The sequence below is a fragment of the Orbicella faveolata genome, unplaced genomic scaffold (genome assembly GCF_042242905.1).
Source record: "Orbicella faveolata isolate gen_17 unplaced genomic scaffold, um_ofav_v1 contig_24, whole genome shotgun sequence".
Taxonomy (NCBI): domain Eukaryota; kingdom Metazoa; phylum Cnidaria; class Anthozoa; order Scleractinia; family Merulinidae; genus Orbicella; species Orbicella faveolata.
This window is the reverse complement of record NW_028301552.1, coordinates 26,689,888-26,761,259: the sequence shown is the minus strand read 5'-3', so window position 1 is coordinate 26,761,259 and position 71,372 is coordinate 26,689,888. Positions and strand designations below refer to the sequence as shown.

Here is a 71,372-nt window from a genome sequence, read left to right as displayed (position 1 = left end):
TAGTCTTGTCTCCTGGGTACTTTTGAAAATAAGATAACAAATTAACCTTGCCACATTTTAACATCTGTTTTGATAAGCACCTGAAAAATCTACAAGGCAGAGTAGTGCACATGGCAGTTATCAAATGCCCTGATTTCTCTTCAGTTTAGTTGTATTGCTAGAAGTTAGGCATTCTGTAATTCAAGCAGTTTCTGAGTTCTGTATATCAATGAAAAGGAAGATGAGAAAATAATTTACTTGATACAGGGTGAGGTTTTCTGTTGTGAATTGAGTTGCCAAAATACTTTAAGGGCCATAATCTCCTTTACCCAGCCCACACACATGTACTATTATGCAATTGTCAGTTGCCCAAGTTTAACTGTCACTAGTTCTAGAGCCTCTTGGAAGATGTCTACTCCCATTTGACTTGATTATCTTAAGGGATCTAGCCTTTGACTGCAATGAATCATGTTGTCCCAGGTCAATTTCTTCAAGTACAACATTGTTATCACTGTCCAATGGAGTTGGGACCATCAGGATCATCACCATAGTATTCAAAATCATATGACTTTCCATTTGAAATGGGGTTTTCAGGCTGCGTCATATGATTAAGCCACATTTGGTATGGCAACCAGTTTTTTTTCTGTTCTTACATTTTGGTGGTTGAAAGCTTCAGTGAACTGGCAAAGAGCAAGGTTTATCCTTGGTTGAAAAACTAAGTGTAAGGTGGAAAGATGCACTGAATTATCAGTGTCCAGGATGCCTGACAATTCCATACTACAAAAAGTGTAAAAGTACAAGTGGGAAGCACAACGGAAACATCCCTCCACAATCTTTCAATTCGTTGGTTGTGTTGATGGCCCTGCAGTGAAGCTGCCCCTCTCCTCTCTTCTAACCTGCTCCATTGTATCGCACACACCAACATTTTCAACACCATGATCTACTCGTACTCTCGAAGGCCAAAATTCTCTGTCTCTCTTAACGGCATCCAGAAAGAATTCAAGAACTGTTTCTGCTTTATTGCTGGCACTACATTTCAAAAACATTATTCTCTGAGAAAATCCGTCTACACAGCCGAATTAATATTTTCCATCGGATCAGAGAGTGATGTTCATCCAGATGCCAAAGCGAATTTACGCACCCCATCTCGATTAAGACAGTATTTTGGGGATCTAATTTTGCTAACCTTTCTCTTATTCTTCTCCGTTGAACCCGTAACCCAATGGACTTAAAGAAACCTGCAATGAAATTATATCCATACTCTTGAATGATTTCGGTTCCTTATCAGGTAAGTTGTTGAAACCCCTTATATCTTCTCAGCCATACTCTGTCAATCTTCTGTGAATTGTCCATCTCCAAACTCCAATCATCTTTGTTATCGTTGTCCAGATGAATCCTAGTCCTCAAAGTTCCTCAAGCACCTCAACAGGAATTTTAAGAAATGGTCTTCCATGATTCCAACTTCTGAGTCAAAGTTCTCAAAAATTATTTCCGTTTTATCCAAGATGTCTGCAAGAAACTTAGGAAACTCAACTTCTAACTCTAGTTCTCCTTCGCCCGCCATGTTTTCAGTGCTCTCTAGTGCTCAGTTACTCTCGTTCCTGTTGGCCGCGCTCGGCCCAGGAAGATTGCATCAATATTTGAGGTATTGGATTGAATCAATATTTCAGGTATTGGATTGCACCAATATTCGAGGTATTGGACTGAATCAATATTCCAGTTATTGGATTGAATCAATATTTTAGGTATTGGATTGAATCAATATTCCAGGTATTGGATTGAATCAATATTTTAGGTATTGGATTGAATCAATATTCCAGGTATTGGATTAAATCGTGAAAATTAAAAGATTGAATTGAACCAAAAATTTTATTTACCATTGGATTGAATGCCTTTTTCTATCTTTAAATAAAACCGTTATTTAAAGGATTAAACATATATTGCAAGGATTAAATTTTGCTACAAACGGCTTGCCATAACTAACTCGCTCCCATAACACAAATGCCTCATTTGGCCCAACTGGCTCAATTCACACAACTGTCTCATTTGGGCCAACCAGATCAAAAGACACAACAGTCTCATTTGGCCCAACCAACTTAAATCACACAACTGTCTCATTTGGCCACACCAGCTCAAATCACACAACTGTCTCATTTGGCCCAATTGGATCAAATGGACACAACTGTCTCATCTAGCCCAACCGGCTCAAATCACACAGCTGTCTCATCTGGCCCAAATGGCTCAAATTGCACAACTGTTTCATTGGGCCCAACCAGCTCAAATCACACATAAGTCTCATTTGGCCCAACCAGATTAAATCACCCAACTGTCTCATTTGGCCCAATTGGCTCAATTTACACAAATGTCTCATTTGGGCAACTGGATCAAATGACACAACTGTCTCATTTGGCCCAACTGACAAATCACACAACTGTCTCATTTGGCCTAACCAACTCAAATCACACAACTGTCTTATTTGGCCCAACCGGCTCAAACCACACAATTGTCTCATTTGGCCCAACTTGATCAAATGTCACAACTGGCTCGAATCACAGACCTGTCTCATTTAGTCTAACCAGCTCAAATCACACCACTGTCTCATTTGGCTCAAACAGCTTAACTCACAGAACTGTCTCATTTGGTGTAACCAGCTCAAATAACAGCAATGTCTCATTTCAACCAGCTGGCTCCAATCACACAAATGTCTCATTTGGCCTTGCCAGTTCAAATGACACAATTGCCTCATTTTAGCCTAACCAGCTTACATCAGAGAAATATCTCATTTGGCCCAACTGGCTCAAATCACACAACTGTCTCATTTGGCCCAACCAGTTCAAGCCACAAAACTGTCTCATTTGGCCCATTAGAGGCTCAATTCACACAACTGTCTCACTTGGGCCAACTGGCTCAACTGGCTTCAAACCGGCTCAAATTGCATCCTGACAGAAACATTTGGAAAGTTACATACCAGGAATATTTTTAGATGAAAACTGTATTCATTGGTGTATAAAGAGACAAGGTAAAAAATTCAGTGGGATTACTGGGTTAAGGGAATAAATATAAGATTGCCCTGACACTTGTACAGTTATGTGTAAGAACTAGTATACATAGGAATAAGGGAGCAAACATATACGGATCATTGCACAGACCTTATACATTGAGGGTCCTTACACAGTCTCCTCATACCACCTTATACAGTATTTGTCATTTTACGAAGTGTGAGGTGAGGTACTTCCTGTGGCTGCTGCTCTAGTTCGTCTCCTACTGGTTAAAATGTCAAGATTCATTGTTGTTCAAAGAACCATCTCATGTTTGTGTTTTGTTAGATGTAGCAAACAACTGCAAATCCATTTGCAGAAACATGACTGAAATGAACAACGGCAGAAATCTGCCAGCTTAAATATGACGGAAACATGACTTGGCATTTCCGTTCCAGAAACGTGACAGAATCATGTAAACTCAAATTTTCACGTTTCTGCAAGACATAAACATAACAGAAACATGGAGTTGCATGTTTCCGCCATGTTTCAGAAATACGGAAACATGTGATTTCGTCCTGTGCAGGGAAGTGTGTCTGTGAGAGTGTAGAACTTAAAATAATTTGTGGGCAGCATTTCCTCAGACAGGTTCTTCTGATTTCTCTTGCTGGTTTTCAAAACATACCGTCCTACCTCCAAAAAAATTTAGTGAAACCCCTACCCAAACAATTTGCATTGTTATATGGTCTGCAGAATCATGAAATTGTACTTACATCTGTACCAGATAGCTGGGCAAGGAATGCATGCTGTCTAGTAGCTTCATTTGTTCTCATTTCATATTTGTCACCTGCAAAGGGATATACTCTGACATTTCCCCCAATGGCTAGTCTGACTCCAGGGTGAAAACAGACCTTTCGGAATGCATGCAGCAAAACACATGTTACAATGTGTGTAGCTATACAAATTACATGTAATAATAACATATATGAACAAAGCAGCAGAAACTGTCCCTTCAGATGTAATGTAGGAAAAAACTGTACATGTATAGTCACAATTAGAAATGGATAAAATACCATGCAACCAAATAATCCATTAAAAAGCTTGTGTAGGAAGACAAGACCTAAAAGATAAGTACAACCGTGATACAGCTACTGTATTTTACATCACTCCAGTAATTTCCATGGGAACAACAAATTGCTATTGATGATTATGAATATAAGATCCAACTGTACAAAGAATATTACTTGCCAATCAAAATGGAGTTACCAGATTGACCTTTAACTTACTGTTGTTTCCCTTTTTTCCTGACCACGATTCTGTAATGTTTGGGTCTTATGCATGAAATGCATACAGACCCTAAGTCAGAGGCAGATCTTCATTGTCAGTCACTTCGAGGACGAGATGACACGTGACAGATCTCCGAGAGTATAAATAGTCTGGCAGGTAGACTGGGTACTAGTAATTTCAAGTTGTTCCATCAGCCATTGCTTCTAGTGTGTTGTTCTCATCGTGTAATTGCAGCCGTTTTCCCTCTTTTGGGAAAATTTTGGAGAGCGTTCCGTCGCAAATTAGTAGCATTTGTTCAAGGTAAGTTATCTTCTATTTCAAATTTGCTCTGTTGTGCTGTTTATAATTGGTTTTCTTTCTTTCATTTCGAAAATTAACTGCACTGTCCTGCCTTGTTTGTTCTTTGTTATTTCCTTCAGGTGTTGCTGAGGGGAGTTTCCTCGGCGATATCGATACAGGAGTTGTTTACACACACAAACCAACATATCTAGACTCGGCTTGTGTTTAGTGTGGATTGCACTGAAGCTAATACGCTTTTGCAAGCCCACATTCATTGGCTTGAAATCTGGTGCAGGTTACACCACAAGCCAGTTGTTACAGGGTTGTCAAGATAAACTGGCGATCAGCGCATTCTCAAAACCTGCACCGCCTACTCCAAATGCTAGTAGGTTAGTCTTGAGCATGATATTGAAGAAATAAAATGGAAATAAAATTGTTCAGTTATTAATTTGTTTGAACCCAAATTGGATTGTAGGGAATAAAGGATTTGCTGAAAAAGTGTGACACGAATCGAAACTGATTAATTTATAATTAGCCGTAAAATGTTCTATACCTCAGTGCATTATTTTCTGAAGTGAAAATGCAGGAATAGTCTATTAAAAGTTGAGTTTTTGTCCAGTGTTCAAATGGCACTGCATTAACTAGGACTTAAGTGTTTTTTCCCCCCAGTTAAGTGCTACTGTAATGAGAGAAGTATATCTATTTACACAAGTATTACAGCCTGTAACATCTAAGGCCATCGGCGGGAAACTGGCTTATCCATCATAAAACTGCAGAATTACTTCAGTCTACACTATCCCTTACTTTAATGGAAATAAATATACTCCTTTGTATTTTTTGAAGTGATATACTAATTTTCTAAATTTATAAACACACAAAAATGATACAATACAACCATGTTAATAATCGGGTAAACACAGAATATTTAATTTAGAGGCAAAGTCCCAACAAGATAACGCGTGCATGTCAAATGCATTCGCTATTAAAATCAAAGGCTCCTAAGAGCTAATTCATTCGTACATACCACAAAATTGTGACAAAAATGTGATTACTTGTGGAGGATATTTCAACACCCCACCTTATTATCAGAAACGAAATATTGAGTAATTTTTGAGTTGTTGACATGAATTTGTTGAAGCAGAAACAAAACAGTACATTCACAGCTGAAATGTCAGTCCAAGAAAATACAATGCTTAATGTGAACACAACATGAAAATTTATTTTCATGCAATTTGACAAATTTCAATGTTAACAAGGTTTATGAACGAAACATTTGAAAGTTTCTTTCTAACTTTATTTATGAACATTGAGTGGTTTGAGAAATTATCCATACCTCCCTCACAGAAGGGATTTTTCCTAAGATCCCCCCACCTCTCTGGAAGTTGCAATTAACTAACATACATTTCCTTAAAGTTTTCTGTCTTTGAGATCCCCGCCTCCAGGAATTTCTATTTGCTTCTGTGGGGGAGTATAGACACTTTGCTGGAACCACACATTAACTAGCTGTAGGCATTAAATAGAAAAATATGCAAATATACTAAAGAATAAATAGGCATTTGGTAGCCACCTTCTGCATAGGTTTTAGTATGAGTCCTCATAATAAAGTGTTCTCTAGAAAGCGAGTACAATTTGCAATCGACATGGAGGTACATACTTTCACAGGTATGTTTTCACACAAACACTTGTTGTCACTCTGTGGCAAGAAATAATTTGGAAATGGTCTATTCTATTGATACTCTTGTATATTCATATGTTTGCATTGACAGGTTACCAACATGTCTTACTTTATTCGTCACATAAATACTACAAAAACACCAAAGTGTGAAACAAACTACCCAGTAGCCCACCCACTTTCATTCAGAAATTCCTGTGAGTCGTATTGCATTGTTTTTGTTGGTTGCTTAAAGTGCAGTGGAAACATGATGTTGGTTTTGGCAGCAAATATATAAAATTATGATGAAACTTTGAGGTACTACTTCAATGAAAAACAAAGCATTTCTTTCAACCAAATGTTTACCTGTATGCAATTGCTTGTGTAGTTACTGTCAGACGACATTTTATTCAACTAACGAAATGTTAACGGTTATATTTTGTAAACAAAAGGAATGTGCAAAGGTGATTATGGAATTCAGTGACTGAAAGTAGGTGGGGCAGTAGAAGAATGTGAGCTGGGCAGCAATCTAAAAATTTTAGCTTGTTTGTAGTATACGAGTTTGCAAGATTTCTTTGTGTCTCATCTTATGTTTTACAGAACTGAAAGAAAATGAGTAGGCGATAATCTACAACAGAGATTGTGGTTGTGATCAAAGTCTAAATAACAACAACAAAAAACATTCGTAAACAAAAGTCCAGTAACTTCGATCATGCACAATTTGCAAAAGCAAATGCAATCTCTATGCAGTTTCTAAATGTTGAGATTGTGGATGTGATCAAAGTCTAAATAACAACAAAACTTTTTTTAAGAAAAGCTGAGTAAAGGCTAAATTACATGAAGCAATGTTTTCTGCAACTTGCATTGCAACTTGCAATGACTAACAAAATCATTGCAAGTTGCAGAGGTGTCACACGATTTTTTTTTTGCAACTTGCAATTCACCAGTTGAATAATTAAAATCTCAGTGGTGACCACTCCCGTAGATGCGCCCTGGTTGGCTGATTCTAACACAATTATGTTGCAGGTTGCGCTGGATATGGTACATGCAGCAACTTGTCTCACAACATTGGGAAAAGTAGAGGATTGTTCAACTTTTGCTGCAACTTGCAACGCAACATTTTTTTGCATTGCAGGTTGCAAAAATGGGGTGTTACACATGCAATTTTTTTGCAACTTGCAGTACAATGTTGGTTGTGTTGCAAGTTGCAGGAAAAATTGCATCATGTTACATGGCCATAACTTCTATCATGCACAATTTGCAAAAGCATATGCAATCTCTATGTAGTTTTAAAATGTGGAGGTCGAGGTGGTTGGAATCAAAGTCTAACAACAAAACTTTTTTTGAGAAAAGTCCATTAACTTCGATCATGCACAATTTGCAAAAGCAATTCTATCTCTATGCAGTTTCTAAATGTTGAGATTGTGGTTGTGATCAAAGTCTAAGTAACGGATTACGGTCACTTTGTTCCATAGACACTTCGTTTCACGTCAGAGTGTTTCAATAGTGAGATTATTTCACTTTAAAAACTTCCTGAATGTAAAGAAAATCTTTCGCTAGATGAAAATGTAAAGAAGATTTCCCGGCAGGCTTGGTGATTTTGAATGTGACTATATGCTTGAAACCCAGGCGTTGAAATGGGTCAGCCGTGTTTGATGACTATGACTCTATTAGAAAGATAAGATTAGTCTCAACATGCCTAAGTGTTGAAGTGTTCCAGGGAAAATGTTACTTTTTCTTAAGAAAAAAACATTTGATTTTCTCATTGATTTACTGTTTTGATTGAACAAGTAAGCAGCATTTTTTTGCAGATGCAGATAGGTCAGTCCTAATTTATCGAACACAGTAAGAAACTTCAAACTACCGTGTGCAAAAAATTCCAGCATAGAAAATAACGAGGCAAGGTGGAGCATTCCCAATAATTTGACATTTCTTCTGACTATTTATATATTGAAATATTTCTTTTTGAAATGAACTAACTATATTGTGTGTAACGATTTGACTATTTTCTGGAACGACCTGACATGGAATGAAGTGACTTTGGAACAAAGTGATCCGATATGCAAGTAACAACAACAAAACTTTTTTTAACAGAGTCAAGTAACAATCTCTATGCAGTTTCTAAATGTCCTGACTGAGGTTGTTGTAAAGAAAGTTTAAGTAACAACAACAAAAAAAAGGTCTAGTAACTTCTAATCATTGTCAGGCACAATTTGCATCAACAAAATGATTTTGTCTGATTTTGAAATCTTAAATTTAATCATCTTTATACGCAGAAGTGTTTCATATATCATGCTTTTATTCAATTTTGTGACATCCGATTTAATGTTGTATCCCTCGGTAGATGACAGCTCAGCAAACAGGGCTTTAAGAGGGGCACTTGGTGAGTAGTAACGCCTTTTTTCTCACCTTGGACATCACCAAGTAAGAAGTTGGCAGACAATGTTGCTGATAAAAAGGATACGAGCATCATCTGTCCACAAGAAGTGCACTTGACCATTTTAGGATCACTGTCGTCCTCTGCTGGGATTCTGCCATTGCAATTCACACAAACATACAGCTTGCTGATTTCAGCTGTCAGGATTCTACCGATCAACTATTCACTTTCTGTTTCTTTAGACTTAAGTTTCTCAGCCTCCAATGAGATGGCTTCAGAGATCTTGATTTCTTCCATGTATGGCAAAATGGTTGAAGACTGAGCACACTGGAGATATGTCTTATTAAAATAGCCCACTCTCACATCTGCAAATACATATGCCTGCCCTTCTTTGACTGTCTCTATCACTTCCTCCCAAATGGTAGCAGGAATGACAGCAGTTCCATCAGTTACAACGAGCTCGCACTTCTTCACTTCTTTCCTGTTGGAACGTGAAGTAACAGGCATTTTCTGGCCTTTTGAAATGACTTGGGCATTCACCGAGACAATGTCGCCAACATTTGAGTGCTCCACTATGTGCTGAATGGAAGGATCTTTGGTAGTTTGCTGTTTTACATCTTTCCAGCAGAATGACAAGTTTTTGGCCTCTTGCAGTTGTGAAAAGTTATACAACTTATCTTCTTCAACATCAGGTTGAAATTTGCTCTTTTGTGGACTTACAGTGAATAATTGCACAGGTGTTTTGGACTTCTCTTGATCTTTCAACCTCTTCTGTTTGTCTGGTGAAAAGCAAACGACCCTACTAACATCTTCCTTTTCTTGAATTTTGAAGTCAAAATATCTGTTACCAGAACTCGGGTTTTTTATCTCTGAAATGGCATGGATATATCCCTCTATGTCTTTATATTTTCGCTTGGTTGGAGAGCCAGGACTGGGCATTCTAGCCGCCATTGCGTTTCAAAAGGAAAGCACGAGGTAAAATGCTTATCTCTTGTGCAGGGGTTAAAAAAGCCCGTTGGGCCTGGGTTCTACAGAAATCAGGGGGGGCTGGTTGGGGGCTCTGATGCACATAAAATCAATTTGTCTTCAGTGGCCCCCAGTTTATAATTAACTCCTCTATTAAAGCTTTGTAAATAGCAAATTTTTAACAAATTTCTTTTGATTTACTTTTTCTGTTTCTCATTTGCGGTGTCCACAGTTAGCATAGCAGTGCTAAATACATTGTTTTTATTTTTAAGGGGGTAACAAGAACAACAATTAGTTTTTTAGATTGCTTTTTCTTCAGGTTGTATACCATCTTATGTAGAACTGTATAACTAACTGTATTTTTATTTTATTTAGGTGTCTCACATCAGTACTTCTTTTGTCTTTGAATATTATTGACTTTTGAAGATACAATGTAATGCCCATACAAAGTGCAACTGAGTATCATACATTTGAGTATTTAATGTGAAACACAGAAAGTAAATAAATATACATGAATTTTTTCCTAGTTCAATGCTGTTGTAATTTTGGGTGCTATGTGTATTCTCCAGCATTATCTTTTTGTGAAAGCTAAATGAAAGTGACAGTTGGTTTCTGTTTAAATTTGCTATGTATATGATTATTTTTTCATCAGAGCTGCATGATCAATCATGTGAGTTCAGCAGCATAGTCTACACATAGCATAACGTGGATTATTTGATTTCTAAACATGTGGTAATATATAATTGCCATTACATTCAAGCTCAAAGTGAATCACAGATACTAAAACGATAATGTTTACTTATTTTCATCCATTGTCAGGTATTGTATCATGCAGGATTTTTTTGTCTTAATTAGCTCAATGGAGTGATTAGTTAGTCATGGTTTACGACAGTTGTGCAGGATGTACATATTGTCATATTGTTTTCCAATTGATAAAATCTTCTGTATAGTTCACGGCAAAATGACATCCATGTTGCTGTAACATTGTTTCTTAAATGAGTGTTTCATAATGTTGATCCATGACAGTGTATTGAAAGAAGTGAAATGGTCCAGATTCTGCATCTGCTCTCTTGGAGAGGACAAAAAGGTGCTGGTTTGTTTCTGATTTGAGCAGTAGTTGAGGTTGTTGGGACAGATCCTCACAATCTCGTGTTTGATCTGCTATTTGTTTAGGGTTTTTAGTTTAAGGCATAAGATTGGTGTCTCTTCATGATAACATGGGCTCAACTTGCATTTTGTTTGCTTGATCTGTGTCAGCATTCATATCCTTCAGTGGCTGATTAAATGATAACTTTTTGCCACTGCTGATGTTGAGATGTACACTCTGTATCTTGCAATTGTGACATTAAGGTACAATATTTGACTGTTCAGGAAACCTCCAACACCTTCATACATGTACTCTTGTGATCCACTGATTGTTTCACACATGCCCATTTATAGTTCAATATTTAACTGTTATGTTTGTGGTGTAAATGACATTGCAAAAGGCCCTCTTGAAGGCCCTCTAGACACTTGAACACTGCGAGTTTTGCGTGACTTGAACACTGCGAGTTTTTGCGTTATATTATAATTCATTGTGTCATACATGTAGTATGTTCAGCTTTCTTGTGCGAGCCTGAAATGCTTGTGGTTGCCTCGTGATTACAGTTGGCCGCCATGTTTTGTAAGGACAGAGATTTGGTGATTAAAGCCTAGTATTTCTGCAGGCAATCGTCTTTTCTCATTTACAACAATTTAATCACCAGTCTCGATGGACAAAGTACTCTGTCTGGAGCACCTGGAAATGGACCCTAGCAGTGGTGAAGCTTCGAGAGAATGGCTTCATTGGAAACGAACCTTCGATAACTTTTTGGCTGTCCTACCACAAAGAGAACTCGACAAGCTCTCGGTACTGGCGAATTACGTTTCTCCCTCAATCTTTCAACACATCGAGGAGTGCACCGACTATGAGGCAGCCGTAGAAATATTACAAGCTCTTTTTGTGAAACCTCGGAATGAAATCTTTGCCCGCCATATCCTTGCCACGAGGTGCCAGCAACCTCACGAAACTTTGGACGAATTCCTCCAAGCTCTGAAAACACTTACCAGGGATTGCAACTTCCAAAGTGTCACTGCTTCTAAATATTGCGAAGAAAGCATCCGTGACGCTTTTATCACTGGTTTACGGTCACCTTCAATCCGCCAGAGGTTACTGGAGAATAATACGCTAGATTTGAAGGCCATATTTGATCAAGCTCGTTCTCTGGAATTGGCTATGCGTAATTCCGAGTCCTACCGTGGTCCTCCTTCATCTGTCAATGCAGCCATTCCACCCACCACTACGGTGGATCAGGAACAGATAGATCCCAGCACGCTAGCCGCGGTAGGATCAAATGGCTCACCTCAAGCGACTACTTGTTTCTTCTGTGGAAACAGCAACCATCCTCATTCAAAATGTCCTGCCCGTGATGCAGTTTGCTCTAATTGTCAGAAGAAGGGCCATTTTGCAAAAGTTTGCCGTGGAAAGAAGATGAGCAAGAATAAAGTTTCAGCTGCAGCCTGGTCTCCTACACTTGCCACAGTTGGTGCCCCTGAATCCCTTTCAAAGTCTTCAGGAACTGTAATCATCCAAGGACTGGAGGTCAAAGCCCTCTTTGATAGTGGTAGCACTGAAAGCTTTATTCATCCAAGGTTGGTAGAGAGAGTAGCTCTTACCATTCATCCTTCATCTGGTACAGTATCCATGGCTACATCAGCATCTCGTACAGTTAGTATCACCGGTACCTGTGTCGCTGATCTCTCCTACCAAGGACGTAAATATGCAGATTACAAACTGTCCGTCTTGCCTGGACTTTGTGCTGACCTAATCCTTGGTCTTGATTTCCAATCCCAGCATTCAAGCGTCACTTTCCATTCCGGGGGCTCTGAACCACCTTTGGCCGTCTGTGGTTTTAGTAAACTGAATATAGACCCACCTGAGCCATTTGTGAATCTGACTGCAGACTGCCATCCAATTGCCTCAAAGTCTCGAAGATACAGCCAAGAGGATTCTGCTTTTATTGACGAGGAAGTGAAAAGATTACTCAAAGAAGGCATCGTCGAAGCAAGCCTTTCACCATGGCGGGCACAAGTCGTAGTGACTAAAGACGAGAATCACAGGAAGAGGCTAGCGATCGACTACTTGCAAACAATTAACAGGTTCACACTTCTAGATGCTTTCCCATTGCCCAGAATAAGCGACATGGTCAACAAGATGGCCCAGTACAGAGTATTTAGCACAATCAACCTATGTAGTGCGTACCACCAAGTACCGCTTAAGAAGGAAGACAAGCCTTACACAGCCTTTGAAGCTCGAGGAAATCTCTATCAGTTCACTCGCCTGCCTTTTGGGGTCACCAATGGAGTAGCCTGTTTTCAGAGAGAGATGATGAAGTTTGTAGATGAGAATGATCTTGAGGCCAGCTTCCCTTACCTTGACAACGTTACTATTTGCGGCAAGGACCAAGAGGACCATGACACTAACATGGAACATTTTCTTGAAGCTGCCAAACGCAAGAACCTCTGTTATAACACTGAAAAGTGTATCTTCTCAACCCGGTGTCTCCCCATCTTCGGATACATCATCGAGGAGGGTACCATACGGCCGGATCCTGATCGTCTACGGCCCCTGCGTGAACTCCCCATTCCACATGACTCAAAGTCCATGAGCAGGTGTCTCGGGTTATTCTCCTATTATTCACAATGAATCCCAAGGTTCTCGGATCGAATCAAGCCAATTGCTTCTTGCAGGTTGTTCCCTCTGCCTCCGCCAGCTGTTGAAGCATTTGAAAGTCTCATGAAGACGATAGAAGAAGCTGTTGTCACCGCTATTGATGAGACCATTCCCTTTGAAGTCGAAACTGATGCGTCCAAAGTAGCGCTAGCAGCCACTCTCAACCAGAATGGAAAACCTGTCGTCTTCTTCTCGCGAACTCTTCAAGGCAGTGAACTGAAGCATGCATCCATAGAGAAGGAAGCCCAGGCCATAATAGAAGCGGTGAGGCATTGGAGACACTTCCTTACTGGAAGACACTTCATCCTGAAAACTGACCAGAAATCGGTGTCCTACATGTTTGACAAGCAGCACAGCGGAAAGATAAAGAACGAGAAGTTCCTGCGTTGGAGACTCGAACTCTCCTGCTTCAGTTTTGATATCGTCTATCACCCCGGCAGCTGACACACTGTCCAGGACTACGTGTGCCATGGCCACTGAAGATTCCCTCTTTAAGCTTCACGAAGCACTCTGCCATCCAGGCATCACCAGGCTAAACCACTTTGTGCAAACCAAGAACTTACCTTATTCCCTCAATGAGATTAAGAAGATGACAAGCCGGTGCCCTATTTGTTGTGAATGTAAACCTCAGTACCATCGCCCAGAGAAGGTTCCCCTTATCAAAGCCACTCAGCCATTTGAGAGGATCAACATCGACTTTAAAGGCCCTCTTCCGACAAATAACGGAAACAAGTACTTCCTTATGGTTGTTGATGAGTATTCCCGGTTCCCATTTGTTTTCCCATGTCCTGATGTATCCACGAACACAGTCATTAAGTGCCTTACATCGCTGTTCTCACTTGTTGGAATGCCAGCATATGTCCATTCAGACTGCGGAGCTTCATTCATGAGCAGAGAGTTACGGGAATTCCTGTCTTCAAAAGGAGTAGCTTCAAGCCGAACTACCAGTTACAATCCAGAAGGAAATGGGCAAGCAGAGAGATGCAATGGTGTGATATGGAAAGCAGTTACTATGAGTTTGAAATCCAAGAACCTACCATTCAAGAACTGGCAGGATGTCCTCCCCGATGTGCTACACTCTGTTCGTTCTCTTTTGTGTACTGCCACCAATGAAACTCCACATGAGCAATTCTTTGGTTTCTCACGCCGATCGTCAGCTGGCGCCCCCATTCCCACCTGGCTAGCTACACCTGGCCCAGTGTACATTAAACGCCAGGTACGCACAAGTAAGATGGACCCTTTGGTCGATGAAGTGGAACTACTCCAGGCAAACCCTCACTATGCGCATGTGCGCTATCCTGACGGTAGGGAGACGACAGTGGCCACAAAGCACCTTGCACCCAAGGGCCACATAGAAGTTGTCGAGGCCCAGCCAGCACCAGAATGTATTCCAGAGGAAGCAGAGAACTTGCCCCTTGACACACATGTGAGTGTTACGCCTGATGCAGAACCATCGTCTGTGCCCGAACCTGAACTTGAACCTGAACTTACACCAGTACTGAATTCAGAACCTGTACGTCGCTCCCAACGAGTTCGTCGTCCTGTAGTTAGACTTAATCTTTAAAGGACAGGGTGAATGTGGTGTAAATGACATTGTAAAAGGCCCTCTTGAAGGCCCTCTAGACACTTGAACACTGCGAGTTTTGCGTGACTTGAACACTGCGAGTTTTTGCGTTATATTATAATTTATTGTGTCATACATGTAGTATGTTCAGCTTTCTTGTGCGAGCCTGCAATGCTTGTGATTGCCTCGTGATTACAGTTGGCCGCCATGTTTTGTAAGGACAGAGATTTGGTGATTAAAGCCTAGTATTTCTGCAGGCAACCGTCTTTTCTCATTTACAACAATGTTTTTGAATGACAAATGCAACTACAACAACACACAAGATGGCGGAACTCAAAACTGTATTCTCATGTGTACAAGACTGCGGGCTCACATCCGGGCAATACATAATAGTATGATGTAATGAACCATAACACCCCTCCACTGAGATATGTTGTACAAGTAACATAGAAAAAAAAGAAATAAATAAGAGTTAAGACAGTCCTTGTGAGTCTTCCTGATTGTACAAATAACCTAGCTGCAAGTCAAACTCAGTTCAAACAACTAAACAAGTTTCTTGAGCAATGTCACGAAACGAAGCAACGTTTTCTTTTTCTTAAGTAATGTCACATCTGTTCAATCAGTCTCTGCGGAGGTGTTATAACACGTGTGGACCTCCGTAGTTCGGGAGTGACAGGAGCTATGGGTGGTGACTCCATCCAGGTTGAGTCTTCTTGAACTGGAACATTAAACTCAGGTGTAACAGTGGTTGGAGAATGTGAGACTTCCACAACAGAACTTGGTTGAAGTACTTCATCCGGAGATGATGTGGGAGGCTCTGCTGGTTTAGTGGTGGGATTGTTCTGAAGAACGTCATCCACATGGCGTCTCCAAATTCGGCCGTCATCCAACTGGACTTGATAAGAATGTGGGGAACTGTGTTTCAACACTACCCAACTGCCATTTCTGCTTTGATAAGTGATCATGTGTCAGAACAGTGTCGCCCACAGACAGTTCTCTAAACTTGGCATGCCTGTCATGGTAAAACTTCATCTTGCCTTGCTGTGTAGCCATGTGACTACTGAGGTCTAGCTTAGTGAGTGACAGCCTTGTTCGTAGCTCTCGCTGCAAGAAAAGCTTGGATGGTGAAGTTCCAGTGGTGGCGTGTGGTGTACTGTGATAAGATAGTAGGAAGTTCTGTATCCTTTGCTGTGTAGAGCGAGCAGGATCTGAGGCTGATGAATCCAAGGCATGCTTGAAGGTCTGAACAAATCTCTCTGCTAATCCATTGGAGGATGGGTGATAAGGGGAGACAAGTACTCGCTGAACACTGTTCTGCTGCAGGAATTCTCCATATTCAGCAGAAGAAAAGGGTGGACCGTTGGCGCTTACTACTTGAGTTGGGAGCCCATATCTTGTGAAGATGCTGCGCAGGGCGTTGGCTGTGCTTTCTGCAGTGGTAGTTTTCATAGGACCAATTATTTCCGGCCATTTAGAGTGTGCATCCGCCACGATGAGATAATGATTGGAGTGATGAGTAGCAAAATCAATGTGTATACGGTGCCATGGAGCGGTGGGCCATGACCATGGAGATAGTGGTGCAACTGGGGGAGCTTTCTTGTCTTAATGCACTGTTGGCATCTGCGAGCGGTCTCCTCAATGTCGCTGTCTATTCCTGGCCACCACACATGACTGCGTGCTGTTGCCTTCATGCGTGCAATTCCAGGATGTGCTCTGTGCAGTTCATCCAGGATGGGTTGTCATAAGGTTGGTGGTACGATGGTTCACATACCCCACATAAGGCAGCCTTGCTTGACTGAGAGCTCGTGTCTGTGATGGAAGTATGGCTTGAGGTTAGGGTCAGTGCAGAAGTTGTTAGTGAATACTTTGCTTTATTAAAGGCTTCCTCGTATTGGGGGGACCATGTGAATTCTTGATTCCTCTGAAGCAGCTGATTGAGAGGTTGGAGAATGGAATTAAGATTGTGAATGAATTTGCCATGGTAATTAACCATACCAAGGAAGGCTCTCAGCTGAGTGGTATTCTCGGAGCGAGGTGCCTGCTTGATGGCTTCTATCTTGTCTTCAGTTGGTGAGATACCTTCTGCGGAGATGATACAGCCCATGTAGGGGACCGACTTCTGCATGAACTTACACTTGTTAAGCTGCAGTCTCAGCCCGTAGTCATCCAGGCGTTTTAGAACAAGGTTCAAGTTCATGATGTGTTGTTCATCATCCTTTCCTGTGATAAGGATGTCGTCCTGAATACTTGCTACATTCTCAAGACCCTGGAGGGTGATATCCATGGTGCGCTGAAATATAGAAGGGGATGAAGCAATACCAAAGGGCAACCTTTTGTAGCGATAGAGACCCCGATGGGTATTGATGGTGACATACGGCTGACTATCTGGGTCCAATGGCAGCTGTTGGTATGCACTCTTCAGATCTAATTTGGTGAATCGCTTACCTCCATGCAATTTGACGAAAACGTCCTCAGGTAGTGGGATTGGATACCGTGGAACATTGAGTTGTGGGTTGACAGTTACAGCGTAATCACCACATGACCGTGTTGTGCCGTCAGCCTTTGGAACGTGAACCATAGGCATGCCCCAATCGCTGAACTCTACCCTTTCGACAATGCCTTCAGATTCCAGGCGGCTGTACTCTGCTTCCACTGCTCCTTGAAGGGTGTAGGGTACTGGGCGTGCCTTGCAAAATTTTGGCTGAGCATCATGCTTCATTTCTAGCTTAGCGGTGATACCCTTGATTGTTCCCAGGCCAGGCTGAAACACATTGGGGTGGGACTGAATTGTAGTGTGCAATTTCGACCTCACAGCTTGTGACAGGTCAGAGTCAGAGACACGGATGCTGCATATTTTCTTCCAGTCGAGTTTCACTTGGGTCAGCCAATCTCTCCCAAAAAGGGACGGTCCAGAACCTTCCACGACTAGCAGTGGCAAGGTTGCACTCTGGTCTTGGTACTTGAGGTGCACATGAAATTGACCAGTGACCTAGACTGGATGACCAGTGTAGGTGTGTAGACAAGTGCTGGAAGGTTTGAGAGGGGTTCCATAGAAATGTTGGTTGAATGTCTCTTGTGAAATGATAGAGCTCTGGCCCCAGTGTCTAATTCCATGAAGAGGTTAACTCCATTGAGCTGAACTGGTATTTCAATGCCATTTTTCTCTGTACAGAGGTTGTAAAATGAGAACGAAAATGGATCCATTGAATCAGATGCAGAAGTGCCCTGGGGTGGCTCTGGCTCTTCAACCTTGTGAACCTTCGCAGATTTGCTTTTGCATGCCACAGCAATGTGACCAGATCTTGACCACAGAAATGACAAGTATACTGCCTGTATTTACACTGTGATTGTGGATGACCAGATTTCCCACAGCTCAAACATGCTGAAGTGCTGTTGTGTGAGTTGTTTGGAAGAGAATTTCACTTGCCTTGGCCCTTGGCAGGAGACTTTGGATGTGTGGGTGGACGGGAGTGTTGACGGTTTCCTTTTCCAAGTTTGTTTACTGGAGTCAAGCATTCGTGAGAGAACACAGCGACATCTTTTTCAGCAGCTTCGAGGCTGAGGGCGTTCTTCAGTGCTTCATCAAAATTGTGTTCCTCTGTCAGGAGTTTCTTTTGAATCTCTTTACTTTGAAGTCCACAGACGAGTTGATCGCGCAAGGCCTCGCTGAGGTGAGCACTGAACTGACATGTGGCCGCCAGATGTTTTAGGTTGGCTGCGAACGAAGACACGCTTTCTCCCTCACGTTGCGTGCAGTTGTGAAATCTGTAGCGTTCAGCAATTACCAGCTTTTTGGGTGCGAAGTGGTCCTTCAGGATAGTTGCCAGCTGAGTGTACGTTTTGTGTGAAGGAGTCGACGGAGAGCATAGGTCCGAAAGGACATCGTAGGCCTTGGCGCCCATAACAGAAATCAGTGTTGCTCTGCGTTTGTGCCTGTCTGTCGAATCTGCTGGAACACCATTCGCGACGAAATACTGTTCCAGTTGCTCCAAATAGCGATCGATGTTAGTCAAGTCTGGATCAAACTCTTCTATTTTACCTAGGCTCGGCATGATCCGGTCCTTGTCACCAGAATGTTATGTTTTCGAATGAGACATTCAACTACAACAACACACAAGACGGCAGAACTCAAAACTGTCTTCTCACGTGTACAAGACTGCGGGCTCACATCCGGGCAATACATAATAGTATGACGTAATGAACCATAACATTAACCTGAAGTTAAAGAGAGAAATTAAGGTTAAATTGATTAATGTAAAGACATAAAAAGCACTGCTTTGTGCATCCACTTAATAAAAGCCCTCTACAGCACAAGTCTGTATCTTACCTGTTGTATGTAAATAGGACTTTCTCCTTTATTAAGCCATGGGGGTGTTTGTAAACACCCCCAATGTTGTGCATTATGTGAATTGGTTTGTGTTGTTTTTGTATTCTTTGTTGGGTTTGGGACATCATATCTTTAGCAACTACTACAACTACTTACTTAGGGAAGAGGATGACATGATTACATAGATGTCAGAGAGACAAAAATTGGTTTATGATCACTGAAATATGATTAAAGAACACCTGATGATGTAACAAGATGGGGTACATTTGTGTAAACATGGTCTATCAATGTGCGATAATCAGTTGTGAATTGTGTTATTAGTTGTGTGTATCCCTTATGCTCAATTAAATATTTTAATAGCGATTTTTTGTCTGACTTATCTTCAAGCAAGTTTATATTGAAGTCTCCAAGAAGAAGGGTAGGTACAACATTAGCTAGTTTTGTATCATGAAGATGTTTTAGAGCATCGATAAGCTTTGGTATTGTAACTTTGCTTTTAGAGCGATAGATACCAATGACATGTAGATCTTTAATTGGATTATCATTAACAATGATAGTAATTTCCACTTGGTTGTAGTTAAATCTGTATGGAATTTGTGAACAAAGAATATTATTAGCTACATACATAGCACTACCATAGGAACTTCTGATATTTGACTGGCTATAGTCATTTCTGTATAGGTGAAATCTTGGTAAATTGTAGTCATCATTTGTATCTACTAAGCAAAGCCTTGTTTGCACACAAATGTTTACATCAGCTTTTAGTACATTGTAGTCACTTTACATCATTAATATGTAAATGTAAAGATCGAACATTATGGAATATGACTGTGAATAGTGATGAATCAGTATTTCGAAGTGTAGCCACTGGAGTAGGAGTTACTTGAGTTCTTAGTCTTTCCATTTCTTGTGCCACATTTTCATTTACTTTTATCTTATTCTCATTTAAATTCATGATATACAGATTTGAACTGTTTCGAACATGACTTAAGCCAACATAGTGCATATGCTTTCTTGTTGAAGATGGGAAATCAACAACTGCTGCAACTTAAGTGTCACCTTGACAGCGGTGAATAGTTTTTGCAGCTGCAGGTCTTAATGGAAATTGTCAGCGGAGAATGTGTACTTGGGTTTTCTTGTTAATTCTGAATTGCCTTGTGATCTCTAAAATTGGTGTCCAACTTTGTTCAATATTTTTATTGTGATAGAGATGGCAGTTTTCTCAGCGTTGTTTTTTTGCCAATGCCTGGATCAGAAAAAGATACCCATATTATACTTGGTCTGCTCGAGTTCACGACCCTATAATCTATATTTTCTATAATACATTCTGCACCATTTGTCAGTCCATCAGTAACATCAATATTGCTTGTTAAATCATACTTTGCACCAGTTGCTATTTGGACAAGTGAGTATAAGCCCATTGTTTTAGTTGGGTCATCTGGCACTTTTTCTTTCATTTGTTTTTTCAGATCATCAGAAATGTCTCCAATGACAATATCTATTGCTTTGATTTGTGCTTTATTTGAATTTGATGAGATATGTATACTGTTGTTGTGGGTATTGACCGATGCATTTGTAGTGAATAAATGAGTGATATTCTTAGGATACATGTTATTTACTTCTGATATCATATTGTGCAGACACCTTTGTGTTAAGGTTATTATGTCATCCTTGGTATGCTTTCCTTCTCTCAAACGATTGAGCAGCTCTGCAAAATGCTTATCATCTTTTTGCCTCATAATCTGTGTTAGCTCGAATAAGGTAAAGTATTTTATCCAGAAGTTTGTTGCTAAAACACCATAGCATGTGTTGGGATTTTTAAATATCCCGCTATCAAAAACAGGTTTTAATTGGAACAAATCTCCAACAGTCAAGACACTTATTCCTCCAAATGGCTCCTTTGTGCCCATTATTTGTTGTAACCTTAAATTCATGAAATTAAACATACCACTTCCTACCATAGAGATCTCATCAATAAATAGTACTCTTAGTTTGGATAATTTTGTTCTCAATGTGTTTAGCCTGTCACTATCAAGTTTACAGTACTCAAATCCTTTATTGGCAGGTATTTTAAAAGTTGAATGTAAAGTGTTTCCATTTATATTAAAGGCTGCTTTCCCTGTAGAGGCTGCTTTAAGTACTTTAATTTCATCTGGATTTTCATCAGGCATGCTGTTGAGGTATCGGATCAGTGCTTCATACAATGCAATTGTAACAGTTGATTTACCAACACCTGCACCACGTGACAGAAAAAGCTTGAGAGGCTTGTCACTTGTTTTGATAGAGTGTAGAACATGATAGAAAAACTGCCTTTGTTTTTCATTCAAGGAGCGTACCAGCTTATGATATTCAGCATCAGATAAATGTTTCACAACTAATTCTTCATGGTCATTGCATCTAGGAAATATACCAATGTCATCAACTAAGTCATACTGGCTATGAAGCTTATTGTTGCCTGGATCAAAACAGCCAAACAATTCAGTTGGTTTCTGATTTTGTGCACTGTCTTGCTCATTATTATGTTGTGTATTTAATTGGGTGCAACATTATCAAGCCTGTCACAGTAATCACTGTTGAAATCATCTATGGCTTCTTGTAGTATTTTGTTATGACATTCATATTGCTGACTATTGCAGTGGATAATATGGTTTAGTTGCTCAAATCTTTCTGCATAAGTTTCACACTCTGCTAATAGATCAGTACTTTCCTTTCGCCACGGAGTGTAAAGCATAAGCTGTTCTCTGTAATAATTTTCTGGATCTCTGTCTTTATGAAATCTGATCAAGCAGATAATTTTGGGCTTACATCTTTTTACAAGTTTAATACCCCCTCTCATGTTATACTCATTTTTATTAGCACTTGTGTTATCAATGGTATCATAAATGTCATCATCATTAGTTTCTGGGAGAAAATCATTTGAGCTTGTACATGGTACTTTATTACTAGCTTTTTTCTCTTACACAATTGAAGCAGGCAGCAAAATCAGCTAAACAAACATTTTCTAGCTGCTTTGGTCTTCTCTGATAACGCTTTATGAGGTTATCAGACTCTATGTCAGGTGAGTTATCTGGTAATTCTTTTAGTTTATCTAGTGACTTTAGCAGAAAGGCCTTTTCGTCTGGATTTGAAGTGTTGATGAACTGAAAATCATGGGTTGATCTCCTCATTGGCATTTGTAATACCAAGTATGCTGCTTCTTGAGCACTTATTTCAACAGCATTAAGAAATTTGTTCCTAATGTGTCTCACTTTATTAGCAATATCCTGATTACCAGATTTAATTTCTTCAGTTGCTTTTTCAAGAAGTCTGCTTATTCCTCTCTGCCCTTTTGTAATATAAGCTAAGATATATGTGGCACATGAATAGGGATCTAAGACATATTGGAGGTCCATATTTGCTTGCCAAGCTTTCAGTAATGTAGTGTTATAATTATTTATCCTTATCTCTGAGGACTTTCTCTTTAAAAAGTGTGTGTCACGTTTTAGAGTGCGCCTTAAAGCCAATAGGTGGTTTTCTTCTGTCAGTCCTAATTTGTCAAGGAATGCTTGAAAACTGATATCTTCCCCAAATTTCATCATGTCAAGTTCAGTCTTGATTTTTTCTGCAGTTTCTTTAATATATCTTTGTTTTTCTGGACAAAGAGTATCAGAATCATCAAGCGGTGTCAATATCACAGTTCTCTGCATAGGTGGCAATGGGAAGTTGAACCTACAAATTTGATGCCCCATCTTTTTGCATGTCTTTGCATGCCCGTGTATTTGTAAATTCACCAGATCTTCCATAGCAATGCTTTTGTCATTTTGGCAAGTGACATATTTATCTACAAAATTAACAACTTCCTCTTTCAGAATTTTTACCATATTGTGGTGCATCTCTAATCCAAAAGAGACCATGGATATGAGGACTGCCCCTTTGCTGAAATTCAACTCTATAAAAATAATCAGTTATTTCTCCTATTGGCATCACATCACTTCTTAGAACATCCTGAATAAAAAGTTTAACCATGTGGTCAAAGTTTCTGGCGCATGTTACTGGATCTTTCTGAATAAGATTTGATTTTTGCTGCCAACTCATGTTTTTTTATATCATCGTCTGTGTATTCTTTCTTTTCAATGATTCTACCCAAAGCCTCAAGTAAATGTGTCCACCTTGTTTCTGCGGCTGAGAAAGAACAGAACCAGGTTGGGTTACCAAGCTGACAAATCATAGCAAAAAAATCTTTCTTACACTTTTGGAAATATGCTGGGCTTTCTCATACATTCTTAAGAACTCTAAAACCTTCATCGAGATGTACAAGTTTATTGATCTAATCTTCTGTCTTAAGTTCACCTGCTGTGTACTTTTTGCCTTTTGTTTTACACTTTCGTAAAGAAATGCAAGCAGTATCCCTGATTTGTTTAATTTGAAGTTTTTTAAGTTTATAGAATAAGTTAGGGAGTGATTCTGCTGCTCTCCTGTCTTGGCACCGCAATTCCCACTTAGCAACAGTACTGTATGATACCGGTGTCTTCCTATCTTTATTATCTGTTCTGCGTTTGCCACAAAATATTGTGGGAAAAGACAAAAATTCTGAATCTTTATCCATAAAAAGGCCCAATGGTTTGTTTCCCTCTCCTGGAGCAAAGCTTAAAACATTATCAGAATTTTCAGATATGTCTGGTTCTTGCAATAAAGTGTCTGTGACTCCAGAAGGGCGCTCTTGAACCTCACACCAGCTATCATTTTCATTACTTTCTAGCTTAGAACTCATATTAGTGTCAGTTTTGATTACACTATTTGCAGTATCTTGATCTTCACTATTTTCACCACTTGTTTTGTCATTATCATGATCTTGAAAAAATTCCAGCCAATCTTGTTGCTCACTTCTTTGAGATTTAATATTATTTTGCCAGGAATCTTGTACTTCAATACCTTCACTTTTAAACAACTCACTTGTATTGACAAGATATTTTGCTGCTTCTAATACTTTCATAGGTCTAACATTTTGGAACTGATAATGGTGCTTATAACTCAGACTTCTCTTCAACTTTATTGGAATTGTTTGTGACTCATTGATAGGTCTAGGCAGTGTGTGTACTGTTGAATTTACATCACTTGGAACGTTGACTACATTGCCCTGAATTAGAAGCTGACCTCCTCTTGGAAGTTCACGGATTTGCATGAAAGGAATACGTGGTGATACAAGTCTTTCCTCTAGTGGAGTCAAATCAAGTACTACAGGTTTTTTAGGGAAGCTCATGCCATTTGCCTTTGAGCACTGCGGTAGCTTACTGTCTTTTAAGTTTGAATGACAAGTGCAACATATCCATTCAGTATTATCAACACTTTTTACACCAGTAATACAAGACTCAACTATATTTTGTGGGCATTTGCTATAATTGTTAACATTGCATTTTTGTTACTGATGACCTGTACCACAATTGATCACAGCACGTACATATGAACTCTGGACCACATCTGATATTTTTGTGAAACTGGTCGATTATTTTGTTGTTACTTGTGTTATTATTGTCAGATGATATTAATTTTGCTGCTGCAACATTAAAAGTAGTACTGTTTGTATTACCTTTATTGGGCACATTTGTTTTTGCTTTCTCTCTTTTTCTTTTATTTTCTTTCCATCTAAATTGAGCATCTGCTTGTTTCTTTTGCATAAGCTGTTTCATATAAGCCTTGCGTTTTGTGATTTTATCTGCTTGTTCTGCTTCAGATATTGGTTGTGTTTTTCGTGTCTTAATGTTTTCCACTTCTGTATAAGCGGTATTTAGCCTCTTTTTTTGGATGAAATGCCTCTTGCATGTTTTTTGTTTTTCTCTTCCTTGGTCACTGTTTTTTCTAACTGTATTACATGTACTTGTATTATAATTGTTGTCAGGTGATATTAGTTTTTCTGCTGCTGCATTATAAGTGGTAGTGTTTCTATTACCATTTTTTGGCACATATACAGATGCTTTTGATTTGTCTCTTCTTCTTTTATTTTCTTTTTCTTTAAAACCCGGGTCTTCTCGTTTCTTTTGCATAAGCTGTTTCATATAAGCATTACATTTTGTCACTTTATCTGCTTGTTTTGCTTGAGATGTTGGTTGTATTTTTTGTCTTTTAATATTTTGTTTTTCTGTATGAGCAGTATTTAGTCCCTTGCTTTGAATGTTATTGCTCTCGGTTGCTTTTTGTTTCTCTTTTGCTTGTTCATCATTATTTCTTACTGCATAAACTAACTGTTGATTTTGACAATCATTTGACAGCTGTCCTTGTCTGTAACATTGTAAATTCAAAATATTTATAGTAGAAACATAATGATATTCTCCTGTGTGACCAATATAAACTTGTGTTTCCCTGAGAGTCGACTGGATGGATAACTGTGAGAGGAGAAAAGTTTTCATATGATTCTGTTATGTTAATTGTCAGATTAAGACAATTAGCAACTGCTTGTATTATGTGAAGGTGAATTAATCAACATGACACAAGTGTGGGACAAAGAGTCCCCGACAGGAATTGAACCCATGACCTCCCGAACACCGGGCGGGCGCTCAATCCACTGAGCTACGAGAACTCATGGAGAGCAAGGTCATTTAACTGAGTTCATATATGATAGGTGTCCTGCATACTGCTAGGATCAACGCTATCGAATTCATCGTGAGTAGTGATAAGTTAATAAAGATGGTGAATTTTAAGCTTGGTAATGAAATGTGAAGGTGAATTAATCAACATGACATGAGCGTGGGACAAAGAAAAATTCTGAGTCCCCGACAGGAATCAAACCCATGACCTCCTGAACACCGGGCGGGCACTCTATCCACTGAGCTATGAGAACTCATGGAGAGCAAGGTCATTTAACTGAGTTCATATATGATAGGTGTCCTGCATACTACTAGGGTCAACACTATCGAATTCATCGTGAGTAGTGATAAGTTAATAAAGATGGTGAATTTTAAGCTCAGGGACTCAGAATTTTTCTTTGTCCCACGCTCGTGTCATGTTGATTAATTCACCTTCACATTTCATTACCGAGCTTAAAATTCACCATCTTTATTAACTTATCACTGCTTTTATTATTATTCCATCAGCCCATGTTCCTTCTCTTGACATACGATTGAGATAATCCTGCCATGATTGTTCAGTATTGCTTTCTATAAACAGCTCTGGGTTAGCCAATAAATACTGAATTCCTTGGCATCGTACATGCAAATGATAGTTGGGAGTCTCAAACAACTGATGTGATATGGCACGAAAGAAACAATCGCCTGCTTCTCCTACATCGATAGCAACTCTACCGATCCGAGACAATCTGGATTCTATTAATGAAACTGTGTTGGTTACAGGTAGGTAATTTGCATTTATGCTATTATTATTCTGATTGGTAGGACCTGGATTTTTCTCTACATCACCACTGAGTGAGATAATACGACTTGACACCCACAATGCTTTTACACTGGAAGATTTCAATCTAGCTAAACCAGTCTGATTAGTAATGTGACAAACAACAGGTACTTTCTTGTGTTTAGGACTTCTCATTTGCACAAAAACTAAATAAAGCCACTGATAAGAACAGGAGGTATATTTTACAGACTCTTTGAATTGTTTGTGTTTAAGTGTGATGCCACACGGGTCATAAGTTAGCCTGTGGTACACATGACTTTTCCTGCTTAGATACTGATGGAGTTTCAATGCCTTTGGAACTAATTTGAGGGTAAGTTTTCGCACTGACTATCTGACTTTTCTACTCTTTCACAAAATGCATTTCAACTGCATTGCAGGTATCCTCGAGACTGCTCTGTCTCTTGACTTGTAAATGCCATGGTGCTGGCTTATTAATAAATTGATTAATAAATCGGTGAAAGCGAGATCTTCTAGTTATTTCTTTATTTACCTGGATTGTTTCCTTGATTTGTTTACCGGCGTGTTCTGTTACATAATCAGCTTGTGTAGTTCGATTCATTCTATCACCTTTCAGGCATAGTCATAATGTAGAGTGTTTGATAATTAGCATGCATTGTCCCGCAAGCCCAAATATATGCAGAGACGCTTCTGGAACTTTCTATTATTTACATAAGCATAAAAACTTGTAGGTTTAGCTCTAGATTTCATTCATTATCAGTGTGTGTGTAAGCAATAAAACTTTTGCCATCCGGAGTAGTTAACATGGTGTCAGGATTTTACAAACCCAGCCAAGACTAACGTCAACAGCAATCACTGCCAGCTTTTCGGAAAGATAAATTCTCTCAATCCACAATGGCTGAATTGGAGCATTTACCAGCGCCGAAAGGAAACTTCACGCCGGGCCCCGAATGTTACCAAAAGTGCTTAGATTGGGTTGAGGAATGTGAACTCCTTTTGAATGGTCCGTTAGCTTCGAAGAGCAAAGCCGTGAAAGCAAATTATGTTCTCATTTGGGCAGGAAAAACTGGAAGAACGCACATAAAGTCACTGAATCTCACCACGGAACAGAAGGGAGATCCAAGCGTGTTGTTAAAAAAGTTTGTGGAGTGGACAAAGCCGAAATCCAACGCACTCGCAGCTGCATCAAACTTCCACCGCCTGGAGCAAGGTGATCTTAGCCTTGCAGAGTACATTGACAAAGCCACTATTCTGTGCGACCAGTGTGACTATCCTCCAGAAGCCCGCGATCAACTACTTCAGGATGCAATAGTAATTGAGCTACGCTCCAAAGAGGCCTATTACAAGTGCATTGAGAAAGGCTCAGCATTGACGCTAGAAGAGGCAATAGAAATCGCTCAGAATCAGGATGCCACAGCACACCAGGTTGGTTACATGCAACCGGAATTCAAAGGCGATCCACTACAAATGGAAGTTCATAAACTCCAAGGAAACAGGCAGACAGGAGCCAAGTGGAACAGACAGCAGCCCCAAAGACCCGGTTCCAACTATCAGCCCCAAAGGACAGGTTCCAAGGATCAGAAACAAGTAAAGTCCAAAAGAGAAAGTTGTTTCAACTCTGGAGCGAAACCGTCACATCCCAAAAGTGAGTGTCCCGCAAAGAAGGTAAAGTGCTTCAAGTGTGGGAAGGAAGGGCATTACAGTTCCGTGTGCAGATCAAAGAGTAAAGATGCACATGTCAATGAGTTACAAGTCCAGTCTGCAACAGCTCCCGAGTGTGTGGACTGCGTACTGAATGAATACGAGCCAGTTTACTCCAACGCGCCTATTCATCACCTCAAGACAGTAACAGTGGAAAGTCTTAATCATCCAAAATCGGAACCTCACATCCGCCCGTTATGGAGTAGCCAGGAATCTTCATCACAAATCTTCCAGATTGATTTTGAGGTTGATACCGGAGCAAGTTGCAACATTCTGCCGTTGTACAAGGCTAAAGCACTCTTCGGAGACGACTTGAAGTTGGGCAAACCAACCGTGAATCTCAAAGGCTATAATGACAGTCCAGTGGAAAACCTTGGATCCTGCATTGTGTACCTTTATCATGGTAACAAGACATTCAGAATTTTGTGCAAAGTCGCAGACAGCCAAGGTCATATGATCCTAGGCAGGAAGCAAGCGTTAGTCATGGATTACGTCAGTTTCCCTGAGATCCAGAAACCTGCTGTCCGGGCTAAGACAGATAGGTCTATCAAGACACTCGAAGACACACTAGAAGAGCCGGCGAAGACCACTAATGGTCCAGCAATTCCAAGAGTTCAGAAATGCACTGATCCAGTGGTACCAGTGATCCAAAAGCGCTCTCAAGAGAAGATCACTATTAATGGAAAGACACACTCGTTGCCTACAACTAAGGATTATTTACTGCAGGAATACGCTGATGTGTTTCAAGGCATAGGAACTTTGCCAGGTGGACCTTATCGTATCCAATTAAAAGAAGGCTACAAACCCGTTCAACACCCACTGCGCCAAGTTGCAGTTAGCCTGAAACTGCCCTACAAAGCAGAATTCAAGAGATTAACACAGCTTGGAGTCATTAAAGAAGTAAAGGAGCACACTGAGTGGATCAACTCGATTGTCCCAGTTAAGAAACCAGATGGTTCCTTACGGCTATGTCTTGACCCAAAAGATCTCAACCAAGCGATAAAGAGGAATCAGTGGTACAGCAGAACAGTTGATGACATCCTACCGGAACTAGCACATTCCAAATACTTCAGCTTGCTTGACGCGAAGTCGGGGTATTGGCACATCCCTCTTGACAAAGAGAGCAGTTTCCTGACAACCTTCAATACACCCTGGGGGAAGTACCGATGGCTGCGCCTACCCTTTGGGCTAAAGGTAGCAGATGTTTTTCAGGAAAGAATTGACAGAGTGCTGAGAAGTGTCCCCAATAGCGCTGGAATCGTTGACGATATCCTTTGCCATGGCAACGAAGAAACTACCCATGACGCTGCAGTCATCACCCTGCTAGAAACAGCGAGAGCTAACAATCTCACTTTCAATGCAAACAAATTTGTGTTCAAGTCTCAAGACTGTGCATTCTTTGGAGGAAATCTTACCCCAGCCGGGTACAAGATGGACCCTAAAAAAGTGCAAGCCATTACAGGAATGAAACCACCAGAGAACCTTCAGGATCTGCAAAGCTTCCTAGGACTGGTGAACTACCTAAACCGGTTCAGTCCAGCACTGGCAGATTTAACAGCACCACTTAGAGCGCTCTGTAAGAAGGACACCCTCTTTACCTGGGAGAGCTCGCAGCAAGCATCATTTGAGGCTATTAAGGAGATTACCAGTGCACCAGTGTTGGCATACTTTGATCAGTCCAAAGCTAGCACTATTCAGTCAGACGCATCCAAGAAAGGCTTAGGAGCAGTCCTACTCCAAGATTGTAAGCCTGTGATCTACGCATCAAGAACCCTCACTGAGACAGAACAACGTTACTCGAACATTGAACGAGAGCTGCTCAGTGTCGTCTTTGCCCTTGAGAGATTTCATCATTATGTGTATGGATACACAGCGACGGTGCAAACAGATCACAAGCCATTGGTCAGTGTGTGGAAGAAATCCATAGTGTCTAACTCACCACACCTTCAGAGGCTATTGCTGAGACTATCCCAGTATGATGTGAGCATTGAATACCTGAAAGGAAAGGATAATGTCGTAGCTGACGCACTTTCCAGAGTGTCTCCTCAGCCAACACCTAAAGAAGGAGAAAATGACGAAGAATTCATCCCAGTTCACATGCTCACAGACGAAATCCCCGCCGATTCCACGAGAATTGGAGTTTTCAGACGCGCAACTGCAGAAGACACTATTTCCGGCTTACTAATGTAAGTGGTAATAAATGGTTGGCCTGAATTAAAGAAAGATTGCCACCCACTTCTTGTAGACTACTGGACGTACAGAGAAGAGATCAGCGCAGAGAATGGTCTGTTGTTCAAAGGCCATAGTTCCTGAGAAACTGCGTAGCGGAGTCCTCCAAACCATTCACGAAGGTCATTTTGGTTTTGAGAAGATGCAGCTGAGAGCCCGAGAAGCAGTATGCTGGCCAGGAATAACCTCAGATTTACTACAGACAGCCCAGAGCTGTGAAGTGTGCCAGACGTTTTCGAGGAGCCAACAACGTGAAACACTGTTGCCCCATGAAGTTCCTCAAGGACCTTGGGAGAAGTTAGGAATTGATTTCTTCGAGTTTCAGTCTACCACTTATCTCCTGATAGCAGACTATTACAGTAGGTTTCCTGTGGTCAGAAAAGTACGCAGCACTGCAAGCGCTACCACCGAGATTCTGAAGCAGATGTTTAGCGAATATGGAGTACCTCAAACCATTATGACAGACAATGGCCCCCCATTCTCGTCAAAGGAATTTGCAGCCTTTGCAAACCAGTACCGATTCGACCACATCACGTCCAGCCCTCGTTACCTGCAGAGTAATGGTTTCATTGAACGTATCGTGCAGATGGTCAAGCAGTGCATGAGAAAGTGTGCAGCCACAGGACATGATCCAAACTTAGCTATGTTGATCTACAGAGCCACACCCCTTACTACCAGCATACCGTCACCTGCAGAGCTATTGAATGGATGAAAGTACAGAGCATTACTTCCAACCAGATCCCCTATCCAGAATCCCCATTGTCAGGTTGTCCGAGAGCAAATGGTGAAAGACAAGGACAAAATGTGCGAGCACTACAACAAGACTGCAAGGGATCTACCTTCACTGCCACAGAATCAGAGAGTGTACATACAAGTTCACCCCCAGTGTAACAAATGGACCCCAGCAACCGTTACCAAAACGCCAGTAGCGTCTCAACCGAGATTGTACAGTGTCGAAACTACTAATGGAGCCCAGTTAGTGAGAAATCGTCGCTTCATTCGTCCATCTCAAGAGACTGTTCCGATACCTGCCGCAAGTGTAAAGCGTGACGAGAGCACTAGCAGTGAACGACCAAGATGTGTGATTACAAGACCTAAAAAACTTATAGAGACAATTTAATTAGTTTCAGCATTTCAGTTAAGGCCTTAAGCTATTTTCGATCAGAGGGGAGATATTACATAATCAGCTTGTGTAGTTCGATTCATTCTATCACCTTTCAGGCATAGTCATAATGTAGAGTGTTTGATAATTAGCATGCATTGTCCCGCAAGCCCAAATATATGCAGAGACGCTTCTGGAACTTTCTATTATTTACATAAGCATAAAAACTTGTAGGTTTAGCTCTAGATTTCATTCATTATCAGTGTGTGTGTAAGCAATAAAACTTTTGCCATCCGAAGTAGTTAACATGTTTGTCATCACATATGCATTCTTGTGGCAGAGTTTTTGCTCCACTATCATGACTATCATCAACTTGACTTCGTGATTCATCGTTCTGGTACCAACAAAGGGAAACAAACGAGCGTACTTTGAAAACAATTGAGTTAAATTTCTCCTGCATGTAGCGGATAAGGCTTTGCATTACACTACAAAACTGCATATTAAAAGTTTGTAAGGCAACTATGTTTGGCAGTTTGATAGCTGGGCCTTGTACGGCAACTGTACCACAAATATATAGGCGCGGCTGTTGATTGCACCCTAAAACAGCTTTAATAAGATTATAGGTCGCTTCACTTTTTGTGTATGTTTTAGAGAAAATGAAATAATGGCAGAAATAGTGGTTTTACTTACCGAAATGATGTGTGAAAGCCCAAAGTCAAAATTCCTGCTAAAAAATATGGCTGCCTTCCTGCCAAACAATATGGCTGTCTTGACAAAAACAGCCCCTGGAGGGGAGGTTGGGAGATAGGTATGCGGGCTCATTTTATGAGAAGAAACACATTTACAATTTTGACAAATTTTATTTACTAAAGAACTGAATACCTACAATTACATTACCTTGAGGTATTTTGCAATTTAGGGGCTAATTAGCTTGTTTTTGCTGTTCATGACAAATTGCTATACAGCTTACTACGTGGTCAGTGGTTGATCCCATTTCCTTACGTCACTTCTGCTATTTGTGCTAATGCGGCCATTTCCGTCTACGCAGATTTCTGCTAACGCTGTTTTCCCACTGTCCAGAACAACTCATTCTGCCTCACAACGAATGAGTTAAAAAGCCTAAAATTCCGAACATGAGGTTAAAATATGAAATTAAATTTTATAAGAGATAAAGTCAAGAAAGCGCCAAAATATTGAACGTTTCAAAGCTGCGGTTTCTGTGTGCATAATTGCCAAATTTATCTGCCAGACAAGACATCGCTTCTGCCTGTAGTCTCAGGAAGCTCCTGCTGTACTAAAATGGTAATTTCTTTTTTAGGCTCTCAATGAGATTTTATTCTCACTGGGTTTTTAAGTTTTTAAAAAAGACAATTGTATAATAGTGCACTTTGTGAAGTAAGCCCAAGAAGAAAAAGATGAAAAGGTATTATTTTTTATTGCCTCTTTATGCACAAAATACAATACAGTAGAGATACTATACATACAAATATGATACATACTTTATTGCAAATCCCTACAAGGGTTTTTCAGTTACAAGACTACATAACTATCATAGTGAAATACGGTTGACCCACGACAACTTGAATCCTCACTAACTTGAACCCCCCGCTAACTCGAAGTAATTTTCATTTCCCTTCAGACCATTTTCTATATAATTTTACCCTCGATATGAACTCCTGATAACCCGAACATTTTACTATTTCCCCTGAAGGTTTGAGTTATCAGGAGTTGACTGTAACCAAAAAAATAACCAAATAACTAAGGTAATAAATATGTATTAAAAACTTAGTGACATACAATAGATTGGATTTACTTTTTACAAATTCATAGATTTATCAGAAAAAAGTAGGTAAACAATTCTTTTACTAAAATGATGACAGAGTCTGAAGATCTTATATTATTCCAGAGGGTAGCCCCATGGCAGGTGAAGGACCGCTGTTCGGTGGTTCGACGGCACCTTCAAATGTTCGGTTGACCAAGTTGTTTAATATTTCTAGTGTCAATTTGTGAGCACGGAGTAAATTTTGTGATAAAGTACTCAGGGAAGAGTTTATTAGCACTTTTAAAGATCATTATGGCATTGTTCAAGTAAAGACTGTCATTAACAGGCAGCCAATTTAGGGATACAATGTGCAAAGTAACAGTACAAGTGTAATTTACATTTTATCAAGAAAAAAAACATAGGCACGCAAGGCATGCAAGAGTTATTTTTTTGTGTGAAGTGTCAGAGATAGGAACATTCATGGAACAGTAATGATTTGGTTAATTTGACATTTTTTCTTTGGTTGCGATGTTACATCAGTCATGGTAAGATAGCTAAATAGTGAGCCATAAAATGTTTGACTGAACAAACTACAGTAATCTGACATGTCTCCAGATTAATGTAGATACCATCTTATTTTCTAACAGGCAATTTGATTCGTTCTTTGATACAACCCGGTGTGACACGTGCACATGCATAATTCCCTCACTCACCAATCACATAACCCTTCCAACTCCCAAGAGGAATTTTTGCTCAAAAATACTCAAGTTAATTTAGGGACTTTTTTGCATTTTATATGAGACGTAAGTTTACCTTTTCATACAACACAACACAACAAAACACAACTTCACCGAAAATAGAAAGAAAGAGAAAAAAACCTCTGACACGTTGAAAGTCTGATTGAATTAAATTGCACTTTAACTTGGTGCCACGCAGTCTTCAAAGAACATTTGAGCAGTTTTCATACTTTTTACCTTAAGAAATATCGGATTGAAATGAATGTCATCAAATAAAACTATTAAACTGCTACTGCAGAGACATAAAAACCGTCCAGAAATGAAAGCTTTTTTGTTTAATATCCTGGAAACAATAGCCAATAACTTGTCAGCTCTAATTGAATTTACTCCCATATAAAAAACAAATGTTAAGTTACCATTTGTCACTAAAGATAGCAAACATCTCGTGGGAAAGAGTGGTGACGATTCGTCCACTCTAATTGAATTTACTCCCTTGTGAAAAACAAGTGTCACATTACACTTTGTAACTAAAAAACAAAAATATCTTGTTATATTTGCATGCAACAAGAACAAAACAATCGTTACCCGCACTTACTATTGTAAACGTTAGAACTGTTTCAAATCTAAAGTCTCGTCCCCTCTAAAACATGTCCTAAGAACTACAAGTGACAATTCGTGACCTCTATTGAATTTACTCCTTTTGAAAAACAAAAGTATCAAGTTACCTTTAACTAAAAATAAAAATATCTTGTTGCATTTGCATACTACGAACTCACGAAGTGTTTCGCACCTCAAGGCTCATCTCATTCATTTAACTAAAATCCTCAGCCTAACCCACAGAAAATGTCAAAGTAAACCCAATATATGAATACTTCCTCCTCTTTTATAGAAGAATGAATACGGCTGTTCTGAACTTTATTGGGATCAGATCTTCTCACATACCATTTGTGACCCTCCATGCAAAAACACATCTTATCCACAAAAGCGTTTTCCAGGGGGTTTGAGGTCACTCTGAAACCCTTTGGAAACCCTTTGGAAACACTTTGAAACCCTTTTGAAACCCTTTGGAAACCCTTTTGAAACACTTTGAAACCCTTTTGAAATGCTTTGAAACCCTTTGGAAACCCTTTTGAAATGCTTTGAAACACTTTGGAAACCCTTTTGAAATGCTTTGAAACTCTTTTGAAACGCTTTGAAACCCTTTGGAAACCCTTTTGAAATGCTTTGAAACTCTTTTGAAACGCTTTGAAACCCTTTGGAAACCCTTTTGAAATGCTTTGAAACTCTTTGGAATGCGGAACACATTGGAAACCCCTTTGAAATGTTCTGAATACTCTTTGAAAACCCGATTTGAAAGTGTCAGGGAAAAAAATATTCTCCTAGTTTGCGTTCACTGGCGTAATTGCACGACAGCACTGCATGTTAATTTTTTTTTGCAGAAATGTTATTTTGCCGTATGACTCGGTACTGATTTATTTATGGCTGTGGGAAGATCAAAAGATATAACGCAGGTAAAACTTCTCCTAAGTTTAGTGGCGAAAATTGCGGACGCTTGCAAATGTAAACGCGAATAGGTTATTGTTTACATGTGAGATCAACGACTCGCCATTTGCATATTTGCGTGAGGTGCGACCTTTTCTTTTGAATATTTTGTTTGCTACTGCGTAATTCTGCCTACATTTTCTCTAAACTAATTCTCAAGCTTCCCGAAGAATTTGAAATTATGTTTTCCACTTAAACTGTTTGCTCGTTACAAAACTTTTGCTTTCTTGCGAGTAAATATGAAACATGTCGGCTTTCAATCCCACTAACGAACTATTTAGACTCTGTAATTTGTTAAAGGCATTGTTAGTTCGGTTCGAATGGTTTTCGTTCCTTCTTTTGAGTAATTTTTGCTGTCTGTGTAAAGTTATCATGAACAGGCCGACAATCTGCTAGTGATATACGTGAATGAGTGTTTTATTGCTATGACCGGCAACGCACGTTGCGTTACAATCACAATGAAAAGATCACGATTTATGGAAATTATAATCACGTTCGAGGAGTCTCATTACAGTGCATTTGAAAGGTTTAGGTCTCATTTGCACATTTAGCAAAGCAACACTGTTGTATAAATTCCCTTATTTCAACTAGTCAAAAACGAAATAAACGGATAATTAATCCAGACGGCATTGCATGTTTACCACGTTGTCGAGTCCAACACGCTGGCGGAAAAACTAGCTAAGAGTGCAAAGCGCGTCATAGAACCCTTGGTTAAACTTCCTATTTTTAAGCAGAGAGCATTTCACTGTTTGAATCACTGATTTATCCCAAGTAGAACCGGAGAAATTTATTTTTCATTACTAGCCGTGACGCTACAGGAGACAGTAAGCCGGTTAACAGGATGGACGAGGAAAGAAAAAACTTTCGCTGGCGGAAAAACTAGCTAAGAGTGCAAAGCGCGTCATAGAACCCTTGATTAAACTTCCTATTTATAAGCAGAGAGCATTTCACCGTTTGAATCACTGATTTATCCCAAGTAGAACCGGAGAAATTTATTTTTCATTACTAGCCGTGACGCTACAGGAGACAGTAAGCCGGTTAACAGGATGGACGAGGAAAGAAAAAACTTTCGCTGGCGGAAAAACTAGCTAAGAGTGCAAAGCGCGTCATAGAACCCTTGATTAAACTTCCTATTTTTAAGCAGAGAGCATTTCACTGTTTGAATCACTGATTTATCCCAAGTAGAACCGGAGAAATTTATTTTTCATTACTAGCCGTGACGCTACAGGAGACAGTAAGCCGGTTAACAGGATGGACGAGGAAAGAAAAAACTTTCGCTGGCGGAAAAACTAGCTAAGAGTGCAAAGCGCGTCATAGAACCCTTGATTAAACTTCCTATTTATAAGCAGAGAGCATTTCACCGTTTGAATCACTGATTTATCCCAAGTAGAACCGGAGAAATTTATTTTTCAAACTAGCCGTGACGCTACAGAAGACAGGAAGCCAGTTATCGGGATGGACACCGAAAGAAAAAACTTTCGCTGGCAGAAAAACTAGCTAAGAGTGCAAAGTGCGTCATAGAACCTTTGATTAAACTTCCTATTTATAAGCAGAGAGCATTTCACCGTTTAAATCATTGATTTATCCCAAATAGAACCAGAGAAATAGTTTTTACCTTTTTAACCGTGACAGTACCTTACAGTATTGTGTTACCACTCACGTGCCAAAAACATACACACGCTTGAACACTGAAAGATCTGAAAAACCATGAAAACCAAAATGGTCGCATCGGCTTCTTGTGTTTTGCCATCAGAATATATTTTATGCAAAGAAGTTAAGCTGGTAGCTGATTATGGAATATGCTCAGGTACGTTAATTTTTAGATGTCAAAAATGCAACAAACTAATACAAGGCGAGCAAGTGAATACTTGAATTTAGGTCGGTCTTGTCGAATTACAGGTTTAACAGTTGTCAGACTGAAAGTTCAATACTCGTACGAAATTCTTTGTTCGCTGTTATTAGCTGTTTATCAGTTGTTCCGGTACTCCTGGTACTAGATATGCTCTGTGGCCGTTCAAACAATAACACTTCTTCGTAACTTCCATTCAATTTTTGCTTGCTGTTTAAACGGACATAAGGTTATTATAACGGATGCGAAAATGTCACGAACAGTATTAAACACAAGTCGTTTGAACGGTAAGTTAATGTAAAACGATTTTCAAGGAAGATTTAAACATCTAACAGGCAGTTTCGTCAGTTTAACAGAGGAGCGTTTCAGTAAACATCAAAACAGCGTGGTACAAAATATCTCGTTGCCATAAATTAATCGTGACGTGATGCAGTCGTGGTCAACGGCCGTGAATACTCGATGAAAGGTTCTCGCATGAGTGAACAGTTCATTGTGTCGACCTCAGTACATTTTTTAAAACAGAAAAGTTTTTAAGCCCATGCTAATTAACTGGGAAACAATTAATAACCAAAATTAATAAACTTAGCTGAAAGAATGCGTTGCAGGAATAATCTAATACTCAAGACACTCTATCACACTACGTTACATGTCTTACATGCAACATTTCGTCAAGGGGTTTCAAAGCTTTCATAGGATAGGAAACCTGTTTGGATTGCCTTAAAAACAATGATAAACCCTTTGGTAACTCTTTTGAAAGCCGTTGCTAACGCTTTTAAAAGTTCTTTGGAAACCCTTTAGAAACCCAGTTTCAAGGGGTTTCAAAGAGTTTCAAACTCTTTGGAAACGCTTTGGAAACTCGTTAGAAACCCCTTGGAAACCCTTTAGAAACCCGGTTTCAATAGTTTGAAACCCTTTGGAAACGCTTTGGAAATCCTTTGAAACTCTTTAGAAACCCTTTGGAAACCCTTTGGAAACTCTTTAGAAACCCTTTGGAAACCCCTTGGAAACCCTTTAGAAACCTGGTTTCAATAGTTTGAAACCCTTTGGAAACGCTTTGGAAACCCTTTGAAACTCTTTAGAAACCCTTTGGAAACCCTTTGGAAACCCTTTGGAAACTCTTTAGAAACCCTTTGGAAACCCGGTTTCAGGAGTTTGAACCCCTTTGGAAACCCGGTTTCACCCAAATTGCCATGTTTCATAAGACATTTTCATATGGAGGGTCACATTTACCTTTACAACAAGAAATTTGATTGGCTGTTTACAGTAGATCCAATCTGATTGGTGTGACATACATACATCTCTCACTCACTGCATTTCCATGCATAAAGGTGCGCGTGGAAACGGCAAGGCAAACTGGAGGTTCTGGCGATTCACACCAGACAGCAGATGACCTTTTAGCAGAGTTAAATGCTTCAAATGGCTCTGACAATGTCGAAGATGTCGCCGGTGACAACTCTACCACTCATACAACCACTGGCCAAACCTTCAACTACAGCAACCGTCCCCCCAAACTCGACGGTGAAGCCTCCCAAGTACTCCACCTGGTCATCAGGACCACAGAGTTTTTGAAACACTGAAATCTTCTATAGAAAAGGTTATTGAGGAAAATATTGCAATTAAGGAGACATTGCACAGCATGACATTAAAGCTCCAAGATTTTGATCACGTCCACAATCGCATGAAATCTTTAACAGCTGAACTCAACAGTTGCAAAATCGAAGTTGAAAGCTGCCAGGAGAACATTAAAAGAGAACAAACACTGCGTAAATCTTTGGAAAATCAGTTGCAACATCAGGTAAATCAGTATCACGAGTTAAAGAAGAAAATGACAGAAGACATGGCGCAAGTGTATGCACGTGTTCGGGAATCGGAAGAAAACCTCGAGAAAGTCAAGAGCGAAAATGACCAGCTTCGCCAAAACAACAGCACACTATTAAAGGAAAATGAAGCTATCCTGCAACGTGTCGAGGATTTAGAAAAAGAAACGAATGTTATACAAGAAAATTTATTTGAAGGCGAGCTTGTAACTCAAGGCGATATTCAAAATCCAGACCGGAAATCACAGTATTTGCAGCCACCACAAGAAGATGCAAATATTCAAACTACAGGCCAAAATGAACAAACAAAGAAAGTTTTTAGAGACATTAAGCCTGTTGGAGATACGATCGTCTTTGGTGATTCAAACACTCGAGGTCTAAATAGAGGAAGGTTAGCTATGGGCATTGGATCTCATAGTGGTGCGACACTTGATTCAGTCATTGCGTACATCAACAACGAGCCCACACCAAATGTAGCTATCAAACGCATCATCTACCATTTAGGCACAAACAACATAACAGATAACACAACCGATGAAATTAAAACCAAACTTAAGAGCAGCTCCGCCTAAAAATCGACTAAACCAGGAAATAGCCAAAAAATGAAATTTCTTCAAACTCGCCCAGAATGAAGTTTTTAGGGTACTAGTTACAAAAATATTAGCTTAAGTTCGTTAAATCAATTAGTGTTTTTTTCACGAATTTTTTTCTTCCCGATGCCCAAAATCGGCCAAAATCGATCAAAAATAGACTGCATATTCAGAGACTCGTAACCGCAAAAGTAGAGATTATCATTAAAAACTAATTGTACGTCGCATTTGTACTTTCTTTCTTGTATATTTGGAGCTATTTAGATCGCGATTTGATTAGAAATCAAATATTTCACGAAATTTTGAAAGCTTATGGCACAACACAACTAAACGAGTAGTGAATATTTAGCCTATTTTCAACTGTTCAAAAGGCGTTCTGGTACACGGATTTCCCCAAAACGGCTTATGTAGTCTGAAAGAGCATGATTTCTTCTTCAAATTAGTGAAATAAAATTTTTGGGTAATTAAAATCGTGAGCGCCGAGAACGCAAAGTAAATGCAGTTCTACTTCCTGAAAACGTGACCTTTGACCCAAGCGTCACGGACGCGATAACAACAATAGACAGCAGATGTTTCGTTAGTTTTAACATTTTCGAATGAAATCGGTCCGAAACAGTTACTGCAAGAAACTGGTAGACGAAAGAAATCTTATACCGTCTACGAAGGAGTTAAAAGTCGCATTTTTGACACAATAACTTCGTTCGTTGAGAATTGAACATTAACGAGCTTCAATGAAATTTACGAAGTTGCGATGTGTTTTATCTAGCCGATACTCACCTGAATGTTTATATTTATAGCAGACTCGTTTTCTTGGAAAAACGTTCGGAAGGAACTGAATTCACATTTCGCAACCTTTGCAAGTACCAATGTTTAAATTCCCACCTGCCGAGCGCTGATAATCGTTCATCAGAGAAAAACAACCAAACTGCACTGTTGCCATTAGCAACTCCAAAATAACATTCTCTCAAAATGTAAAGTGAAATAATGTTGGAATATTGACTGCCTCTCAGGACTAAATTACAAACCAGATTCAAGCTTCATTACCTTTTAAAAATGCTTGACTTTATTTGTTTGCGTCGGCTTTATTTATTTATTTGATTGCATTATTAAATTAAAGTGAGTTCATATTCCAAAACACTCAGAATTATTGACAGGCGTTACAAATTTTCGGATAAACGATAGGTTTCAGCATCGAAACAAGTTGCAATAAGATAACGACATAGAATGTATTGGTGGTTTCTCGATGTACTATCCTTGCCATTGACTTAAGAGAAAAGGAAAAGAGGTTCCCGTCTCAGGGATTTTTGGAAACAGTTTCGTGACTTACCTGGTGTGAGAATTGAACCTTGCAATGTGTTTTCTCTAGCCGATAATCACCTGAATGTTTATATTTATAGCAGACTCGTTTTCTTGGAAAAACGTTCGGAAGGAACTGAATTCAGATTTCGCAACCTTTGCAAGTACCAATGTTTAAATTCCCACCCGCCGATTGTTCATCAGTAGTATATCCGGGGGGATTGGTGGTTTTGGACGGGCTCGACGGAAGAGTAAAAATTTTAACAAGTTCCATTTCGGGGGCTCAACTTAAAATAATAAGTGAAATGTTGTAGCCTATAGAATGAGCGTTCAAGAAGCGGGGATACTAAGGGGATACATTTTATTTACATGTTCTTTATTGCGCGCGCTGGGCGGGGGAGGGGGGGGCGGGTATAATTTGGAAACACTGCACGCTCGCGATATCTTTTAAGCCTGGTTCTCATATGCCGCCAAACACCTGGGGTATATGTGAACATTCATCGCCGAAACATAATCTGTCCCAGGCATTGACCGCCGTCTTACCTGCGAAGTGTAGCTGAGCAGCCGTCGGCGATGAAGACAACAACTGCAGACGCAATGTATGACGTAACAACTCGATTTCTCCCACAATTCCTTACTTTCAAAATGGCGGATAAGTCGATAAGTCACATGTGAGGATGTAGCAAGCAACCGTATGTTAATGGACGAAATGAGAACGTACCGGGCTACATGTGACAAGTACTGTCATGAGTATAAAGACCAACGAGTAAAGAAAAATGCTTGGCAAGCAGTCGCTAATACACTGAAGATTGACGTTGCTTCCGCTCAACAAAAATACAACAACATCTGAACAAACTTCTCCAAGAATATAAAGAAAAGTCTGGTTTTGGAAGAGATGATATGGTAATATGGCCAGATTACAAGTATCTCCGTTGGCTGTGTTCACATATCAAGTACCGTCAGACCCGTACGATCCATATTTACAGTTGAAGTGGTTGGAAATTGCGCCGATTCGATTTGCATTTCGCTGCCGAACGTCGAACGTTGTCAGTTGCAACCGGCGACTACGTCGCAGGTAGGTCGGCAGGATATGAGAACCAGGCTTTATTCTTTTGCTGGCAATCTGCGAAATAGCTAATTGAAGCAATAATAATTTTTTTCATAGTCAGCCAGAAGCAAGCTAGAACTGAGCAGCCGCCGATGTATGCCCCTATCAATTGAATGAGGTAAGGATAAGACACGACCAACATATGGACTAAGTCAAAGCCTGACAGTGGCGTTTAAACTAAACTACAACGAACCCTGTCTGTTTATAGTACCATACAACTCGCAAACAAACCGAGTTTTTTTTTTTCTCTAACAATACTCCGAACCCTTTGCTGAAACAAGATTTCTGACTTCAAACTAGCGAGAAACTGTTTCTCTCTGACTCGATGAGACGACATTTACTCGGTTGTAGTAAAAATAATGAAAACACATGGACCATTCACAGGCTGTTAGACCAGAAACAGCTTAATTACGCGCAAAAAAAGCTAGTTGCGAGGGGGAACTCAGGGGTTCCCTTCCTACTGACCTTGCTTCTTGAAATACTTGTTACTGCTGTTCATGACATGAGCATGACTGTACTAGCTTGCCTATAAGACTAATATAAGGCGTCTTCCTGCGAAGCGTTAGTTGCTCCTTGTTTATATCGAAGTATTCACAAATGTACTTTAACACGGTAACACTAAGCTGATTCAGCCTGTTCGCATGATACAAGGCACAAAGATCAAGATTGTCATAAGTGATAGGATGCTGGAGCTGAACTTCTCATAGAACTTCTGTCCGAGTGTCCCAATACTGCTGTTGGTCGACAGCAGCCTCGCGATCACTACTGTCATCCTCTGCATGTTGATGGCGTAGTTTCCCAGCTTGCCGACAAAAGTAGGACTGTATTTGTTGTGCACTTAGGAATTCATCTCGGGTGAACAGCCGGTTACCCATGGCATTTTTGGCGTAGCGCATGTCGCGAGCTACCGACAGTGGATCCACTTTGTGACCGGTTTGCTGCCCGATACTAAACTTTTCATTAAGGTACTTCTTTTGGGTTTCACTGAGGCGCCCGGATTTTTTTGTTTGCTTCAACGCCCAACCTCTCGCCAGCTGACTGGTATTTGCGGCAAGTTCCCGAGGAACGGTTCTCTCATCATGGCTTGTCGCTCCTGCGCTCCTTCCTTCAGTTAATTTAAGATGGTACATTTCTTTCGCTTGGTCAAGAAGTGTGGCTTTCTCTGGGAGCAATTCACACTTTTCGTATGACAGGTGCTTTTCAAGGGCTGAGTATCTTTGATAGACCTTGATACATCCTTCACTGGGACACTGGAAAACACCTACCCCTGCATCTCCCTCTGCTGTCTCTGGCACTTCAGAAAGAGAATGTTCATCTGAAGACTTCTGGCTGTGTGTCTGACGCACCCCCTTGCTGCAATCCACAAAGTTCCCCGATGAAAATGTTTGTTGTAACGTGCCACTGAAACTGGTTGTGGCTGAAACCAAGCCAAAAAAAAATGTTAAATCAACAAATGAATAATAAATAAAACAACAGGAAGCAGCTCGCGCCATTACTCTTTTTCTTTCCCCACGAGAAGAAATTTGTCTGTTGGTAGGTGTAGCACGAAGTTCAGCGATTGTATGCAAACAGCGCACGCTGAAAAAGCAAGTTGGTTAACTGGTAATGAACACCCTATTTGTTTTGCAAAAAAAAACATGCTATTCTGGTACAAAGTTCCTCAAACAGCCGCATTTCAACTCAAGCTGTATTCTCGTGGAGTATAATCTTACTGGAAGGGATAAAGCCGGCTGCCGGTAAACGTTTGCGTATGAAGTTACCTTTGCGCAAATAAGGTGACCTTTATGCCATAACAAAAAAATGTATAGCTACTTATTCCTCAAAACAAAGAAGTGATGTTCGTATTTGCTTATTAACTCATCACGCTCATTATAAGCTGAAACTAATGAGGGCGTGGCCAACAGCATATGCTTGTAACCTGTTGTTCTCATTAATACGACATGTTAATACTACATGTGAATACCTTTTGGTAGTTGTTTGTCGACTGTCTTTCCACTGCCGACGTTGTAGGATCGCCATACTGTTATCGTTGTGCCCGTGTACTGTAGGTTGTTAATCAAGCTTATGCCATCCCATTTGATGGGGTTCTCTTTGATCCCCAATGAATCAACAAGAGCCACTCTGATCCCAGTGAGTCCTCCAGCTGATAGCATCGCAGTTTCTAAATCCTCCGCAGTTTGGACATCGTGCCCCTCATTTATAAATCTGCGGACATGTGCTTTGATGCTGGCTGCTTTGCGGTCGCATGGGCCTTTCCCTCCTTGAGGGTCACTAAAGTCCACTCTAGAAAGAGTGATTCCAGTGGCAGCCCCCATAGAACGACACGCAGCTAGCATGGTTGAATTGTGATAGCATCCGGCATTATCGCTCCGGAAAAATGCTGTGGTGAGTTCAGGATTTTCCGTTTTCAGTGTGCGTAATACGTGTTCCATGATGCGGATAACCACCGAGCTGTCTTGACTGCAGTTTTTGACAATGTGCACGAAGGACTGACTCTTTAGATTTCCCTGATGTTTTCTTGCAATCACACTTATGTGCCACGAAATGCCCCTCTTTGCAAACCAGTCAGTTTGAGATTCACGGTATTTCTGTGGCAAAAATTTCATGGCCCAGTCCTGGGTGATCATGACGGATGACTCGTCTAGTTGGTCGAGTACGTCTATTCTGGCAGTGTCCTGAATTTTGCTCCTCAGTTGATGGGCCTTCCAGGACAGAACATTTTGAGCTGCCTCGTCGCAAATATGGCGCAAGTCATCCAACTCTTCTTCTGGTAGTCCCAGATCTTCTCGTTGTAAGTATGCCTGGATGTCAGATATTTTAGTTTTCAATTCTTCGCATTGAGAGCATGAATTACCATGATAATGATCACATGGGCTGCTGAACAAAGGCTCTTTTTCATCGCTCAAAGCGTATGTACTACAGTGGTCAGCCACAGACGAGGAGAGAGATACGTGCACCTGATAAAAACAGAAAACAGATATTACGTGCTTAAAGTGAAATGCTTTACAGTAGCTCATACATGGAGCGTAACTATGCATACTAGATTGTATTCCAGCTACTGAAATAGGCCAAACGTACAGTAACGGCAAATTTGTCGCAGGCTTTGCTAAACGGTACTGAGAACCAGGGAGGAATATCAAAGATAGCAGAATCTGCTCTAAAGGACTTTATTTCGAAGCTCAGTTTGATCCCTTGCATTCTGCTCTGCTTGTTATGGAAACATGTTTCATAATAAATGCAAGGAAAGTGAGTGAAAATCAGTCAAGGTTAAACACAGCTTGGGCATATGTGAGTAGTTGCATACAAAGGGGGTGGAAGGAGGCTACGCCCCCAGGTACGATGTACATAATGCTAATTCTTGAATACCTTATAATCCGACTTCAGATATTGTTTCCCGTTCTTCAGACAACTTCTCCATTGCTCAGCGACATCTCTCTTCAATATCCCGCATTCTTCTAGTCTCCTCGCCACATGGCAAAGATCGTCAAAGGCCCTACTTCCTTCTGCGGCAATATAGTCGATACCCTGCAACGATTTTCTCACAGTGGCACTACAGTTTGAGAGGATGGTTAACATCGTTGTGCGTCCAAACGGCTGGAATCCGGCTTCTTCGCAGTATTTGGTATACTGGATTACAATTCGTTCCGGAATCATATTACGAATTACGTTGGGTGTCTCCAGAACTTCACCAGTTGATAACTTCATGTATTTCTGTCCAAATGGGAGATCTTGTATGATGTGCGGACTTGTTATAAATGTCAAAAAATGGTCAAGTTGGTTAGGATCTACCCGCATTCGGGGACTATACTTCAATGAAAGGGGAACGCCCCGACCAAACACATTTTTGTGCTGGCGCGCAATTTTCACTCGGTACTCAGTGATACCAGGCAAATACCTCTGAAGGCGTTTGAAAGGGACTAGATCGGCCATTATGGACAAGACTTGCCTTCTTGTATCCCAAGAGGATGCATTTTTGTATGTTTCTGCCAGGGCTTCAAGGTATTTGTGGTCGTCACTCTCTGCAGATCCAAGCTCTTTGTCCACAAGCATTGACGACTGCAGTGCATCCCATAAATATGCTGCATCCCCTGGCATAATCACATCCAAAGCTGCTACAATGACATCTTTTGCCTTTTTTACGTGGTTCGTACGGGTACGTGCGCCCGCCTCTTCCCACCTCTTCCTGGGTCGAGTTAATTTCTCGACGTTACAACTTTCCAGAAATTTATTGAGTTGCTTCCTTCGTAAGTACTGTTCACTAGGTTCTTCAGCCGGCACGTTTGTGGACTCCTCATCGCTGCCACTGCTTTCTTCAGGGACAAATAAACTATGATCTAGTGTCAACTCCATCATTCCTGTATATATTGCCGACAAATTGCTGTCGTCAGCAGAGTTTGCTTCCTGAAATATGGAGTTTCAATAGCATTAGTATGCTAGACACTGCTCTAATAACTTACACATTTCTTATTAAGCAAGCGCGAGGCCCGCACTAGGGGAATATCGCCCTTGGGTCTTGGCATTTCAGCGAAGTCCGTATAAAAGACCAAGGGTCGATATCTTACCAGTACGGTTCCGACCAAGCTTTGCCAAAAAAGAGATTTATCACACGACTGAAAATTGTTACGAAGAAATGCCATGATCAAGGACTGCAAGAACATCTCATACTTTAAGCGTGCGATTCTGATTGGGAGTCGAACAGGCGTATACTTTAATCAAAAACGTTATACGTTAATTAAAATAAAAGGGAAAGAGAGTTGGAAGAAAAATGAAAGGAATCGTTCATGTTTAAAGCAAGTTCTTTTAGAAAAACGTAAGCCATAAAACAGCCAAAAAATCTTCAAGAATGTTCGTGCGGGATCATTCGGGACAGTGCCCGGTCCAATACTGAGAGAATATTGGACCGGCAATGGAGTTACCTGACTGGCTGATATTAGTTGTTGGCTTTCTGAACTAAGTTAGTCGTGTAACAAAATGTGATATTACCTGGCATAGTCGCTAAAACAGTACAATACCAATTATACAATTGGTATATAAATAATACGATAACACTGTTGTGGTTTGCTTAAAGGTCTCACAATGACAGCATGCGCTCCATAAAAATTCAAGAGAAGCGATGCCTAATTTAGCTCAGTTATTTGTAATAGCGGATTTTTTGCCGTTCGCCTTTATGTACAGCTTCGGTTTAACTACGAGTTGCATGGTAAATTAAACAGACGGGGCTCGTTGTAGTTTAGTTTAAATGTCGCTGTCAGGCTTTTACTTCGCCAGTATGTTAGTCGTGTCTTATCCCTACCTCATCCAATCGAGAGGGGCATACGTCGACGGCTGCTTCTGGCTTGTATAAGGACGCTGCAGCTTGCGCTCCTGGAGAATCTTCGATATCAGTGTACTTGTCGAGACTCTTCCGACATTGCGGACATATGACTGTCAAAGAATTAACCATTGTTTTAATTGAGCTTTTTTGAACATTGCCAGCAAAAGAATAAAAGAAATTGCGAGGCTTCGAGGTATGAAAGTGCGGTGTTTCGAAATTATTCCCCCCGCCCCGCCCTTGCGCAACGAAGAAAGGAAAAATAAAATGTAGCCCCTGTATCTTTTCTTTTCGCACAACAATTCTATAAGCTACAACGAGCATTTAACTTATTCTTGGACTGCTTGGACTTTGTCTTAAAAATTTTATCCAGTCCATCCCACACATTTTTCTACAAAGTAAAAAATAACCTTCCGCGAGAAGAGGAACCTGTTAAAATTTGTACCCTTCCTACCGCCGCTACCCCCACCCCCCACCCCCCGACCCCAGATATAATGCTATTAGCTATTACTTCCCTAAAGTTTACATCTTGAAAAATATTGTCCTGTAAAGCCAGGAAAAGGGTGTGCCTAGGATGATTAATTTCCCCTCAAGGATTTCACGCAGCTTACTTGAACCAACCGGAGTTACGATGTTGCTGGCCTTGAAGAGACGACGAGACTGTTCAAGGGTTATTCCACGTTCACCCTTCACATGAGAAGTCCTGTGCGCTGCCCATGAATCTGGAATTGAGCACGTTTTCCGGTTGCTTCGCCACCTTAGCCCAAATGAATCGCGGTGTCTTGGGCAAATAGTGACATTCAAAGAGATCTCGTTCTCATCAAAGATGCCTATCATTGACAATAATGAAAGAAATCGTCCGATAAGTGAAATTTAATGCCGCAGGTTACATAGTTGACTAGTTTTGAACTTTACCTGCCCGGGCCAGCAGAAGTCTTGCTTCCGAATTCAAAGCAGATTCTGAAACGCTGCATGATTTGAGATGGTCCTTGATATCCTTGCTGCAGTCACCAATTCTTACTACCTGATCGGTAGCCGAACGTTCTGGGCTCGCACCGCAATCTCCCCCAACATACTTTGAATATCCACAGGACGCCATGGCGCTTAAAGAGCCCACACCACGTAAGTCACGAAACTGTTTAGACCCGAAACTCTTTTCCTTTTCTTATGTCAAAAATGGTAAGGATAGTAAATCCAGAAAGCGCCAATACATGTTATCACTGTTTTATGTCGTTACCTTGCCGCAACTTCAGCAAATTGTTTCGACGCTGAAATCTACATTTATCCGAAAATTTGCGACACCTGTCAATATTCGAACGTGAACTTGCTTTAATTTAATAATGTATCAAAATAAATGAATAAAGCCGACGCAAACAAATAAAGTCAAGCATTTTTAAAAGGTAATGAAGCTTGAATCTGGTTTGTAATTTAGTCCTGAAAGGCAGTCAATAATCCAACATTATTTCACTTTACATTTTGAGAGAATGTTATTTTGGAGTTGCTAATGGCAACAGTGCAGTTTGGTTGTTTTTCTCTGATGAACGATTATCAGCGCTCGGCAGGTGAGAATTTAAACATTGGTACTTGCAAAGGTTGCGAAATGTGAATTCAGTTCCTTCCGAACGTTTTTCCAAGAAAACGAGTCTGCTATAAATATAAACATTCAGGTGAGTATCGGCTAGATAAAACACATCGCAACTTCGTAAATTTCATTGAAGCTCGTTAATGTTCAATTCTCAACGAACGAAGTCATTGTGTCAAAAATGTGACTTTTGACTCCTTCGTAGACGGTATAAGATTTCTTTCGTCTACCAGTTTCTTGCAGTAACTGTTTCGGACCGATTTCACTCGAAAATGTTAAAACTAACGAAACATCTGCTGTCTATTGTTGTTATCGCGTCCGTGACGCTTGGGTCAAAGGTCACGTTTTCAGGAAGTAGAACTGCATTTACTTTGCGTCCTCGGCGTACACGATTTTAATTACCCAAAAATTTTATTTCACTAATTTGAAGAAGAAATCATGCTCTTTCAGACTACATAAGCCGTTTTGGGGAAATCCGTGTACCAGAACGCCTTTTGAGCAGTTGAAAATAGGCTAAATATTCACTACTCGTTTAGTTGTGTTGCGCCATAAGCTTTCAAAATTTCGTGAAATATTTGATTTCTAATCAAATCGCGATCTAAATAGCTCTAAATATACAAGAAAGAAAGTACAAATGCGACGTACAATTAGTTTTTAATGATAATCTCTACTTTTGCGGTTACGAGTCTCTGAATATACAGTCTATTTTCGATTGATTTCGGCCGATTTTGGGCATCGGGAAGAAAAAATTCGTGAAAAAAACACTAATTGATTTAACGAACTTAAGCTAATATTTTTGTAACTAGTACCCTAAAAACTTCATTCTGGGCGAGTTTGAAGAAATTTTATTTTTTGGCTATTTCCTGGTTTAGTCGATATTTAGGCGGAGCTGCTCTTAACACCTTAAAGATTAAGTCTGCAGATAAATTTCCAAATGCCAAAAACACACATATAAAGTGGGGGTTCTGGCACAGTGGGAAGCAAGAGGGCAAAAAACCGTCCAAAAAAGCCCCCCAGCTCCTTCTCCTCAGACTAAAGCTTCAGAGAAGGAGCTGGGGGGCTTTTTTGGACGGTTTTTTGCCCTCTTGCTTCCCACAGCCAGAACCCCCACTTTATATGTGTGTGTGCTGTGCCAGAACTGCACGTGTGTACTGTGCCAGAACTGAGGCATGAGCGCTGTGCCAGAACTGTGTGTAACGCAACAGCAAAGCGAAAAAGCTGGTCCATCTTCCGTAAAAAATATGCACGGATGTGCCCTTCAATTGTATATACAAAACTGTGCCAGAAAATTTTTCCTATTGGAGAAGCGCACGCTCAGTGCATACTGCGCCAACATGGCTGCCGCAAGATACACATCCGATGTTCTGCAAAGGTTCTACGGCCCAATACCGAGGGAGGAAGCCGACATGGCTGTCGGAAGACATTCGCCTTATGTGCAAATTTCCGAGGCCATTCAAAACCTCCCTCCAGAGCTTATTGAGAAGATTCTCAAGGAGTACATCGCGATAAAAATCAAGGAAAGAAAATCAATGTGCTGGGATGACGTGAATTACGAGATTAATGAGGCGCCCTTTTGCGAAAAACGATCAAGAATTGTAAAGGTCATGTTTTGCCGTAAATGCAACTCTTGCGGCCTAAAAGGACTCTGTTACGAGTGTTATAAAAATGGAGAAAAACATTATCTTGGCTACCCCGTGTATGACGAGAACGACTACGCCGAAATCTTTCAGAAATTTTACTGAGCTGCGACGCTATTTACAACCGGTCGAATTACATTTAAAAATCCACGGCTTCATTTGCATACCAAAAAAACATGCTTGTCAGTGTTCACTTGATTGCGTTTCTCGTGAATGAATATTTCACGCCTGAGTGGCAGAGACAAGTGCGTGATATTACATGCAAATTTGTTGAATGCTTTCATGACGCAGTTATGGTTGAGGCTACACAGCTTCCCGTTGCGAATTCCTGAAGGCTTCAGTTTAAGCTCGCTGCATTCCTCTTGGCTTCAGTTGAAGCGATCAGGAATTTTCAAAGCCGTCAGGAATGTTGAAGTCAAAAGGAATTTTACAGGCGGATTTCTATTTTTTGTCCACAGTTTGTTAGAATAGGGTATTTCTTCTTGGCCTGGCCAATAAAAATGGCACTTTTCACCTTTTTTCGAGGAAAAATTTGGCACAAAACGCGGTAGAACAAAGAGACATCACTAGAGCGATAAAAAGAAACAGCTGATCGGGGGGTTTTCCCTATTTCGCACATGACTGCGTCAGTGAGTAACCTTCTCGAAAGTTCAAGGCTATTTATGTGGCAAGAAAAATACCGCAATCACCTGTTTTTGACAAGACAAAGAGAGAGTTTTGTGTTTTTTCGCTCGAAATTTAGTTCGAAGCGGGAGGTTTCATGATTTTTTTTATCATTTCCGCTTCAAGTCTGCCGCGGATGTCTTTCTGAAGTTTTTGGACATCAACATCAGGAAGCTTTCTTGTTGATTGTTGGCGAAGCATCCTTGCTCGGACCTGATCTTTCAGAAAGTTGTATTGCTGAAACTCCGAAAGGATAGTGTCGAACTCGTGGGAAGACACCCCGTTGTTGTTCAAAGTGTTCGAGAGAAGTCTGTTAACGGTGTCACGCTTGGCAACGGCGAGCGTGGTGATCTCTTGATGCTTCTTGATCTTTGAGTCGAGCTTTTTGCCGGCGAAAATCATCGCAGACGAAAGAAGAGCGAAGCACCCACCAGCGCCGCCAAGAGGAACGGCAGCCGGCAAGTCAACAACAGACAGAGCAGAGCCAAAACTCGGGCTGGAAAACGCTGCTGAGAGAACGCTAGAGCCGGCGGCACCCCAATTAACGAACTTTCTCACGCGTTTATATTTTTTTGCGACGAGGCGATAGTGGTTGACCTCGCCGGCCAATGTGTTGGAAATCTCGTTGACCTTCTGCAAGCGGAAATTTTGAGAAGGCTCTGCCGCCACCACCGGATATAGTGGCTCGGCAGGCGGCACGCTTGGAAGCGGTGCACTTGGTGGCAACAGATTTGCCGAAGACATTGCATATATAAAGAAATTTAATTTAACTCTAATTCAAAAAGAAGAGGGAAGCCCTTGAAATCAAAGAGCTCACCATTTTCATCTTTCACGCTAATGGTGATGCTATTTATGGACTGGTCTGTAGAGCAGTCTCACAAAACCTGTTGCGGAGAACCCAGGTAGATTACATTTTCATAAGGCTTCCCTTTCACATTAAACGTGGCTGATACATCTGACCTTTTGTCATTGAACAGATTCCATTCTGTGTCGATCAAATCACAACAAATAAAATATGTTGTTGGAGATGAAAGCCTTTTTACGAGGGTTTTAGTGGGCAACTGGGGGGTTAACACAAAGAAAATTCGATAAATTTGTGTCAAGAACACTTTCTTGAACCCTTTATTTACTATTTGAAGCGCGCCACGAGGTTTATTCATTTCAGTTTCCATATCATAACCAACAATGGTGAACAGGCTGGCTATTTTTTCTGCCAAACTTTCTAAAGTGTAATGCCCTGGAAAGAAAATTGCGGTGGCAGAGCCAGTCAAGGTTGCTGTTCCTCTTTTTTTCAAACTGTACCAGCTGTTGTACAAACTGCAAGAAATTAGTTTCATTAAACGCACTCTCGGTATCGGTTTTTCAAAATATATTGTGTCGCCATTCTGTTGCGAGACAATAGTGAGAACAACCATTTTATTTTCAACAAATAAAATTGTGTTCAATTTAACTCTAATTCAAGAAGAAGCGGCAGGCCCTTGAAATCAAAGAGTTCACCATTTTCATCTTTCACTTTTAAGGTGATGCTGTTTATGAACTTGTCAGTAGAAGCGTCACGGAAAACATTCTGCGATGAGTCAATGTTATAGCTGACTTTTTCATAAGGTTTTCCTCTGACGTCAACCTTGGCAAGAAGGTCTGACTTCTTTCCATTCAAAAAGTTTTTTGTTGAGTCAACGAGATCGCAGTGGATAAAGTAGCAACTCGGGCTGTTAAGCTTTTTGATATATTCTTCTTTCTTCATATTTCTCCCGATTCCAAGAAAATTGGCCAAACTGTAATCAACAGAAACTTCTTTCGCTCGATCAGGGTTGAGTGAATTATCATCGACGGTTGTAATTTTAAGAACAGAATTAGGGTTATTCGTTTCTAAGACCAATTTCCCCTTTTTCGTGTAATGTTCAAAACTGGATTGCAGTTCTTTTACGATGCTCTCGACATTGTAATGGCCTTCAGGCAATGATGCAACAACATCGTTGGTTCCTTTAAAAAACATTCTGCCAACAGAACTCAGATTATGCCACGAGTTGAAAAAAGAACAACTCAAAAGTCTGGCATAGCTTGCTCCTGGGAGCGGTTCTTGAAAATAGATGGTCTCGCCGTTCTGTTGCACGACAAGAGTGAGAACAACCATTTTTATATTCAACAAATAAATTATGTTCAAAATACATGGCGAATGTGTGGAATAGACCTGCGTTAAAAAAAGCGGAGGCGGTGAAGAAAAAGGCGTGGACAAGCTTTTTAAACCGCTTCCCCAAAGCATCTCACAAGCAACGATCAACGAGAAAAATAACGTGACCGCAGAGGTGTTTTTCAAAGAAAGCGAAGACTCGTTTCAAAGCATCTTCGGTTCAGATAGAAAATACTGGAGCGCCGAAATGAAAGAAGCGCTTGGTTTGGGAGACAGCGGGGGTTTTCCTTACCAACTGTCGCCGCTTGGCTCAAAAATTTCCTTGCCCATCCCTGCCGTACCTTACGACGGCAAAGCGCAAAGTTTGAAAAAAATATTCGACACCCCAATCCAAATATACGTCACGCCTGAACAATATTTCACGACAAAATTCCGAGAAATATTTCGAAACACCAAACTCAGGCACACGTCGGCAGTCGAATCAAAACGCTGGCTGGGAGGGCCTGACATGAAATATTGGCCGAAGCAGCTCAACTTCGCGGTTTTCTGCACGACACAGGGGTGCGGAGTTTCTCGCGAAATCTTTGACAGCGGGATGGATCTCCCCCCACAGATAATAGCTTTTTACAAATTCCACGTGTACTTCACGGTCAGGCGGATTTTGTACCAGCTTGGAGGAATTCAGAGCATGAGTGCTTTGCCCGGAGACCCGCCGTTCAACCAGTACAACAATCATTACGACGTAGCTTCGTACAAAAGGATATGCGGCGAGTTCGGCATTGCCCCCTCGCGTGATTTCCGCTTCATGCACGGGGAAAACCACGGTCTGGGAAGCATTTACGTCTACGTGACTGGCGCGGGCCCGTCGAAAACCGACTATAAATACCCGGGATGGAACAAATTCAGCGATGAAGGCGGCAAAGCAATAAATGGGGACTTGATCGATTACATCGAGCCGGGGGCCGCTTCTGATGCTCAAGCAGACTGGTTCGCACCCAACACCGCAAACGGTTTGACACAGGCGGGCTTGTCGAGAATCAACCGGTCAATCGTGGCTTTCGTTTACTGCGTCCTGGGCGTGCAAGTCAACGTCCGCAGCAGCATTCTGGGCCATGGCGGTCGGGCGAGAGAAGCCCAGAGCGAGTTCCTGGTGCTGATGGAAGACGCGATCAGACAGCCTGACTTGGCCGCGAGCGTGCAAAGGTACCAGCTCGCGGTGGACCAAGCAAAGGTCAGGCTCAATCTCGCTGTTGCCCCCATGGCGTGGCTCATGCCCGCGCAGATGATAATCAACACCGCAAGCACGATCGGTTACAACAACAAGCTGAAACAGGCAGTCTCCGGAATGAAACTAGGGGTGAATAACGAGGTTAACCCGGAGACAAAAAAAGCTGGGCTCAAACACATGGCAGGCGGCCCGTCAAAAATTAACCAGCCCAATAGCCACCCGTCCAACCCGATTCACAAACCCACAACAGCCGAATCGGGGCATGTGGTTCTACCCCACAGGAAACCAGCTTCGACCAAAACTCAGCAAGCGCAGCCGCTGGTGCAAAAAATTGAGCCCGAGGCTGAGGACAAAACGCCGCAACACGAAATCAACAAAACGGCGGTAATTGTCGGTATTGTTGGATTTTCGGCGTTGCTGTTCACGGCTTGGCACTAAGCTAATGCTGCTTCTTAAAATATTTTTCGAACAAAAAGGCCACCGCGGCAAGAATGAGCAGCCAGGTGTGCTCGGCCAGAAACCCGACGACTTGGCCGGCGGCTTTGAACAGGAAGCTCACGATTGAGCCAATCAGCCCAGGCAGCAGAGAGCCAAGTTTCGCGGCAATATCTTTGAGGCCGTTCCCCAAAGCTTTGCCGGTGGCTTTCAAACCTCTGGTGAGGACCCCGATGACAGCACCGATTGTGGTCCCGGCGGCAAGAAGAATGGCGGTCAATGTCACGCCATATTTTTTGAAGATCTCCTTGACCCTTTCCAAGAGAGGCCGCCCCCTTTCCCTTTCCGCGATCTGAGTTTGCAAACGGGCGATCTCCTCGTTTCTTTCTGCAACTCTGCCTTCTGCGGCTTCTTTTTCAGAGGGCAAGGCATTCTCATCCTGGATGATCGCCTGGTCTTCCTCGTTTTGGCGCTGCAGCTCGCTTTCCTGCTCTTTCAGGTCATCCAACGGTTTTGTTTGGTTGAGCCTTTCTTCCATGGCATTTGTTTCGCTTTCTTTTTCAGCGATGCTGGCCCTGAGTCTGTCAACCTTGGCTTGTTCCTTTTCTCTGTTTTTTGTTTTTTTCGTAAGCGACTCCAAAGCTTTTTTCCTGTTTTCAAGATCGGTTTGATAGTTCTTTTTCTCTTGTTTGAGCCTACGCAGCTCTGCTTCACTGTCAAGATTCGAACCATATTTATCCCCAATTTCATCAATCTGAGCATCAGTTTGCACAATTTTTTGTCTAAGGGCTTCCACTTTTTTCTTTTCTTCTTCTCTTTGCGAAGAGAGCGTTTCCGCCTGTTGAAGTTGGATTTCTGCCTCTCTCAGTCTTTGGCTTTGTTCTATGATGGTGTCGCAGTCTTCTGCAATGATGTCTTCAGCTCTTTGCCCAAGAGCTGATTTTTTCGAGTCTGTGAAACTTTTTAGTAACCCTTCGTCGCCAAGCTTGAAAATTTTAGACTCACCCCCCCTGGGGCCAAATGAAACGATCTCAGATTGATTTCCTTTTTTGCTGAAACCAATTGTTCCCAATTTTTTGAAGTCTACCTTCGGGAACTGTCTTCTGATTATTTGTTTTGCCCTTTCAAGCATGGCCGGTTTGTTATCAGTATGTACGAAATCACCGAGCAAAGAAGTGTCAGGCAGGCCGGACTGCTCGTGAGGAAAACTACTCATTTCCGTTTGCTCGCCCCCATGGTATGGGTCGCCAGGTTGGTAGGGAGTTGACGCCACGCCTGGCTGAAAAGGACTGGTTGTGTCAACCTCTTGTTCGCCTTCATCAGAGTCGTGGTCAAGCTGGTTGTCAAGGCCAGTGTTTTCGTTACCAAATTCGCCACCACCTTCTGCCATAGCGATATATTTAAAGCCTATTATTTTTCAAATTAGAAATTATCGCCGACGGCTAATACAATGTCAGTTCCAGAGAACCTTCGAGCGACGTACAGGAAAAAAACATTACACGGGATGCAGGCCGAGTGCGCGGTCAAGCGGATCACCTTTTCGTGCACTGAAGCCAACCCCGGTGAAACTCTACGTTTACGTGCCCAAGCTGAACGTGAACGAGGTTCTGGTGCCAGGCGCGCTAGCGCTTGTGTTTAACATTGACCTTTCTCGAGGGCATGCCAACAACTTCCTTGTTCAGAACGTCACGCGGGCGCTTGTTGACAAGCTGCACGTGAAGTTTGGAGGCGAAACCCTGCAAGACACGGTCGGCTACGGCATCTACAAAATCTTTGAAGACCTTTTCCTTTTGCAGGAAGAAAGAGACAAGAGGATCCTCAAAGGGATTCAGAGTGAGAAACTATGCAAGATCCGCTCAGGCGCGGGAGACAAGGAAACCTTGGGCGTCGACGCTGAAAAAAAGCTGAACGAGGTGTACGGGAGCAAGTACCAGATCAGGCTGGACCATCAGATCTTAACCGACCACGGTGTTTTCTACCCCCAGGCCCTTTACAAAGACCTCATGTTCGAAATAACCCTGGCTGAAGCTGCACATATGATCAATGGCTCCGATACAACCCAGCTGAAATACAAGCTGACCAACATCGAGCTCAAGTACGATATGATCCGCAGCAAGACTCTGGCAGACGAGGTGCATAGCGTTTACTCCAGCGGAAAAGAGTTCGCCTATGACCACGTGATGCGTTCCAAAGTGGTGACCTTCAAAAAAGACACCGACACGAGGAAGAAGATCAAAATCGATGCCCAAAAAAGGTCGCTAAAAGCCCTCCTGCTACTGTTCATAGAGTAGTTGCTGATGGCACCAGAGATTCAGAAAAATACGTCTTCCTGGATCTGACGAAAGTCAGCGTCGCGATCAACGGCTCACCCAACATGATTTACAACAACGGCGTCGAAGGCAAGGACATGTGGGAAGAGGCCCAACGCTTCTTCATGAAGGAAAAAAATAAAACCGAGCAGATGGATGTGACAAAGTTTTACACCGGAGACAATTTCGGGCTTCTGATTGATATGCGCTCCATGGCGGACCAACACATTCATGGAAGTGGCAAGCGCATTGTGAACAGTACGGATGGGGTCCAGCTGGAAATCGAGAGGAAAGCCAAAGGCTCAGGCAACGTGAACTGCCACGTATTCGTCATCGCCGACTCCCAGTTCAACATTATGGAAAGACAGCTGGAATCTGTACAGAATTGAATAGAACATGGACCCCGGCAAGATACCCTTCAACGCTCTCTCGTGGGGCCGACCAATTCAGGCAAATCGAGGTTCGTTGTGGACCAGCTCTACGGCCCTTTCCGCGGGAAGTTTGACTACATCATGCTCATCTGCCCGACGTTCACGCACAACAAGACCTACCACCGGCTTGGCGAAAATGATCCGAGAATGGATGTGATAGTCTGCGAGCAGCACGACGTAGAAAGGTGGTTGAAGCTCGTGAGATGGCTTTCCGAGGGCACCAACACGCTCATAATCCTCGACGACTGCACGGCCTCCAAAGATGTGAAAGGGCACACAGGCGAGCTGGTGAATCTCGCTTTTTCTGGACGACATATGGGCATCAGCATGTGGGTACTGACCCAGAAGTTGACCAGAATAACAGCTTCCTTCCGTGAGAACGTGGCGGCGATCGTCCTCTTTTACACCTCTTCGGCGAAGACAACGAAAGCCCTCTTTGACGATTACGCCGGCGAGCTCTCCCCCGATCAGTACAGAGGATTGATTTCAAAGCTAAAAGATCTAAAGTTCTCTTATGTTATGTTCACGTTTCGGCACCCCTACGGGATAAAGTTATTTGAATAAAAAAATGCGAGCTGTATATAGCCTTGCACAATGTCTGCAGAAGACACGTTACCAGATGTTATGAACCTTCTTGAAAAGGAGCCCGTACCGTCGAGTGGTCTCGCAGGCGGCCTTCTTCCAACCGCCCCCGACATTCCTGCTCTTCGCGAGCAGCTGGCTGTGCTCGTGTCCACAGGCAAAGCCAAAGAGGCTATCGGAGTGCAGCTGACCCACGAGCAGGTGAAGCGCTTGAGCGACACAGAGCTCGAGAAATTTGCCAAACGCTACGAGACGTACGTGGGCTCGAAGACGACAGAAAGCCTGATCGACAGCTTCATTTTTCTTACAACCAAAGCAGTCGGAATGGCCGTCAAAATCAAAGACATCGGGGCTTACCGAGAAGAGCTCAGAAACGACTACATCTTGAACAAAGAGCTCTCCAATCTGTCTGGCAACCTTTCTTTGAAGTTTGGCCGGTTTCTTGCCGTGGCCAACGCGGTGTTCATCACCACGAAACATATTGATTTTAGTCCACAGTTGCCCGTGTAGAGCCACCCTTCTCGTGATGAACACGGCTACCCGCTTGAGGGCGTTGATGAAGTAGCTGGCTCATCAACTGCTAAATAACTCGTCACCATCAACAAATGCTGAGGTCTTGCTGACAATTTGTTAACAATTGAACTTTTTTTGCTAATAATACGGTTCGCTTCAATGTCAACCGAACAATCCGAGAGCGCGCCTGCCGCTGATATCACACAGCAAGTGACGACTCCGACTGCAACCACGCAGCGCAAGAAAAACCCCAATTGTGAGGCCGCCGGGAAAGCGACATCTGAAAAAACGCAGCTAGCACGGGAGCAACAGAAGAAAGACCGAGGCTTATAGGGCTCTCCACGAAAATAAGGCGAAAGCCGCCACAGATCCCCCTGAGCCAGCCCCGGATACAAAAGAAAAAAGCCCAAATAGCGGCGGCCTCAGCGCCAACCAATGAATCGCTATTGGCACGTTGGAGTTTCCCTTTTCGGGATTTATTACAAGCATGAAGAGCTCATGACAATGGCCAAGCCCGTGTTCGACAAATTCAAAACGCCGGAGCCCGCGCCTGAGCCCACGAGTGTCGAGACAAAACCTGCTCGCGATACACGGCCAAGAGGATTTAAAAAAATGATTTAAAGGTTTGTGCGTGATTCATATCAACATGTTCAGAGATGATGCTGCCAAGTTTGCCGTCTGTTTCTTAACCTTTTTTACTATCTCGAGTGTGTTGTATGACTTAAACAAAAAGGTCATTCTCGCGACCGTCGATCTTTTGAATACAGCATTTGACTGCGAGGTTGCAGAAGAAGAAGAGGCATTGTGTGCCAAGTGCGCAGAAAGGGACGCGGGAAAGACAGATTAATTTTGTTTTAAACTTTCGCTCTTTCCTTATATCAAGCGTGCCATGTCCGACAACAAGCTTGTCAAGATCGTCATTGACGCCGCAACTCTCACGGGATTAGCCGCGGGCATCGGCTGGGCCGCGAAAAAGGTTGTGAAAGAGAATTTCACTTCTGATCCCAGCAGCAGCTTTATGAATTACATGAAGTTCACTGTCATCGTGGCGGGCAGCATTGCGCTAAAAGGGTACCTTGAGGACCAGAAAATCCTCCCCGCCAGCATTTGAAAAATCTTCCGATAATATATACCATGGCGAGCATCGCGATCATGATTGGCGGGGCTGTGTTGAACGCCACAGCTTTTATCGGCGGCAATTATCTGGCGAGGGTGCTCGGCGGGGGCAGCAAAGCCGCGCTTGAGGAAAAAAAGCGCCACGACAAGGCTCTCGAAGATTATCAAGCCGCTTACGCCAAATACACGCGCGACCGAACACAGCTTCTCGACTGGATCGTGACCAACGTGCAAACAAAAGAGCAAGCCAAGTAGAACATGACCAACATGGACTACGCCTTCAAACTCTACACCAGGCGCATCCTGACAAACAGATGGTGCCCCCCAAGGAGCCGAAGTTCTCAGATTTCTATCATCCAAGCGAGCAGCAGAAAAATGGCAAACTCGCGTTCGTGGGCACCGGGGTGCTCGCTCTGGGCTACGCGGCCTTCCGGTTCCTTTAAACTTTTTTACGCCTTACTTTTATGGACGCCAAACTCGTGAAGATTTACTACAGCCCCAGGGGCTACTGGAAAGGAATCGCCGCGATTAAAAAATTGGCCGAGGCGGCCACGGTACCTGAAGAAGCCGCAAAAAAGTGGCTGATCAGGCAAGCGCTCTGGCAGATTTACCTCCCCGTGCCGAAGCGGATTCCTCAACCGAAATTCGACGTTCCCACGCCCAACAGGGTCCATCAGGCTGACCTTTTTCTGCCGCACGACAAGCTCCCTCGCGGTCGCAAAGTTTTCAAATATGCGCTGACCGTTGTCGACGTGGCCAGCCGCTTCAGAGGCTGAACCCCTGACTTCGAAAAATTCTGATGAGGTCACGCTGGCCTTTCAGAAGATTTACAAGCGCTCGCCTCTCGAATGGCCCAAAATGCTGCAGGTTGACCCCGGGCACGAATTCATGGGTGCCGTCACCAAAGAGATGGACAAGCACCAAACCTTTATCCGGCGTGGGCGCATTAACGTTCACCGTGACGAGGCCATTGTCGAACGTTTCAACCGCACTCTGGCTGAGTGATTGTTCGGGCACCAGTACGCCGAAGAGATGCTTCTCCCTGAGGGCAAGCGGTCCACTGCCTGGGTGAAAAGACTTCCTGAAGTTGTTTCGGCTCTGAACAACGAGGTCACAAGCCTTATCGGCAAGAAACCCGCCGTCGCCATCAAAGAAAAAGCTGTTTACGCAAGGCCGTCGACACCTTACACGAGGCCTGTTGGAAAATGCGAAAAAATCCTCCCCTCTCTTGTCCAAGTTCATTATCTCTACCAGCCCGGCGAGCTTGAAGGGGACGTGAAAAGGGCCACGGATCCAATCTGGTCTTTGAAAGTTTACAACGTTGAAAGGTCTTTCATCAAACCGGATCAGCCCGTTCTCTACTATCTGCGCGACGGGCCCAAGCGCGGCTTCGTGCGCAAAGAGCTGCTGGTTGTTCCTCCGAACACCCAATTACCCCCAGAGCAACTTTGAAACTTCGGCCTCCAACCCTCTAAGTTCGTCATCTGTTAATGTTGACAAGATATCCATGCAGGTGTATCTGTAAGCTTTTGTATGGATACCGTTGTCATCTATCCATCACTTTGAATCAAATGGCGAAAGCGAAATTTTGTTAAGATACATACCGTAGATCTCGTGACCCTCGCTTCGAAGAATATTCATTCCATGCCATTGCTGCTTCCCACCGAAAAGCGTTTCCTTGTACTGTTCATGCGTTATTTGTTTCTTGACAACGTTCTTTTTCACACCCTTCGCTTTTTTGATATTTTTTTGTCCGCCTTCAAGATGGAGTACATTTTCGGTCTAAGACCAACGTACTCTGCGATGGGGGTTCCTGCACATTCGTCTTTCATCTTGCCCAAGACCTTTTTGTTCTTGTTTGAGTGGAGTGGATGCTCATTCGGGTAGTCACTCGTGTCGTAAAGGTGCATGTTGTTTTTCATGTCTTCGTAGACGTCTTCTGTTTTGATTATAATCAAAAGGCTGTCAGTGTCCGTGTACAAGAGCTCGACTTTTGAGCTGTACTTCTTTTTTAGCTTGTTGTAAAAGAAGTCGTACATCAGGATCTTGCTGTTGTCAAGGATCGTCATCCCCGTGTAGACCGGCTTGTTTAGAAGCAGCTTGCTTTTTCGCATGTCAGCCCCTTTTGGTAGTCCGACATCCACTCCTTTTTTACGGCCTTTTTCTCCGGCGCCAGGGGATAGCTCTTGTGCTCCTCGTGAGGTTCTGGCGGGTATTCGAGATCCACCTCGAGAATGCACCCCTTCTTTGCATTTTCTTTCATCTCGAGAATCTCCTCCTCTGTGGGCAGCTCGCTTTTCCACCTGAAGCCTCTTATCGGGAGAGGCAAACTCATCGCCCACCCGTAAAGATTGTTTGTGTCGAGATAGAGGAGGTATTTTTTTGGCTTGCTGGGGTCGTAGCCCGGTACTTGCAGGTTGTTTGCCTTGGCGAACCTGTTGCTCACCATAGAGATTCCACCCTGCATCCCCCTTTTTACAAAGAGGTGCTTTTCGTAGTCTGTCAAGAGCTCAAGCTCGACCCCAGTCTTTTTCAAGAGCGCATCCCAGGAGAGGCCTGGCGACGTGAAATAGTGCGCTGGATCCAGCTCGTACTGATCAAGGCACAGTTTTTGGAAGTTCTCAAACACATCCGCCAGCAGCGCGACGTCAGTTTTCACGTAAAGATCGTGGTAATCGCCATCGTTTTGCATCCAAAAGCCCCCCAGACGGCCTGCGCATGCGCATACTCTTCGTCTGTTATGTGCTCATCGTTCAGCTTGCTGAAAAACTTCTCTTTGTCCGGAAGACTTGCCTCACTGAATCTTTCCCTTGAGTCCATGTACTCGTAAGGATAGATCCCTTTTTTGTAAAGCAGGTCGCTGCCTTTCGAAATCGTTGATGTTATTTTCAAAGCCTCCTTCGGTGTTGCTCTTACAAGTGAATCAAGGCTCCCTTGCAAAAAGTTCAAGCTGTCGATGAAACGAAGATTACCTACCGAGAATGTGATATATTTCTCCATGTTGTTGGCGACACATTTCACCTCTTTCTCCAGCTTCGACATCGTTTGCATCAAGTGGTGCGCGTCGTAGCCCCTCAGGTTGTGGAATACGACTGGTATTGGGTCAGTCTTCGGGTTAATTCGCAGTTTCTTGTTACATTCGCTGTGCGCAGCTCCGCGAAACCTGCCTGTTATGTGGCAATGGTCCTTTACTGCGTCTCTGAAGTTTTTCTGAAGTAAAGGGTTTCCACAGTACTTGCAGTTTTCCTGTGATCCGGCTTCCAACTTGTCTTTTTCATCTTCCAGCCTTTTCAGCTTTTGAAATCCCCACTTCTCCTTCTCTTTCTGTGCCATGTAGAAACATTTTTTGTGGCCTTGCCCCCAGTAAACCCATTTTTCTCTTACGCCTTCTTCATCCAGTTCTTCTTCAAAGTTCCAGACAGGCAAAGAATCCATGAATTCGTCTTTTATCAGAGCTTTGTTGCAAACGTGGCAATCGGCCGCTTTCTTGAAGTCTTCCCAGCCCTTCCACGTCATTTCAATCGGCTTTGGTGTGGCCAAACCCTCTCTTATTTTCTCTTCCTCCTGCATAATGGCACCTAAAAACTCCCCAACCGCATTTTCACCCCTGTAAGTGTTGGAACCTACCACTTCACCATCGCTTCTCACAACAAGGTAAGAATATCCGCATGCCTCGTGCCTTTCGGTCTTCTCTGTGTAGCTTGTTTGCATTCTCTTCTTTGCGGGTTCTTTCCATCTTTTGGAGGGAATAAAGCGGCTCTGAGCGACCATTTCAGACATTCGTTGTCCCTGTTTTGGACGTTGATTATTGCTTTCTTTCTCGCCAGTTTGGCGGGAAGTGGCAGATAAGTCCCTCCGCGAAGTGGCTGATAGCGTGCAACATTCACGTATGCAACCTGTATCCTTTCAACTGCCCATCCTGATCCCATCTCGGACCAGTGCTCTATTTCTCCTTTTGCGTTTTCAATGAATTCGTCGAATTTTTGTCTTATCAGGTCCTCTTCATTCTTTTTGAAAACGTGCGTTTCGTCTTTGAAATAATGCTCCATGAATTGCGTTTGGTCGTTTCTTTCTATTGAGAACTTCACTTGTAACCCGAAACTTACTTTAATGCTATTTAACCTTAGGGTTTCTTGTTCGACCAAATTGGTGATCTTTCCTTTGTTCTCTCTTGCGAACCTCAAAAGATCTTTATTGTTTGGGTTCCTTTCAGATATATCCATTCTCCACACACGGAGCCATTCTTGGAAATTGTTTTGGGATATTTGGAACCCATCATATAATGCGTGAACCTCGTGTGCCAACGGCTCGGGAAGGTTTATTCTTTCCTCCCTCGGTATTGGGCCGTAGAACCTTTGCAGAACATCGGATGTGTATCTTGCGGCAGCCATGTCGGCGCAGTATGCACTGAGCGTGCGCTTCTCCAATAGGAAAAATTTTCTGGCACAGTTTTGTATATACAAGTGAAGGGCACATCCGCGCATATTTTTTACGGAAGATGGACCAGCTTTTTCGCTTTGCTGTTGCGTTACACACAGTTCTGGCACAGCGCTCATGCCTCAGTTCTGGCACAGCACACACACGCAGTTCTAGCACAGCACACACACATATAAAGTGGGGGTTCTGGCTGTGGGAAGCAAGAGGGCAAAAAACCGTCTGAAAAAGTCCCCCAGCTCCTTCTCCAAAGCTTTAGTCTGAGGAGAAGGAGCTGGGGCGCTTTTTCGGACGGTTTTTTGCCCCCTTGCTTCCCACTGTGCCAGAACCCCCACTTTATGTGTGTCAAAATATGCTTCTGTGAAATTCCTCCCAACCACCATGCGCCCAGTCCGAGAATAACTGAAGTTAATGAATACATAAGGTCGATGGATACAGCATTCCTCGAGGTAGACGCGAAAGACCCCGGTTTCTTCACACAAGACGGGATCCATTACAACAAACAAGGCCTTGGATGTGTGGCTGCTTCTATGAAGAAATGGGGAAGAGAAAATGGACACTCATTCGACGCCACTTCAGACCACTCAAAACAGTGCCGTTTTCAGGAAAAGCCATTCCTGTGGAACCAACAGAACTGCAGAAAAGGACGAAAGTCACAGTGGAGGAACGCAGGTCCAGCGCAACATTTAATCAACTTACTGCTGACAAGCCTTGGCAAACGTTAAGCAGCTGTAAGCCTTATCGTGACACTGAGACACTTTTGTGAGACATATTTAGTTTTATATTTCCCTGATAATCAGTAAGTACTATATTTCCTTATTAGTATTATCAAAGCTTACATTTATTTTTTCCGGGTTTTGTTGATTGTATAAATACATATATATAATTATTTTCTTTCTTTCAAATGAACTCTTCATGGTTAAATCAAAATAATGTTTTCAACATAATTTTATGGAATATTCAAGGACTCAAAACCAGGCTAAAACCAACCAATCAGACCATTTCAAATACAAAATTAAATATCAAATCAGTTAAATCTAATCTATCAAAATTCGATATTATTTGCTTACAAGAAACATGGGCAAAAGATGAGTCATTAATGTTTCAGGATTACATAGTCCACTGGACCGTATGGAGCACGAAAAGTAAACGAGGTCAAGGCGGAGTATCTGTCTTGATAAAGAATAAACATTCAGACCTTGTTTTTCATATAGAGTGCCTCTCCAAACATAATTTGGTGTCACCTACAATGACAGCTTTTTGGTATAAATTCAGACATTTATCTCGCGGCGGTTTATTTACCCCCACTTCAGTCTCAGCAAAAAGCAGGTGAGGACGTCCTAAGTGTTTTAGAACAAGAAATACACAAGTATTCCAAACAAGGTAAAAATCATTTTGCTTGGTGATTTAAATGCTAGGACTGGAACTTTAAATGACTTTATTGAAAATGACGCATATAATCTCGATAAAAATTGCCCAAAACGAAACAACTGAGATTATACCATTAACAAACTAGGAGGCGACGTATTACGATTATGTATAGGAAACAAATTGAGAATATTGAATGGTAGAGCTACAGGTGATCAAATGCTAAAATCAGTTGCAAAACTAAGCCTGGAGACATCATGTAAAATGCAAAAATGTACAAAGAAACACAAGCCATGGTACAATAATACTTGCAGACAACTAAAGAAAAAGCTGCAGAAACTGGCGAAGGAGATAAATCCCACGGCTCCTCGATCACTGCGACAAGCACTGCGACTTTACCCTCAAAAAGGAATACAACACGCTAGTAAAAAAGATGTACAAAACATATAAAAATCAACTTTTAAATGAAATAAACAATTTGAATTCCAACCAAAGTGGCAAATTCTGGAAACTAATAAACAAAATTCGTAAAAATGAGACGGTCAAAGAAAGTTGCGATATTTCGTCAGAAGATTGGATAAAACATTTTCAAAACCTTTTATATGACGAAGCTCAAGAAACGAATGCAAACGTCATGTTTCAAAACAATCCTGACCAAACAACAACTATGACCGATGAAATTTTAGACGTGCCTATCACTGCAAAAGAAATTCATGATCAAATATCTAAACTCAAAAATAAAAAGGCATCTGGTACGGACACCATCCTGAATCAAATGATCAAACATGTGCGGTATTATCTCATGCCTTCTCTAGAAAGAATATTCAACGACATCATTGAAAATGGCACCTTCCCAACTGAATGGAACATTGGTGTTATAAAACCAATTTAAAAACCAGAAAACCAGTTTATTCATTTTCCAGCAATTACTCAATAAATACAGCAAACATCACAAGAAACTTTATGTTGGTTTCATTGACTACGAGAAAGCCTTCGATAGCGTATGGCAATCCGGTATGATTCATAAATTACACAAATATGGAATTCAAGGAAAATTCTTGAATGTTATTAAGTCCATGTATTCGTCAATTAGGAGTTGTGTTAAAATTAATCAAAACATGCTTACTGAACTTTTTTCATGTAACAAAGGGATAAGACAAGGTGATGGCCTAAGTCCAGTTTTATTTTCGTTATTTATGAATGATCTACTGCAATATTTTAAATAGAACAAATCTCCACGTGTGATGTTAGGGTATCGCTCTATAAACTGCTTAATGTATGCAAATGATTTGTTGGTAATCAGTCCTTCTCCGGAAGGGCTGCAACAATCGCTCAATGTAATTTATCAACATGCTCAGCAATGGAAGCTCAAAGTCAACACTAAAAAGTCGAACATAATCATATTTAGTGGTAACAGGCAAAACAAAAACAATACAAATTTCAAATACAATAATGAAACTTTACAAATTGTTGATAAACAAACATATTTAGGTGTAGAAATGACTTCATCCAGTCGTTACACCTATGCAAGAGAAATTCTCAGCAAAAAAGCCACGAAAGTTCTCTCGATAATAAAAAGATCCTTTTCTAACTCAGATTCAGCAACTATTGCGATTAAGAACAAACTTTTCGATGCTCTTGTTAAACCCATGTTACTTTATGCATGTGAAATTTGGGGACCAGAACTATTGTCATACAGAACTCATTTTGATAAAAGCACTATTAAACAAGTCCACATTAAGGTCTGTAAACAAACATTAAACATCTCATGGTATACAGAAAATATTGCCTGCAGGGCAGAGCTTGGGAGGTACCCTTTAAGCATTGATATAAAAGCCTCAATCTTTAGCTATTGGCAAAGATCAAAGCATTCTTGTAGCAACGTTTTGTTACGTGAAGCATTTCAATATGCAACAACTTCTACACCTTTCTTTGATGTTACAATTAATGAAGAGATCACTAGGGGGTATCAAGTAACAGAATCAAATCAAAGGGAAAAATGAAGAGATCACTAGGGGGTATCAAGTAACAGAATCAACAGAACCAGTAACACGGCAACACATCAAGAACGGTCGATTAAAAATAAACAAAAATCTTAGAAATCAGTATTCACAAAACTGGCTTGAGACTAAGAACAGTTCATCAACAACTTCAAGGGAAAAATTTACGCACAAGGAAGTTAAAAAGAGTTATCAATTTGAAAATTACCTGAAAACGGTTACAAACTCAGCACACAGAATTAGCCTGACAAGGCTTAGGTTAGGATGTCACGCATTAAAATACAAACTGGAAAATACGAAAATAAAGGAGCATCAATCCCAGTAGAGGAAAGAACATGCTTAGTATGCAAAGAAAATTGCATAGAACATGAACAGCATTTCTTGATGTATTGCCAGGGGTATGCTACCATAAGAGTTGAGCTCCATTCTCACATTTCAAACAAACATGCACTTTATGCAAATCTGAGCGATAACGAGAGAACTAAGTACTTACTTAGAGCTGACAATAGAGTTACATCAAAAATAATAGGTAAATATATCAACTTAATGTTTAAAAAAAGAAAAGAGATTCTCAGCTTACAAACGAAATGAACATTATAATTTTTATTTCATTTTATTTGAATTATAAAAGAATCAAGTGAATGTTATTTCTTATTGTACTAGTTAATGTTAAACCTTTATTGTAAACAGACCAATACCTCCCGTTGGAGAGTAAGGTGCAATAAAGATATACTACTACTCACTCACTCACTCACTCACCCATTGACCCGTAACATACTTGACGCGCTGACTAAGAGGTATTTTTTTGTAAAAAATAACTCAACAAAACACTAGTAAGGCAGGCGAAACTTAAATGAAAAATTTCTACTTATTATTGAAATCTTCTAGTTGTTTGTTTTTGGAGCAATTTGCTTGAGTGAGTCAATCTTCCTTAACCTTTTTGTTGTGATGTTTATACGAACACTGGATTGGAGAATAACAATTAAGAGAGGGAAAATCATCAACAAATGTACACAATGTTTGCTAAAAGAAGCCCCACATTGCATGTCAGGGAATTACTTTTCAAAATCTTCCCAGTGGGAGGGGGCGACCCCCTCCCATACTCACCCCGAACGATGCACAATGCGCATCTTAATTTGTCCAGCCACTTCACGCCATGTTTTTCACACAAACCTTATCTGCCTACATTTTGGATGGAATCCCCTACTCAAAAAACAACTGACAGCCTTGCGGTACTCAGTTGTTATGTTGTCATGTTTTTAAATAGGCTTAGTCATTACAGCAGCAAAACCTTTTGACACTAGATGTCCAAGTTCACTTGACATGTGTAAACAGTGCCGTGTTCAGAGAGTTAAAACCCACATGGGACAAGGCACAACATGCTGTACAAAACAGGGCTAAATTGAGAGATAGTGGTTGTGTTATGTCCCATTAGGACTAAGAGCTAAACAGATAATTATTATTAGAGGATAAAGTAAGTAAGTAAACAGTATTCTGCTATACATTTCCCACTTAAAAATTGTAACCACTTGTTATGTCTACTGTCTCACTTGTAGCAATTCAACTCCCAGGTTCTGACATTTGAAAAAAGCATTCCAACAGAAAGGAATAAAACTAAGCATAAGACCCCAGTATGCATTGCGGACCTATTTTTTTAACATAGTTGTGTAAACGATAAAAGCTCTCTCAATAAGCAGTTTGTGTTCTTAGAGCAAAATAATGTTGAGCCAAAAACTATTGTTTAAATAAAAATATTGAAATGTTTACCTTCTGTCTCCAGCATTCCAATTTTGCAAAGAAATCGTTCCTAAAAGGAATTGATTTTGAGTTTCTTTATACCATACCGAAGCCCAGTGAGAAGAACATTCTTCACTGAATATCTGAACATATAATAATAAAAAGTAGCACTAAAAGACGGAGAAGCGGAGAACATGAATTGTGCATTCCATTATGTATATTGACAATTTAATGAATTCTCTTGAGCCAAAAGCATTTCTTTAGGGCTCAAGAGAAGTAATTAAGGTGTCTATTATTTGCATTGTTTGCCCTTGTTGGCCTGTGAAAGTCATGTTAATCCAGCATCATCTGATTGAAAGAAATAACAGCAGCTCAGGATTCCAATGTCATATATTACTCCCATTCACTACTAAAACCAGTTGTAATGTTGTCAGCAATTGCTTGTCCTGGTAGTGTAGTGGTGATCATACCTGACTAGTTTTCAGGGAAAGTGGGTTCAAATCCTGCTCAAGGCATAATCTATCTTTCAAGTTTAAAATTTCTGTACAGTTTTGGAGAAAAATTGCTTGTTTGCATGTATGCTGTGAACAAATATGGCCACCATTCCACATTTAAATTTATCTGCTGACAATGGAGATGACCATCAACTACCTACATGTACATGTAATAATAGGTTGTGTACATCACTGTAGCAGGAATATAGGAATATATTATTATAGGAACCTTTTCTGTGATGGAAGCTCTAAAATACACAGATATAGAGGCCAAATAGAGCAGTGAATGGACTTGAACAGAGGAGCTCCATCAGCACTAATGATCAAACTTAAATGACAACATGTTCTATCTTCACTTTCACCATGTACTTCCTTGTAAAAGTTCTTGTATAAGGTTCCATCTGTGATGTCTTTATAAGAGCTTGCTTCTTCAGTGCATTCCACTCTTGCTTTCTACAAGCTCCAAAAATTTCTGACAAGTTCTCTGAAAAGCAATTACATTTGGACTGAAGAATAACATTACTACCAGAAGAAAATGTTAGTCCATTTTCTCTTTTATCTATAGCTTCTTTTCACAGAATAATACCTTGACACCATAGGAACAATCCATGATAAAAAATCATCATATTGACTACTTCCACATCTCCCACAAGACACTTTGTTTGCTCACCCCCTCCCCCATCCCTTAAATTTTGCATGACCATTGTCTTCAATTCCTTTTGGGATTTACAATCATCCCAAGAGAAACTGAAAACAATGCTTACGAAAAATATTTAGTGGGCAAACAACGCACGTCATGGGAAATGTGGAAGTGACAAATTTTGCAACATCAAGATCAGATTTCCATTGCATTACTTCTCCTCATCCTTCCACCTTCTCTACTTGGCCTTTCCAAAGAAAATGAACAACAAGAATTTTTTGACAGAAATACAACTAAACCAAAATTGGGAAGGTTGCCCTGCAAATGGCTATGGACATTGCTCAGAGCTGATAGTCCATGCGTCTACAACAGTTAAGTGAAAATCTCATTAGTCAATCCTTTGATGATTCAATCAATAAACCAATTAACTGATACAAATTTATGACTGGAGCTTGTTAAAGTAATTAGGGTGCAAGAGTAATTTCTGTCAAGACAAAAGCAGTACAAGTAAAAATTTTTGTATCATTTCAT

General features: G+C 41.4%; 5 protein-coding genes and 6 pseudogenes across 5 annotated transcripts; 7 read left to right on the top strand and 4 right to left on the bottom strand.

Moving 5' to 3' along the window:
* The first annotated feature begins 11,267 nt into the window (after positions 1-11,267).
* On the top strand, positions 11,268-13,712 carry LOC149111127 (uncharacterized). Its single transcript, XM_089292384.1, has 2 exons — positions 11,268-13,207; positions 13,286-13,712. Exons 1-2 carry the CDS (start codon positions 11,268-11,270, stop codon positions 13,710-13,712), a joined length of 2,367 nt encoding a protein of 788 aa, XP_089148510.1.
* Positions 13,713-14,499: 787 nt separating this feature from the next.
* LOC149111126 (uncharacterized) lies at positions 14,500-15,093 on the top strand. The gene has a single exon (XM_089291723.1). It carries the CDS (start codon positions 14,500-14,502, stop codon positions 14,830-14,832), a length of 333 nt encoding a protein of 110 aa, XP_089147849.1. The 3' UTR covers positions 14,833-15,093.
* A 5,168-nt stretch (positions 15,094-20,261) lies between these two features.
* Positions 20,262-23,052, bottom strand: LOC149111125 (uncharacterized; annotated as a pseudogene).
* A 4,312-nt stretch (positions 23,053-27,364) lies between these two features.
* Positions 27,365-28,605, top strand: LOC149111124 (uncharacterized). Its single transcript, XM_089292383.1, has 2 exons — positions 27,365-28,444; positions 28,558-28,605. Exons 1-2 carry the CDS (start codon positions 27,392-27,394, stop codon positions 28,603-28,605), a joined length of 1,101 nt encoding a protein of 366 aa, XP_089148509.1. The 5' UTR covers positions 27,365-27,391.
* Positions 28,606-42,998: 14,393 nt separating this feature from the next.
* Positions 42,999-49,097, bottom strand: LOC149111123 (uncharacterized). The gene is made up of 6 exons (XM_089292382.1): positions 48,153-49,097; positions 47,524-47,654; positions 45,597-46,631; positions 44,194-45,187; positions 43,102-43,647; positions 42,999-43,051 (listed from the first exon to the last, which is right to left on the bottom strand). The coding sequence occupies exons 1-6, from the start codon at positions 48,376-48,378 to the stop codon at positions 42,999-43,001; spliced, it is 2,985 nt and encodes a 994-aa protein (XP_089148508.1). The 5' UTR covers positions 48,379-49,097.
* A 2,323-nt stretch (positions 49,098-51,420) lies between these two features.
* On the bottom strand, positions 51,421-52,167 carry LOC149111122 (uncharacterized; annotated as a pseudogene).
* Positions 52,168-53,011: 844 nt separating this feature from the next.
* LOC149111121 (uncharacterized) lies at positions 53,012-55,220 on the top strand (annotated as a pseudogene).
* A 1-nt stretch (position 55,221) lies between these two features.
* LOC149111120 (uncharacterized) lies at positions 55,222-56,676 on the bottom strand. The gene has a single exon (XM_089292381.1). The coding sequence runs from the start codon at positions 56,605-56,607 to the stop codon at positions 55,222-55,224; it is 1,386 nt and encodes a 461-aa protein (XP_089148507.1). The 5' UTR covers positions 56,608-56,676.
* Positions 56,668-57,918, top strand: LOC149111119 (uncharacterized; annotated as a pseudogene).
* A 7,036-nt stretch (positions 57,919-64,954) lies between these two features.
* Positions 64,955-68,063, top strand: LOC149111118 (uncharacterized; annotated as a pseudogene).
* LOC149111117 (uncharacterized) lies at positions 67,948-68,800 on the top strand (annotated as a pseudogene).
* The last annotated feature ends 2,572 nt before the right edge of the window (positions 68,801-71,372 follow it).

What these genes read in the sequence shown, in the direction of transcription:
- LOC149111127 (XM_089292384.1), top strand. Translation starts at nt 11,268, where the DNA reads ATGGACAAAGTACTCTGTCTGGAGCACCTGGAAATGGACCCTAGCAGT. An exon ending in GACTCAAAGTCCATGAGCAG is followed by an intron (nt 13,208 to 13,285) that starts GTGTCTCGGGTT and finishes TGCTTCTTGCAG; the next exon opens with GTTGTTCCCTCTGCCTCCGC.
- LOC149111126 (XM_089291723.1), top strand. Translation starts at nt 14,500, where the DNA reads ATGGACCCTTTGGTCGATGAAGTGGAACTACTCCAGGCAAACCCTCAC.
- LOC149111124 (XM_089292383.1), top strand. Translation starts at nt 27,392, where the DNA reads ATGGCTGAATTGGAGCATTTACCAGCGCCGAAAGGAAACTTCACGCCG. An exon ending in TCTTCCAGATTGATTTTGAG is followed by an intron (nt 28,445 to 28,557) that starts GTTGATACCGGA and finishes CTATAATGACAG; the next exon opens with TCCAGTGGAAAACCTTGGAT.
- LOC149111123 (XM_089292382.1), bottom strand. Translation starts at nt 48,378, where the DNA reads ATGATAGGCATCTTTGATGAGAACGAGATCTCTTTGAATGTCACTATT. An exon ending in GCCCCTCTCGATTGGATGAG is followed by an intron (nt 46,632 to 47,523) that starts GTAGGGATAAGA and finishes TCCATATTTCAG; the next exon opens with GAAGCAAACTCTGCTGACGA. An exon ending in ATCTGAAGTCGGATTATAAG is followed by an intron (nt 45,188 to 45,596) that starts GTATTCAAGAAT and finishes TGTTTTTATCAG; the next exon opens with GTGCACGTATCTCTCTCCTC.
- LOC149111120 (XM_089292381.1), bottom strand. Translation starts at nt 56,607, where the DNA reads ATGGCAGAAGGTGGTGGCGAATTTGGTAACGAAAACACTGGCCTTGAC.